At 41.8% G+C, this 71,423-nt stretch overlaps 2 protein-coding genes and 3 long non-coding RNA genes across 11 annotated transcripts in view; 4 read left to right on the top strand and 1 right to left on the bottom strand.

Moving 5' to 3' along the window:
* Positions 1-22,202: 22,202 nt before the first annotated feature.
* LOC101163964 (anionic trypsin-2-like) lies at positions 22,203-47,007 on the top strand. 6 transcript variants are annotated; one of them, XM_078945743.1, is made up of 6 exons: positions 42,237-43,218; positions 43,344-43,477; positions 45,850-45,994; positions 46,092-46,224; positions 46,391-46,645; positions 46,727-47,007. In XM_078945743.1, the coding sequence occupies exons 3-6, from the start codon at positions 45,897-45,899 to the stop codon at positions 46,892-46,894; spliced, it is 654 nt and encodes a 217-aa protein (XP_078801869.1). In that variant the 5' UTR covers positions 42,237-43,218; positions 43,344-43,477; positions 45,850-45,896; the 3' UTR covers positions 46,895-47,007. The 6 variants fall into 6 exon arrangements, with proteins under 6 accessions (XP_078801868.1, XP_078801867.1, XP_078801864.1 ...); XM_078945742.1 differs by lacking the exons at positions 42,237-43,218; positions 43,344-43,477; positions 45,850-45,994; ... (1 more) ...; positions 46,391-46,645; positions 46,727-47,007 and adding exons at positions 22,203-22,315; positions 25,320-25,464; positions 25,562-25,694; positions 25,869-26,123; positions 26,205-26,589; XM_078945741.1 differs by lacking the exons at positions 42,237-43,218; positions 43,344-43,477; positions 45,850-45,994; positions 46,092-46,224 and adding exons at positions 25,119-25,251; positions 25,320-25,464; positions 25,562-25,694.
* Positions 30,603-35,941, top strand: LOC110014921 (uncharacterized). 2 transcript variants are annotated; one of them, XR_002873164.2, is made up of 2 exons: positions 30,603-31,041; positions 35,447-35,941. It is a non-coding gene; the product is annotated as an uncharacterized LOC110014921 (long non-coding RNA). The 2 variants fall into 2 exon arrangements; XR_013655515.1 differs by having other exon boundaries at positions 30,603-30,912.
* A 3,915-nt stretch (positions 47,008-50,922) lies between the features above and the next one.
* Positions 50,923-62,601, top strand: LOC111947349 (uncharacterized). The gene is made up of 3 exons (XR_013655715.1): positions 50,923-52,060; positions 61,984-62,182; positions 62,263-62,601. It is a non-coding gene; the product is annotated as an uncharacterized LOC111947349 (long non-coding RNA).
* A 2,363-nt stretch (positions 62,602-64,964) lies between these two features.
* On the top strand, positions 64,965-67,024 carry LOC111946256 (mast cell protease 1A-like). The gene is made up of 5 exons (XM_004067830.4): positions 64,965-65,741; positions 65,810-65,954; positions 66,052-66,184; positions 66,360-66,614; positions 66,689-67,024. The coding sequence occupies exons 1-5, from the start codon at positions 65,684-65,686 to the stop codon at positions 66,854-66,856; spliced, it is 759 nt and encodes a 252-aa protein (XP_004067878.1). The 5' UTR covers positions 64,965-65,683; the 3' UTR covers positions 66,857-67,024.
* Positions 67,025-70,731: 3,707 nt separating this feature from the next.
* LOC144992012 (uncharacterized) overlaps positions 70,732-71,423 on the bottom strand; it is a 2,262-nt gene continuing 1,570 nt past the window's right edge. The window contains exon 3 of the long non-coding RNA XR_013655716.1: positions 70,732-71,423. This exon is cut by the window's right edge and continues 306 nt beyond it. This is a non-coding gene — a long non-coding RNA (uncharacterized LOC144992012).

Here is a 71,423-nt window from a genome sequence, read left to right on the forward strand (position 1 = left end):
CATAAAATAATTAAAAAATTACTTTTAGCACATTTTACATTTTATTTAACGTGGAAATGAACAGAAGAAAGCACCATAATGCAGTTTATACTTTATCAGTGTCTGCGGGGATGTGGGCTAGATTCTGCAGAAGACTCAGACTTGCTGAGCGTTTCCTCTTAAAGCTGTGGGGTCTCAAACCACCGAACTCCGTCAGAGACTTAAATGAACGAGGGGCTCTGTGGTTTCAGAGCTGCTTAGACTACTGAGTTCAGCTGGCTGTGCTGAGACATTTCTGCAGCTGGAAACTGTGGTTTTTGACTTAGTCAACCTGTGAACCTGTTCAGACACCAGTCTGGGAAACTTCTGCTGACTCAGGTTTTAACCACCTGCTCATTTCTGAGGGGCTCGTAATTTTATGTTGATTTAACATAACAAAAAATAAATAAATTAATTAATTAAATAAAAATTACAGTTATATTGCAACAGTAGCAGGACCACTAAGTAAGAATCAGTAGAAGGGAAATTACAAATTTAAAGCAAATGATTAGATTTGCTAGATTAGTTTAGATTTGCTTTAATTATCGTTGTCCATTGTACAATGATATTGAAGCATCACCATTTCAGTGCAAGAACAATAAAAATAACAAAATATAATATTAAATAAATCAGTATGTACAACATGTACAAGTGTACAAACATAAACCCAGATATAGAATGTCCAAAATTTGTGTGAAAAATTGCGTACAAATGTGTTTGCAAACATGTCAGATGTGCAAGAGGTAGCAGTGAGGTAGAGTGTTGATGTTGAGTGGGCACTTAAGCGGACAGAAGTATGGATAAGCATTTATACATAATACTCATATATACAAGCATGTACATATGAATGTGCTATTGCAGATTTTATCTGTGCATTATAGAATTGAGGATGGTTATTGCCTTGGGAAAGAAGCTGTTTTTGAGTCTGTTCTTTTTGCTTCAGATGCCTCTGTAGCGCTTCCCAGAGGGCAGGAGGTCAAACAGGTCTGAGCCGGGGTGTGAACTGTCCTTGATGATGTTCTGGGCCCTAGTGATGCAGGATGCGGAGTAGATGTCAGTCAGGGTGGGGAGAGGGCGTCCACTGATCTTCTGAGCTGTCTCTACCACTCTCTGCAGTCTCTCCTTATCCGTGACCGTACAGCTGCCGAACCAAACTGTTATGCATGTGTGCAGGCTTTGGATGGATGACTGGTAGAGAGGCCAGCAGCAGGCTGGCGCTGATGTTGTTCTTCCCGAGAACCCTCAGGAAGTGCAGACACTGCTGAACCGTTTTGATGATGGCTGTGATGTTGGCTGTTCAAGAGAGATTGGCAGAGATAACGATGCCAAGGAACCTAAAGGTGTGGACTAGAGGGCTGCATTGGGATTGGGTCCCACCGGGTCCCGCGGCAAAAAAAAAAAAAAACCCGCGGGATCAGTGCTGCCATGAATATCTCATGAATATATATTAGCGGACTACGTTAGGCTGTGCGGCTGTTTGATTCTTATGTACTGAAGCTCCGTGAAGGCACCAGGTAGAGACGCCCAATGGCCTCTGTCATCTAACCTGTTGTTCGCGGTGTGCAACGCCCCGCCTCTTACTAAGAGTGCGCTTCCGTCTGTCTGCGCGCGCACACACGCACACTTTTAACCGAACAGGATTTGTGAAAATATATTTAATAATCAAGTTGCAAATGACACAAAAGAGGAATGCAGGAAAAGATAAAGCTGGAGGAGGGACATGAATCTTCCTAATAATATCAATATGTGACGGAGCGCCTCTAGATGAAGCCACCTGCGCACACGCACCACACACACACACACAAGCACACCCACGTAGTTTTTCCGGTCATATTAACCTCTCAACTCATTTTCAGACGCTGTGACGCGAGGCGGGCGCTCCTTGGGTGGGTTGTGTTGAGGGTGCACACTCAATACGCGTTACCGGGAGTCATTTAGAACCGCGAGTGTCAAACAGAGGCGACGCCTAGTCAGCTGTTAAGACGCGACCGGGAGCAGTGGGCGGAAATGACGTCATCAGATAGATGTGTGGGAAAAACAACTTTTTCATGTAAATATTCTGTATTATTGTTTGTAGCATTTTGGGATGTATGGAAGCGATTATGTAGCATAAATAAAAAGCAAAGTCAAAACCAGAAATGCTTTTTCATTTTCAAAATGAAGCTGCATTTTTTGACTCAAAATTAAAATGAAAAAGCAATATTTCAAAATCCTTTTTCATTTTATACTTAAAACCGCTTATTCTGTGTCATAATTAAAACGAAAATGCAAAGAGGGGATTGCATTTGCATTTTAACATCCACCCCGCGCAAGTTGTCACAATATTCAATTCGAAAAAGCATTAGCAGAGGGGAGGCGGGGCGATGACGTCACTGCTTTCTCCGTGTGTCCGGCTGCTGACTGACGCACACACACGCACCAGGAGCAGACTGTTAGCGGCAGAGACGAGGGTTTTGTGATGGTTGTGAACTTCTGATGAGTTTCCACAGCTTTTCAGGACTACATAGCAGCATGTCCGCCTTCTGCGGTCCTCCTCCTGACGCACCGCGGACAAGCTTTTTTCTGCGGACCGCCAGCTGCCTTCGCACAGCGGAGCGCGAAGCTCCGATGATCGCTGAAGGCGGAAATGCTGCTGCGATCTCAGAAACCATCATATGAATTTGTGTTTCCAGTGGTGTCCAGAACAAAATAAAGACTGATGTCATTCCCACATATTTACACATTTATCTGCAGCTTCGTGGTGAATTTGCTGTTTGATGACAGCTGGAGCCCCATCATCAGACAGCAGATCTCTCGATGCTAAACGTTTCTGGTTGGACCAAAAACACTCACTCAGCGCGAAGCTGCAGGAGACTATCTTCATAATGTGCTTTTATTACAGTTATGCTAATATTTTACTGCCTGCTCTGCTCCATCATATGTTTTTAAATCCGTGCGGTCAGGCGACGCTAAAGTTGGCTTACGATTCAGCTTGTGATTCGCGAGGGAGCTAAAGGAACATTCTGCTGCATTTTTCACATTAAGATTACGTAAAACCGGGTCCTGTTCAAAAACCGCTGGACCCGGCCAGCTCAAACCTGGATTCCTGGATCTTAATAAATCAGCAAATTCACCGCGAAGCTGCAGATAAATGTGTAAATATCTGTGAATTACATAGTCTTTATTTTGTTCTGGACACCACTGGAAACACAAATTCATATGATGGTTTCTCAGATCGCAGCAGCATTTCCGCCTTCAGCGATCGTCGGGAGCTTCGCGCTCAGCTGTGCGAAGGCAGCTGGCGGTCCGAAGAACAAAGCTTGTCCGCGGTGCGTCAGGAGGAGGACCGCAGAAGGCGGACATGCTGCTATGTAGTCATGAGAAGCTGTGGAAACTCATCAGAAGTTCACAACCATCACAAAACCCTCGTCTCTGCCGCTAACAGTCTGCTCCTGGTGCGTGTGTGTGCGTCAGTCAGCGGCCGGACACACGGAGAAAGCAGTGACGTCATCGCCCCGCCTCCCCTCTGCTAATGCTTTTTCGAATTGAATATTGTGACAACTTGCGCGGGGTGGATGTTAAAATGCAAATGCAATCCCCTCTTTGCATTTTCGTTTTAATTATGACACAGAATAAGCGGTTTTAAGTATAAAATGAAAAAGCATTTTGAAATATTGCTTTTTCTTTTTAATTTTGAGTCAAAAAATGCAGCTACATTTTGAAAATTAAAAAGCATTTCTGTTGATCCATTTTAATTGTCAAATGAGACATTTCTAAATGAATTATGCTACACATTTACCAGAGAACTGTTAGAAAATGAAATGTCAAATACCATTTTCATTTTAATTTTAATTAAGTGACAGAATAAGCTGTGTTGAGGAAGGAAATGAAAAAGCATTTTGGTGGATTGCTTTTTCATTTTATTTTTGAGTCAAAAAATGCAGCTTCATTTTGAAAATGAAAAAGCATTTCTGGTTTTGACTTTGCTTTTTATTTATGCTACATAATCGCTTCCATAGGGATGAAGGGATTTATCCTTAAATGGTGTGGAATTATTATATGTTTTTTTCTTTCTTTCTTTCTTTTCTTTGAAATGGTTGGCAGAAATGGCCATAATGACAGGAAAATGCCTAATCAGAGGTCTATTGAGAATTCAGCTTAATGGGAGGGGCTTAGACTATATAAGAGGGAGAGGTTAGTTGCCGCGGGCGGGCAATAAACGAAGACATGAATGCAGTGGCGGTTCTACCCTGAATTACTCCCCGGGCGAGACCCTCCCCAGGCGCCCCCCCCCCCCCCCCCATAGTCACAACAGAACTTTGTTTGTCTTTGTCAACTGACATGTTATATTGTCATTGAAATTAAGAAGTGGATACAAAAGATGTCAGAATTCTGAACAGCATTATAATAGTTATCAGAACACAAAAAATAAAAGACCATAAGCATGGCAAAAATACAGTTAGCTAAGAAATATTAAATCAATATTAAATAAATAATATAAAATAAATATTTTAAAAACATTTATGAATTGGAAATTTAAATTGTCATGTTCTATATCGATCTCTACTTCAGAGAATAAAAATTAGCTCATGTTTTCCGTCTTCAATCCTTTGATTGGAAAATTTTTAGTTATGACCTGTTGAATTATGTTTTGTCCCCATAGATTTGCAGTAAATGGTAAATATTCATTTTTAAAACTACCTACAGATTTATGGAAATTCTATTGGCTAAAAATATAATCCCACATTTGTAAAACAAATAAAAAATAAACTTCATATGCAGGCTCCAAAATTAACCCCTAAATCCCCAGTTAAATGTCAAAAAAACATTGGGAAAACGTTTAGGCTGCCACAAATGATTATTAAATTAATGACCAATCTCAAATTATTTGCCCCATTAGCATCTTATGGCAGCAGCAGCATGCTGTGTAACCATCACAGCTTTTTTAACATTATGAGCTAGTATACAACAGCAAAACCCAACAAAACCTTTGTGTTACAGCAGAGCAGACAGACACATGAATCATAACTAATGTTACAAGTTAAGGCAGAGCAAATTTTTAAGAATAAAATCTAAAAAAAAAAAAAAAAAAATGACGCTATTTGCAACATTTGGGCCTACTTCAGTGTTGGTCATCGACCAAAATAAAGTTTTCATCGGCAACGTTGTTGTAGGGCAGGTAGCATTAGAATTTAGAAAAAACATGCATCAAGCTGTGAGGACTTACCCTTTTCTTTATCTCTTTTCTCCTCTTCTTCTTTTCTTTTCTTTCTAAATTGGGCACCAGATGGCTTTGACCTTTTTTTCTCCATATTTTAGATGTTTTTGGCGTTTGTTTGGCATAAATGTCCTCACGTCACGAAGAAGACATCAAGTCCGTCGACTGAACCAACTGTCACCTTAGTGACAGCATTGTTTTGTGTTGCCATTTTTTCATTTGGGCATTTAACACAAAATTAACCCAAAAAAAGCAGAATATATTTTCTATACCTTTATTAAAGTGTAGGTTATAGAATGTCACCTTATGACTGACTTATAAAAAGGTTTTATGAAGTAGATTCAAACCCCCGCCCTTGTCCCCACCTAGCCACTTAATTTGGAAGCGTCCCACAATTGAACTGATTCCCCGCAGCCCCCCCCCCCCCCCCCCTTTCTTCACACATTTCCAGCAGGAGCGCGTGCAGCTATAGCCAGGGGCGCTGATTCGCTACATGACGGCGCAGTCGCAGTTTTTACTTTTATTTTTTTCATCAAGCCCGCGACCGTCGCCTCCCCTGAAAGATGAGCCCGCCAGGTTTTGCGCATGCGCAAACGCGGTGGCGCTCCGTGCTCCCCCCGCGCTCCCTCCCTTCTTCTTCACACACATTTGTGTCTACTTCTCAAAGACAGGAGAGCGCACAGCTGCGGGGCGAGGGCGGCGGCGCGGCCAGGTTCAGGCTGTTACAAACTCACAAACTGTGACATAAGTAAACCAATAGTGGTGCATATAATATTTTACAAGGGCTGAGCCGCCGGTGCCGCCCCCCTTCAGTTTTCCGCCCCAGGCCACCGCCCGGACGGCCCGTGCCTAGAACCGCTACTGCATGAATGTGCCCCTCTCCTGTGTAATGCTGTTGAACGTATGTAAAATTTCACTGAGGATTATTGCACTTGGGGAATTGTGGAGAAAAATAAACCAGTTGCAATTGGAACACGACTGCCTGGATCTGTGAAACACCCATCCTCATCACACTATACAAATACGCGTTTTGTTCCTGCGGGACGGGAGACGATACAAAATCAATGCATCTCTATTACTGTGCGGGACTAAATTCTCTGAGTTTTGCGGGTGCGGGCGGGAGTGTAACGGATATGTTGCGGGAGCGGATGGGATTGGTCAGAAATTCAGCGGGCGCGGGCGGGACCGGGATGAAGAAAATAGTCCAGCGCAGGGCTCTAGTGTGGACCTTCTCCACATGCTCCCCATTAATATGGAGGGGGGCTGGGTCTGCGCCATGTTTCCTTAAGTCGACGATGATCTCCCCAGTTTGCCTGGTGTTCAGGGTGAGGTTTTTCTCTGTGGACCAGGTTGTCAGCTTCAGGACCTCGTCTCTACAGGCAGAATCATCACCAATGGGGATGAGTCTGACCACCGTGGTGTCGTCGGAAATCTTGACGATGCTGCTGTAGTGGGCTGAGCTGCAGTCATGCGTGTAGAGGCAGTACAGCAGGGGGCTTAGCACACAGCCCTGTGGGGCGCCGATGCTCAGTGTGTGGGTGGAGGAGAGGTGGGGGCCGAGTCTCACAGTCTGTGATCGGTTTGTGAGGAAGTTGTTAATCCAATTGCATGAGGGGGGGGAGTGAGCAGTTTGTCGCAGAGTCTGTCCGGGGTTATTGTTTTGAACGCAGAACTGTAATCCACAAAGAGCATCCGGACGTAGCTCTGCTGCTGCTTCAGGTGGTTCAGCGCAGAGTGGAGAGCCACAGCTACGGCGTCCTCTGTGGATCTGTTTCTTCGGTGTGCAAACTGGTGGGGGTCCAGGTCTATGGGAAGGTGGTCCCTGATGTGCGGGAGGATTAGCCTATAGATTTTATCATATCATATATATCATATATCATATATTTTAATAATGAGTTTGATAAATCTGTTTGAAAGTTTTATTGTATCAACTTCTATGATGCTTGAAATAAATCAATCGATCGATCGATCAATCAATCAATCAATCAATCAACCAATCAAGCAAACAAGCAAGCAAGCAAGCAAGCAATCAGAAATGGTTTTATTTAATAGTTTTAATATAAAACTCACAACTAAATCTTTCACATTTTTAGCGTTGCTTATTATTGGATTTTTTGGGATATTTATCTTGTGAAGTTAGCTTCCCATTTACATTTCTTTCAGAAGGGAAGTCTGGGATGGAAAAGAGATAAAAACATGAATCCAAAAATATCTCTGTGAAAATTCTAACTTTAGCAAATTTGTTTTTTCTGTGCCGGAGCTTCACCACACAACAGACATAAAAGACTAAATGACAAAAGAAGATGCTAAAAAAAAAAAAAAAAAAGGTTTCCGTTCTGCAAAAAAACACAGACAGGAAGACGTCAGCAGAATGAGCCCCTCAGCTAGCTTTTATGTGATGAACTAACCTCACATTACTTTGCAGAATCAGTTTCAGAAACAGGAGAAAAGAGTAAAATGCAGTTTCTGTGGTGGATCACAATAAAACAACCCAAATAATGTTTTTCTGTGTTCAACTGTTCATTAAGAAAAACCAACACACCTGCCTTTGTCCCTTATGGGCAAGGTAGCCACGGTAAAAATGAAAATCTTACCCAAAGTTAATTATCTCTTCTCAATGATTCCCACACAACCGCCATTAAAATGGTTCAAAACATTAGACTCATCCATATCAAGCTTTCTATGGAACAATAAACCTGCAAGAATTAGTCTAAAAACTTTAAAATCTGCAAAAAGCTGTGGAGGATTAGAATTACCTAACTTCCACAATTACTTTCTTGCAAATAGATTACAATATATCTTAAAATGGTTAAAAAATAATCCAGAAACTAACTCATGGTTAGACTTGGAACAGGCGTTATGTGGAAAGATCAACCTGTCAGATCTTCCATTTATTAGCCAAATAGTTAAAAAACAGGATTGTTTCAAAAGTATTAATATAAATGCCACTTTAACAGCCTGGTGGGAATTTCTCAAAATATCAAAATCATCAATTCAACCGTGCAAAATGACACCCATCTGGAACAACCCAGACATCCTCATAAACAAAAAAATTATCCACTTCCCAGCTTGGCAAGCAGGGGGCATAAAACAACTAGAGCACGTAATTATTGATAGAAGATTCATAACTCCCCAGGAACTTCAAGACAAACATGGAATATATAACTTCTTGGCATATCAGCAACTTAAATCAATTATTACTAAAAAGTTTAAATACAGAGACAACGATTTAAAGCTACCAGATGTAGTTACCACTCTGATCAATTTCTCAATGAATAAAACTCTCTCCAAAATATACAAACTTTTATGCAATTTAGATAACAATATTTCACTTCCGACAACAAAATGGGATGCGGATTTGAGCATCAGCACAGATGAAAGTTTTTGGTCAGAACTTTGTCTAAACACCTTTAAAATGACAAAAAGTCCAAATCTGCAGCTAATCCATTTCAAAACTCTTCACAGAATTTACTACACTGGACAGAGGATGTTCAAGATGGGTCTCAGTAACTCAGACATTTGTCAGCACTGTGACAGTAATCTACCCGACAATTACATGCATGCACTATGGTTCTGCACGCCTGTCCAGGCTCTCTGGCGGCAGGTATGTGCCGATCTATCAGTCTGGCTTAAGGTTTCAATCACAGCTTCACCGTCACTTTGTGTGCTTGGTGACATGAGTGCCATCGATGTAGAAGGAGGATTAGGCTCTATCATTTTCATAACTCTTTGCATTGCTAAAAAAACTATTTTAATAAATTGGAAAAGCAAAAAAAATATAAATATAAGTCAACACAGAAATCTGCTGCTTGATCATATCAGCTTGGAAAAAATGTCAGCCCAAAGTTCAAGTAACTTCGAAAGAATTCGGTCTCTCTGGTCTCCCATAGCTAACTCCGTGACTTAGGGGGTGGGGGGGGCATGGTCGTCGCTGCTCCTTGCCCTTCTGCCGTGGGCCGGGGTGGGGGTCGGGGCCTCCGGTGCCTGGCGGGGGTTGTTGGGGGCTCCGTTGGTCGGGGGATCGGGTCCGGCGCCTGGGTGGGTCGGGCTGGGGCGCTGCGTGGTCCTTTGGGCTTGGGTGTGGGGGTGCGTGGTGGGGGGGTGGGGTGGTGGTCTGGCCTGGCTTGGGGGGGTGGTCCCTTTGCCTGTGCTGGGGGGGGTTGGCGGGGGGCGCTGCTCGGGGGGGGGGGGGGGGCAGCGGCGCTGGATGGGCTTCCCATCTGCGCCTGGGGCTGGGATCGGCCCTTCCCTGGCTCTGGGGCGGGACGGGACAACCCTCTTGGGGCCCCCGGTCGCTCTGGGTGTCCTCCGCTTCGGCTGCGGGGTCTTGGGGGGGGTGGGGTGGGGGGTCTTGTCGGCCCTGACCTGTGGGGGGGCATTCTGGGGGAGGGGGGGGGGTCCACTATTGGTACGGGGCAGGGGGGGTTGACGGGTCGGGGTCTCCGCTGAGGCCATCGGCGGTTTCCCCGGCCGGTTGGCTGCCTCGGTCCCGTCGAGGCCTGACCAGAGCTCTTCTAGGGCCGGCGTTTGGGGGTGGGGGCCTGGGCTTGCTCCGGGGGGGGCCGGCGCTTTCTGGCTCCTCTCTCTCTGTGTGGGGGGGGTGGTGCTGGGCCTGGGGTGTCGGCGCCTCCGGGGGTGGGGCCCCTGGGCTGGGTGGGCCTGGCCCCCTTGCTGGGGGGGGGGCGGGGGACAGCTGTTTGACCACCGGGAGACAGTCTATCAGTTGTCCCCAACTTACCCCCTTCCTCATATAACCTCATAATAGGGTGAGGGGGTGGGGGGCTTAGCCTGCGATGAGCCTTGGGGGGGGGGGTTTACTAGGCAGTGGCCCCCCTCCTATAGTTGCCGTATGGAGTGGGCCCCCCCTCTTTCGGTTTTACTTGCACCTTAGACATGTAGGGCCCTTGGTAGGGGGGGTGCTTGGACATCACTGCCAGCAAGCAGCGGATGTCCTCCTAGCACCCTACCCGCCAATTTTAACCGCACCTTAGACATTTAGGGCCCCTTGGTGGGGAGGGTGAGGGGACGTCACTGTGAGTAATCAGGAGATGTCCCCTTAGTGCCCTACCCGCCAATTTTAACTGCACCCCCCTTAGTACACACACTCCTCCCCCCTCAATATATACATCCCAACATAAACACACACACATGCACACACACACCATCTCAAACAAACATACACGCACACACATTTTGCAAGGAAGGTGGGACCTGGGTCCATCTGTCCCCTGCCTCTTCCCTGGTGGGGGGTGCGGGCCCCTTCGCCCGGGGCCCGGCGGTGCTCTCTCCGCGCGGTGGGGGAGTTCACATTACATCTGAGCCGGGGGTGTCTGGTCCCTGGGGGGTGGGTTCTGGTCCTTGCTCCTGAGTGCTGGGCCCCGCTAAATTTCCAACTGTGGCCGAGCCTGGTCGGGCCATATTTATAACACCCCTTGTGGGCCCTCTTTTTTTTTCCCCGGGGTTCCCCCCTCCTGGGCGGGGGCGGCGGGCCCCCTGCCTCGCTCCTCCCTGGACCAACCGTGGGCCGGGCGGATGGCTGCCTGGAGTGCGGAGCAGGTCTCCCTTGGGGGGTCCTGGCTCGTACCTGGGGTTGGGGCGGGGGGATGCCCGGAACTCCTGGGTGGTGGTGGGGTGCTCGTTTGGGGCTGTGGGCGTCCTTCTCCGGTGGGGCTCTGCGTTGGGTTCTCCCGGCGCGGCGGGGGGGCTGCTCTCCTGGTTGGGCTGGGGCGGCGCTCTCTTTCCCTCCGTGCTTCCCTGGCCTCTGGCTCTGGGGGCCTTGCGGCGGCCCTGCTGGCCCTGGCCTGGGTGGCGGGCTTGGTCGCCCGGGCGGCGGTTGTTCCCTGCCGGTTCCCGTGTGGCGTTGGGGGGATTCCGGCTGCCGCTGCTGCTGCGGTGGGGGTCTTGGGGTGGGGATGGCTGGGCACTCTCCCTCCTTCTTTTCAAGTTCCACCATCCATTTTAGAAGAACATAAAACCTCACCTGAGCACTGGTGTTAGCTCACCTTTGCACTAATAGCTTGCATGACTGAATGACTGAAATGTTTCACACTAGTTGGTTTTAAGGCATAAGTATGCGTGTGTGAACACTATCTGTTTTGTGTACATGCCGACAGGTGGACATTTTTGCAGCTAGCAGGTGTGTTTATAACATTTGAGTGTGTGTGTGGACGGGCCCCGCCCTTTTTGTACTGCATTTGAACCTTACCATAATGATTAACAACCAGTAAACTTGTTGCTGTATGCTGCTTCATGGTCTTATCCCCCTTCCCCTCCTATTATCACCCCCTACCCCCCCTCTCTCTAGCGTCCCTCTCTCTTCTTCCCCTCTTTCCTTTTCCGTCCGGTCCAACACCAAAGATTTTCAGACATGATTGAAATTAATAAAGTTTGGCCTCAATTACAAAAGGGGTTTATTCAGACATACCTTTGGTTTGTCAGAAGATTAATAACCCCTCTTGTTAAAGCAAAATATGTACAACACAAGAGGCCCTCAGCTCTCGTCTGTCTGCCCAGCTGTTGGACAGGACAAGTTAAAAAAAAAAAAAAAAAAAAAAAAAAAAAAACCCAACACACTTGCCGTTTTAAATCTAAACCAACGAAAGACTCAGCTTCCTTGACCATCTCCATCAGAGGCAGGATGGTTCAGAAGCAGGTAGCTTGAGGCTCAGCTCATTTGACCTGTTTTGTCAAAACTGAGAGTCCTTTTTCAAGCTATGGGTTTTTATCTGCTCCTGATTCAACATGATATGAAGGAACATATCCTCAGAAACACAGTTTTAAACTTAAACTATATATATATATATATATATATATTTAAAAAAAAAAGCCCCTCTCACCCTCCACGGTAGTTTGTCCTCCAAGCTCGGGTCCTCTACCAGAGGCCTGGGAGCTTGAGGGTCCTGCGCAGTATCTTAGCTGTTCCTAGCACTGCGCTTTCCTGGGCTGGATGGGTTGGTCCTGTGATTCTTGACCCTGGTTCCCTTTCATGATTTTTCCTGCTATCAGAGAACAGACAGAGATGGAGACGCTGCGTCCCTGCTGCTGAGAAAACATGTTTACAACCTCAACTGAAGATCGTTGGAAAACTGTGTCAGACGCTTATGTAATCTGATGTAAAGCTGACATTTACACCCAACTTTGATCACCTACAATCAACGCATCAGATGCAATGTACTCAAGTGTTTGTCTTTTTTTTTTGTTCAGTTTTATGTGGCACTTGAGTACAAAAACAGAATAAAATGTCATTTAGTTTCAATTGATGTTCAATGAACATCAATTGTTCATTTATGATGCCGACGGAAATGACCCGAATTCATTCATTCATGATTGAGGGCACAAACTGATGCGTATTAAGTAAAATAACTTACATACTATTATTAATTATGAATTTAGCTTTAAAAGTATATATGATAAATGAAGGGCATCAAATTGGTCAGGACCAACTCTGATCAGATGCATCCAGTTAGAGTTTTAGAATGCACTTTGATCAAAATGATCATAAGAGGCATTGAGGAGCTGATTGTTTTCTGACACCAAAGTTATTCTCTCAATGAACCAAATCAGTCCAGTACTAACCAGCCGGGGGCATCCTGTCCCACAGTCGATGTCCCTCCGATTCGTTAAAATTTTCAGTTGTTGGTCCATTTGATCATACCTTCACAACATAGCTGATTTTATCTGCAAAAGCAAACATCTGCAAAAGGCATAAAATTATGTGTAAAGATAAAAAAAATCCTTCTGAGCTTGAATTAAGCTTAATTTAACTGCTAATTCAACACTCTCACACACAACTAGGGCAATTTAGAGATACCAATTCCCCTGTGAGGCACCATTGACTGTAGGGCCGCTCCCGTTCAAGTACAGCACCACTAAAGGAATACACTATCTAGTAAAACACTTCTGTGAGCCAGGCATGATTGACATAGAACCAATCTGTCCGAAAAGACACCGCAGGGGGACTATAAATTTGAACCGCCATGAACCAAGACCTGTAAATTGATACAAAGCTTAACATTCATAAATCCGGCGTTTCCATCTGGCATACTATGATACAAGCTTAAGTAACATACATGAATTAGAAGCTTCCATCTGACATGCTATGATACGAGCTTAACGTCCATAAATTTGACGCTTCCGTCTGGCACACTAATGTATTTAAACATCCATAATCAAAGAAGTTATTTTCCTTTCTACTGCTAATATGTTGGTCGATTTAAGCCTGATGTCTCTTTGGAATGCGGAGGAGGGCCACCACCCCATCACTTTCAGTCCAGAAATAGGTATGTGGAGTGCAGCCGTCGTTGCGGAACCTACTCTCAAGGCGTGTAGGGTGCGCGATCTGCAGGGAAGCTGCAGGACGAGCAGAGACTGTGGATCTTGGTAGCCAGCCAACTTTTTGCCAAGGGTTTTTTGCTATCCACCAGAAACGGAAGTGCGGACCAGGCTCGGGAAACAATGCATGGATAAAAGACAAAAAGCAGTATCAGTCTTGTCAATGAGTAAATGAATATCTTAGTAGAACTGGTCAGTTTTAGAATGTTTGAAATAAATGGAATAAATGTGCTCTTAAACAACAAATCAAAGAAAGTAAAATCAAGTGAGTTTAAAGAGAGGGTTTTATTTGTGTGTTCACCACACCTTAAAGCCATCAGAAGCATAGATTCCAACAGAGAATCAACATAGTGAGATATGGAACCTGCACGTAATTTTAGCACCAAAAATTTTATATGCACCAATGGTAAAGAGAGAGGTAACCTTTTGTCATTTCCGGAAAGACGCCATCAAAAAGACCATCAAGGAGCAGGCGAATGGAAGGGCGTCCAAGGAGATTCATAGATGAGGAAGTTGGACATCTCATGTAGAAATGGACTGCAGCTCGGCTAGATTTGATGCTTTGTACTTGATCTCGGCGGTTTTCAAATAGGTGGACAATAAAAGCGCAGACTACTGGAATATTAATTGACAAAGGGGTGTCTGGATACTAGCAAAGGAAGAACAATTTGAGATCCATGGGGGATCATTGGTTTTAATAGTATTTTAGCCGGGCTGAACCTCATGTGCATTTTGAGGCTGACAACAACAAGTCTCTAAATGGAGATACTCTTAGTAGAGTGTCATCGGCTTAAAAGCAGGGCAGACAGAGGATTGACTTGCAGACACAAATTTTAACTCTTGGAATTTGAAACAAGAGTGTCAGTGAATTTGCTTATCGTATAAAGTTATTTAAACACTGAACCATATCAACCGACACATTAAACTACTGATCATCACACGTCTTCAACAACCTTTGTTAATCTTAATGGCTGTATTCTCTGTATTCTCAGAGTCTCTCGCGACTGTAGAGATTCAACGACTGGGGAATAAAGAGGGAAAATTGACCACCAAGAAATCATCAAGAAGATGCAAAACGAAGGGGAGCCCATATGATTACACAAAGTCCAGCACGGGGCTTCTGACAAAATGGTCTTAAAAAAACCATGAATGCTATAACAGCCAAAAGGTAAACAGACAAAGAATACTTTGAGCCCCACCTAACGCCAAAAAGATCCTACTGGGAGGGACGGAGAGGCAAAACAGCGAAAGCATCTGCAATATACGCCTTCCACGTCCATGCACTGCATCCGGTGGAAATAATCATGGAGGAAGGGTGGAGCAGAGCCAGACAGCTGAGCATGCGGTTGTGACGACAAAAACATCACTGATTCCGGACCAAGTGAATTAAAACTAGAAGGAGCTGCATTTCCAAAAGAAATGCAGGGTTGAATGTATTGCTGAATGAAAGCGGAATTTTCTGAAGAAATGGCTAAACTGTTGAAAAATTAAAGAACACAAAATGGCTGCCAAACCGTCGCCATCCCATAATGTTTCAAAACCTTTGTCGTAGTCCAAAGCCTTGTGATCATTTTAACGTTTGAATGGTGTCTCCAGCTAAAAGTATGTTGAAGTTACAATGGTTGAAAAAAGCAAAAGATTTCAAGGATTCCCCATGTATTTCAATGGGGGCATAAATCCTGGAAAATCCTGGAATATCTTGAAAAGTTCAAGGACCAAAAGTTATAGCAGGAATAAGCTAAGAGCTAAACATTTTAATAGAAGGTTAAGCAGGTGAAAATTGTAGAAGGAGTTTAGCGCAAGGATTCCCCATGTATTTCAAAAGAGCCAAAAGTCCTGCAACTCCCTGGAATATCTTGATAAATGTCAAGGATTTGAAGGGCCGTAAGTCTTAGCGGGAAGGAATGAGCTGAAAGAGCTGAATTGTTTAATAGCAGAATGGTTATAATAGGTGAAAAACTGTAAAAGGAGTTAAGCGCAATGTATTTTAATCGAGAAAAAACTCCTGGAAATCCTGGAATATCTTGAAAAGTTAAAGGATTTGAAAACCAAAAGTCATAGCTGGAATAAACTTAAAGAGGTGAACATTTTAATGGTTGAAAAGTTAAAAAAGCTGAAAAATTGTAGGAGTTAGGCTGCAAAAAACGGCTGAAGATAATATAATAAAGAAAGAGAAACAGGAAAACAAAGGGTTGAATGCTTTACAGCTGTTAATCAATGAGAAAAGGGGCCACATGATGCTGCATAAAAGAGTCAAAGACAAGTAAAATGTCCACAGATGAGGGACAGCTCCAACAACTGACCGATCCAAAAGCTGGTTAAACTATGGGATGTACATAGCAGCCTTAGCAGAAAAAGAAACAAAAACAGAGAGCCGCCATAACAAAGCCAGCATCGAAATGACAGCCAAGAATCACATACGGCTCCTAAATAACAAAAAGGGTAAACACAAACAATAGAGAAAAACGCCAAAAGTCATGACAAATACAGAGCGAGAAACCCATCCTAGAAGAGAACCATCGGCCTTAATAACCACGAAAAAGACCCCACAATCCCCAAAACAGGAACCAGACGACGCAGAGCCACACAGCATAATCTGAACCAGGTGCACATCACTACTTTTAAGAAAAGGAACTGCAATTCCCAGGGTGACGTCAAGCAGAGAACCAGGAAGAGCCGCAATGTGGAAAAGCCTCAACACTTAAGAAAACACAGGAAGAGGGCAGCATGGCATGCTCACCATTTAGATTCCGGTGATCACAGCGTCCAGGGAGGCCCTGACATCTCCGGATCAAGCGCCACTGACAACACAAACACTGCAGGACACTCCCCCCACAGACACATGCCTGAGAATCAACCTGTTCAGACAAAAAAAGATAAGTTTGCTGCTTTATCATCAAATCAAAACTTTATTTATAAAGCACTTTTCATATAAAAGTATAACACAAAGGGCTTTACATCAAAACACAACAAAATATAAAAACAAGCATGACGATTAAAATAAACAAGCACAAAAATTAAAAAATAGGGCCCCCCTCCTCGTGCCTAGCCCCCCCACTCCTTTCACACCTCCCACCCCCTAACTGATGGGGAAAGACAATGAGAAATATGTTGTCCTGTTTTTTAAAGCAGAAAATATGTTTGCCCCATTTGGTTGCAGCTCCTGTCACTGAGGCACAGTAGACAAAATTCTGAGAGTTTTCATTAATTGCTGATGCTGGTTGATAGAAAATCCCATCTGATCATTGACATAAACCTGTATTGTGACACCAACATAGGTCTTGGTGCGCCAAGGTTAGCAAACTTCAGAATACCTGCCTCCATGTTCTCACGCCAAAAACTGTCATCATGGTCACTACAGCTCACAGGGCTCCAGACTGCGACCAAATGGTCACATTTTGCGACCAAAATTTGAGAGTGTGCGACTGAATTTTACATCCAGTCGCACATGTGCGACCAGTAAATTTGCCTCCCCCACCCTACGTATTTTTTATACATTATACGTGGAAGGGGCACATCATGTCATGGAGTCGATGACGTAACAGACCCAGTTGTTGAAACCCGGAAATATCAGACTCAGGAACTTGGTTGGAGGCCCATCGAGACGACTGTTGTTGTGATTTTGGGCTATACAAATAAAATTGAATTGAATTGAATTGAATTAAATTTAATCACTGTTACTTGGCCAAGGAATAAGCGTAGAGCTTGGAAGCAAGAGAGTCTGGCATGAAAACTCCAGTGGAGAATCCTGAAGAGCGCCTGAGGATCTGCGCTGGGAAATCAGTGAGTGCGAGGACGCGCAGTTGCGAGCGATCCCCAGCGCAGCAAGGAGGACTGCGTGGCTTGAGCAGCATGAGATGAGGAGGAACCAGCGGCACCGTGGAGGGACAGACCTGAAGGCGTAGAACAAGGCAAGGTAAATATGTGGCTTAACTTGGCAAAAAACTAGACTTAACTTGAGACCAGGCGTAGGCACCGGAGAGAGTGTAACGGACTGGCGTAGACTCTTCTTCTTTCTTCTTCTTTTGGTTTTATTGCGGGCGGCACCATCGTAAAGGTGCATTACCGCCACCTACTGCATTGGACTATAGGTCAGAGTGGGGACTACCTAACCAACCATACCGAGAAACAAATAAAATAAAAATAATAAAAAAATAAATAAATAAATAAATAAAATAAAATAAAAATCCCTCACCCATCCCTAGATTCTCCCCCATAACCTAGTTCTCTTCAAAAAACCTATAATCACACCATGTAACTTTTCCTCCCCTCCCAAAAGCTTCTTTAAACTAAGGTGTTCACCCTCTTTCAACCGTACCCTTCTTTCCAGTTGTCGTCTTTCCTCCCCATACAGTTCACAGTGACATAAAACGTGCTCAACTGACTCTTCCCCTTTCCCACACTCACACAAACCAGTTGGGTGTTTCCCTATGAGATGCAATGTATTATTTAAACCAGTGTGACCCATCCTCAACCGTGATATTATGCCACGATCTCTGGTGTCTACTCTGATATTCAGACCTCTCCCTACTTTGTCCTGAATTCTAAATAAATGTCGACCCTTCCCCTCCCTTTCCCATTGTGTCTGCCATTCGTCCATAATATGCCTCCTAATAATCGCCCTTATTTCTGTTCTAGCTAATGGAATTTCCATCTCCATACCTCGTTTCAACGACCTTTTAGCCAGAAAATCAGCCATTTCATTTCCCTCCACCCCCCTATGTGCTGGTACCCACATAAATCTAATGTTTATTTTCAATTTTTCCAACCTGAACAAACTCTCATAAATTTCATACAATATATCTGATCTGCTATCAGAATAGTAAGACTTCAGAGACATAGAAGCTGACAATGAGTCTGAACAAATAATACCATCTCCAACTCTATTCTGTTCTAACCAGCTTAAACTATATGATATTGCCAACATTTCAACTGTAAAAACTGAAAGATCCTTTTGCGTCTTAATTCCAAAATATTTCCCCAATGTAGGGATACAGAAAGAAAAACCAGTTCTCATTGTGTCTGTATCTTTAGATCCATCTGTATATATAGGGATAAATGAAGCATGGACCGTGTCTAACCTATCTGCTTTTATCTCATCTCAGTTTCCCTTCCCTTTGCTACCCTCCATTGTTCTATGGAGATACAAATCCACTTGTATGGTTGGAAAAACCCAGAAAGGAGTGGTCGGGTACAAAAATGTCTTAACTAGGGTTTTACCATGAATGTTTGCTTTTCTCGCAAAACTAGCTAATTTCCAAGCAATACTTTCTTTTGACCCATTACCACTTTCCCAACAAGGAGCAATAGCTCTCCTAACCATGTGTTCTACATCTACACAACCCTGTATTTTCACCCAATAATTAAGCATCAGTTGTTTGATTCTGAGAGTCAATAGTTCCCCCATTTCTGGCGTACAATGCTGGGATGGAACTCCTTAAGAAGGTCTGCCGGTGATGAGGTGAAGAGGTGCAGCTGGTTCCAATCAGGGAGCAGGGAGGGGAGGCAGCTGACGGAGGCACTGTGACACATCAATGATCTATGAAATGAGCAATGAAATAATAAATGAGACGCGAGCGCACACGCACGCAAACACACACACATACTCATGAAACGCGAGCACACACTCGTGTTTCATTGAGTGATGCCCGTCTGTGAGGCGGCTAATGCGTGTGAGAAGAATAGGGAAAGTCACTGTAAGTGGATAAAATGCGTGGAGGGGGAGGGGCCTAGAAATAATCAAGCGAGCGTAAACATCTGTGTGAAGAAAACGGAGACAAATATCACAACCTGATATGTGCGTCTGAGCTTTGAGGAAGCGAACTATTGACTCGTTCTTCCGACTTGCGGCTAGCAGGGGTCTCAAACTCGCGGCCCGCGGGCTATTTGTGGTCTCCAAGATGATATTTTGCGTCCCCCGCCTTAGTTTGAAAGTTTAATGTTAATGCGTCCCGCCAGTTTGTATGAATGACACTTTTTCATTCTCCTGTGCGGAGCTGACGAAGCAACTAATCACAGTGGTGTATATGACTCTTGGGGGCGTGACAATGGCCGGGCTTCAAAGCAGTAAAACAGTAAAGGCAGGACATCAGACCACCCCCTTCCCAGACCACATGAACGAGTTCCTTACTTTCCTTTCTAGAACATATTTATTCGCTCGTAATTTTCTGAATACACACAGTCCGTGCTGAACTTTTCTCTGAGACCTGGAGGAGGGTTAAGGTTATGGTTACGGTTAAGCGCGCGGTGGCGTATTAACCTCGATCAAACGGGTCTCATGCACGGCTGTTACGGCAGCACACCGCTCCCCCTTGGAGATGGTCAGCTCAGGAGAAAAAATGTCCCACACCTATATGCGTGACAGCTAACGGGGCTCTAACATTAAACATGTGCGAGCGACAAGATTTAGTCTTAGACATACTGAAAATACGTGTGGATAATGCAACGATAGACGTGTTTAAGATGAACCTTGCCTGGATCTTTGGGGAGACCGGGGGTGGGGGGATACTAAGCACTTGTTCATTCTGAATGTATGGTATTTTCTTTACTATTTGTACTGTCATGACAGTGATGGTGCTGTCAGTTTACCTTGTTGTTGCATCTTCAAAAGTGCAGAATAAAATGTGACACTGAATTTGAAACAGCACATTGTAATTTCTGCATTTATTATTAAAGTATTTATTACTAATACAGTGGAAATTAGTAGATTTGGTTAGCATGTTGATTTACGGTACGTGCCCCTAAATTTTCTGGTTGTCGCCCTAAAATTTTCAGTTGGGGGCCACTGTGCTCCTAGTGAAAAAAGTTAGTCTGGAGCCTTGGCTCATGTTAGTTGTTCATGTGTTTTGTAGAAACCAGACTGCTTGGTCAAAACATGGGTTTGTGTCTTTGGACAATTTTCTTTGGAGTTCAGTAAGCAGGTGAACTCTGGTGGTTTGCATAGAACCAATGAGCTTGTTCCTTTTACTAGTGAATCCTGGTGGAGTTCACTCTACAGTGTGAAAACTCTCTATAGAGCAGCAGTAAATGAAAGACAGGAGGTGACATTTCTTCAGATTAGCAATGAATCAGGATGAGTTTAGAAAATGTCTTATGTTGTTGTTCTAAAGGTGTAGGTTCTGGCCCCTTGCTAACTGTGTGCAAAACACATCGCACAGGGTGTGAATATTATTGCTTACCCTCACGTGTTTTAAAGGTGTTCACTACAACCTGTCGCCTACAGCATGCCCATAAATATGTGTATGAATATTTGATCTCTATATGTTACGGGTTCACAAAGTATTGTATAATTACACAAAATTTTATTTTTTATTTTTTTTAAATTATATCTGGCAATTGAGTTGCATGCCATTAGGGTCCTTCAGACCTGGGTATAAGTTGATGCCCCCCCCCCCCCCCCCCTTCTTTTTTGAAGTTTTCTAATCAGAAAGAGGTGAGCATGATAGAGATCTGTTTCTTGGTATTTAATGTTGGTGTTAATTTGAACTTTATATTTTTAGTTTTGGGGAATTATCTTAGCGCAGCACGTGCTGACGCCATATTAAAAACAGAATAAACCCAATTGCTCCGAGAAGGTTTCCCCAGTGTCTCATGGCTTCCTGAGGGTGCACAAAATAACACAACGCAGAGCAAAGACGAGAAGCGGTTTGATTGGTGCCGTGACCAGTTCTTCCGATTCATCAGGGGGGCACAAGGTTTCCCCTTGCCTCGCCCACTGTCAAAATCAGGAAAGCTGTCACACTGGAGCTTGTGACTGAACACCTGTTGTGGGCCAAACAGCAATTCGTAGACAAACAGGTTGCAGGCAGTGTAGTTGTAGTTGAGCCTACAAGTGCTAAGACCAGACCAAGATCAGTTATAGTTGGAAGATCGGTTGCTATTCTGAGGGAGGATGGTTGGCTGCCTCTCAAGGTGATCAATCCATCTCACAAGCCGGTAACCATTAAACGCAATGCTAAGTGTTTGGGTAAGTTCCTCATCTTCCGGTGGATGCTATGTTTGGCTCTATTCTTCAAGATCAGGAGGTTGTAGACTATGACCTTTACGTTGAATTCCTGCGCAAGAACATGAAAGAGGGCATGGCCAACGGCAGTGAAACAACTTCCGCATCATTCACAACTGTACAACAGGAAAGCACGTGGTGCACCAACAGATGTGGGTGATCATGTGTTGTTAGCCAACAAGGGTGAACGTGGGAAGAGAAAACTCGCTGATTGGTGGGAAAAACAGTCTATGTTGAGCTTGAAAAAAATGATCAGAGCCAAACTTTTAAGATTCAGAATGGGCAATCGAAAGTTGTTCATTGTAACCTGCTCATTCCTGTCAATTTCCTGCCTCTTCATGATCCTGACATCACTGCCCAGCAGCAGAGTGTTTCCTTGGTTTTAAGCTCGGTGGATGCCAAAGATGACAGGTCTGCAGTAAGTGATGTTTCCTCTGAATCAGTTGAGTTCAGAACAAGAGTGTCATGGTTGGAATTTCCTTTGTATTGGTTTTTGCTTTCCGTTTTGGTCTATGTCATGTTTAAGTTCTGTTTCCTGTTTTATTTTTAAAGGTTTCCTGAGTTTCACTTCCTCTGTCCCAATCTGCCCTGATCATTTTCACCTGTGTCTTGTCATTCCTGTTTGTATTTAAGTCTTGTCTCTGCCTTCCTCTTGTGCTGGTCCATTAATGTCTCTCATGTAATTTCCGTAACATCCTCAACGTCTTTAATGTCTTAAATGTCTCTTCGTCTCTGCCCTCTTCCATGTGTTCATGTTCTGTACCACAGTAAGTTTAGTTTTGTTTTCCTGCTCTGCAGCGCTTTTTGTTAGTAATTAAACCCTTTGCCCTGGAACCGTGTGCCTCCCGCCTCTGCATTCTGGGTCCTTCCTGCTCGCCTGCCCCTCCCAACCTGACAAAGAGTTTAGGTGTTTGAGCTGCCGTCAGCGTCTGAGAATGTTTTGACGATTGAGGATAGCGGTCCACAGTATGTGGATGGTATGCGGTATGTGATGATGCATCTGACGCAAATGTCAACAGTGGACACAGTCCCTCCCGCAGATCTAGAGCTGGACGTTTCCTGAGACCAGTGACTCGACTTTGAAATGATGCACCAGAGATCTGCGTTGGTCTTTTGAATGTAGGAGTGTGATTGAGTTTTTCTTTGATGTTAAAAGTGTGCAACATTTTTGTAATGTTGTCTTTTTTGTTGTTGTTTTGGTGTTTTTTTCTTTACAGGAGTCATGTTCCTTTATACATGCTTTATTTTGTGTAATTCTAGGGGGGTGAATATAACGGCTTCACAAAGTCTTTTATAATTGCACCAAATTTTTTTGTTTTAATATTTTATATCTGGCAATTGAGTTGCATGCCATTAGGGTCATTTAGACCTGGGTATGAGTTGTTGCCCCCCCTCCCCCCATCTCTTCCCTTTTTGCTGTTTTCTACTTGGCAAGAGGTGAGCATGATGGAGATCTGTTTCTTTGTATTTAATGTTGGTGCTAAATTTATATTTTTAGTTTTGAGGCATCATCTGTTGACGCCATATTTGTGAACAGAATTAACACGACTTCTCCAAGAAAGTTCCTCTGGTGTCTCGTGGCTTCCTAAGGGTGCACAAAATAACACAACACAAAGCAGAGGCGAGAAACAGTTACATAGGGGATTATTATGGGTCTACGACCATGATATTACCTGCGGGTCACCAGTGTGTCCTGTCCAGGTTTGACCATTTTTCCCCTGCAAACAGCCCGGATCCACCTGTAAGGACAGTTGGGACTAAAGCTGATCAAACAGATTTATTGATGGAAGATAATGTTCACAGACTTTTAATATATTAGATCACAATTCTATCAAAAATTCTGGTAAACAATTAATTTTCATTAGATCCTGAAAAAGCCTTTGATGGACTGAACTGGTAGTTTCATCTTGCTGTTATGTAGAAATGTAGTTTTGGAGAATCTTAGATCTTCCAGAGCTAATCACATTTAACAAAGACATCATTTAAATTTCACATAGAAACAAATGAAAGAGGAACCAAGCAAGGTTGCCAAACCCCCCTCCTCATTGCAATACTTGTTGAACCCTTTGGTCATAGCATTAATAGACGAGTGGAGGTAATTAATACAAAACACACCATTGAAGACTATGTCCTTATACAGACGATGTTTTTTATTTTCCTCTAAGACCTACAAGCCTTTGTCTACATCTTCATCTATTTCAGACTTCTCTATCAACAAGCCAGTGAAATCAAACAAAATAAATAATCAGTTTCTCTGCAGAATGATCCGATCTTGTGTAGTCAAACTACTTAATGTTTGTGTGTGTGGATAGCAGAGTGTGTAGTTCTGTGTGCTTGTTCACAAAAATGCAGACCTTAACCCTTGTGCTATCCTAAGCACTTTAACATTGGGAGTGGGGTCATCTAGACCCTACTAGACATTGCGCTTAACCTTTTTTCTTCAATGATTTGTGATCTTCACTGGTTTCCATGGATTACATAAAATCCTCTTCACCTTTATCCACCTTTGTCATGGTAGGGAGAACACGTCAATGTAACGGTGGGGTCATCTAAGATAGCACAAGGGTTAAAGCAGCATTACACCCAAGTTAAGACAGCTCGTGACAATTGACTGCATATGAGAACTGCAATGAGTGACCACGCCCCCCTGGGGGTTCTAAAAAGGAAGTACCTGTCGAATCCCACAGACTTCTATAGAGAAATAAACTGTTACTCAGTCATTCTATTGGTCAGAACAACCATTTATGATCTAAAACCTTTTTAACAGTTTCTTGATAATCCTAATTTTTTCCTGATATTTTTTCTGTAGTTAAAATTATTCAAGTTATAAACTGACCAATCAGATGCCTCAATAAAAGTAGGTGGAGCCTGCTGTCCCCCACGTCCAACATGTAAAAGGTTTGACAAATCTCATGCAGCCAAATTTCAAGTGTTAGGGGTGTGGCCTTCCAATAAGCTCACTCTTGATTGGTGATAATGGTTGCCATAGAACAATGACAATCACTGCTTATTGACGACATCTGGCTCTAACTTAGCGGCCACAATATCGTTAAAAAAATTGGCGCTTTAATTGACCTCATTTGTTTGAAAGTGAAAGTGTCTTGAACTTTGAAAGAAGAACATTTCTGAAGGAGGTCAAATATGTTCTGGAGAAACGGTCTATGTTCCACCAACATGACATGTTCTACTGAAACGCAGAAGAAGGCAGAGAAAGAACAGAGTGCATCTTGTCCATTTTTTCTTACATTTGTTGAAGGATGAGACGAGCTGCATCATTCTGAACTAATGGTGAAGCAGAAAGTGACTCATTTGGAATCCATGACAGCAGACCACATGTGACGGTCTAATGTTCCACACTCTGAGGCTTTCAAAGATAAAAACGGCTTCATGTTCTGTAAGAATCGACAAAATCTTACAACCTGATATTCTGATAAGGTTCTTCACTAACTACAGACTGTTTTTGGTTGATACTAATGATAACATTTGATGAAAAATGAAACAAGCTGCAAACATGCAATGATTCAGCACAAAGGATGTGGTCTGATAAAAACAATGATTGGCCTTTGATCAAAGCAGAGGGCGGTACATCTATAAATATCTGTCGGACAGAGACCATCTGAAGCTTAAGTGTGATTTCCTGACACCATGAAGGTTCTGGGACAGTTTCTGCTTTTCCTTGCTCTGGTTTGTGCTGCATCACATGGTAGGAAAATGAATTTATTTATAATTCTCCAACAAATGGTTAAACAGCAACCTGATTTCATTGTACAGTTCAAGGAAGTGTCATCGTCAATGGGGAACTTGCTCCAGAAGGTTCCATGCAGTTCATGGTGTCCGTCCAGAACGAAAACGGTCATGAGTGTGGAGGCTTCCTCATCAGCGAGGACTTTGTGGTCACTGCTGCTCACTGTGACAAGTGAGGAATTAGACTTCACAAATCATCTCATCAAGGCCTGTCAATCAGCTTCTGACTTATAAAACTATAAATAACTGTCCAATTCCTAATCCTTCAGTGGTTTGAAGCACGTCATTCTGGGAGGACACAACTGGAAGAACAGCAATGTCAAGAAAATTGAAATAAGCAACCAATGCAAGCACAAAAATTACAGTGATGTTGGAAATGGTTATGACATAATGCTCCTTAAAGTAAGTATACATTTAGGTAATCCAGAGGGTCTGCTGATAACAAATGCTTATGGTTTTAAGCTTTTCTTATTTCTGCTAGCTGGACCCACCTGTGCTATGGATTCTTCCAATTGAATTATCACTGAACGCTTTTCACCGTCTGAGGAGTTAAAACCGAAAATGTCTGTGTTGCAGTTGGCCAACAAAGCTCCCATGGGACGGAACATTAAAACAATTCCACTGGCAAAAAAGAACATGAAATTGAGTGTAAATCAGGTGTGCTCTGTGGCTGGATGGGGGAAGATGGTGAGCACTGGCGGCCTTGTGGATGACCTGATGGTGGTGAATGTGTCCATCATAGATCACAATGACTGTAAGAAGAGCTGGGGCAAGCTTCCCCCCAATATGATTTGTGCAGGTGGAAAATATACAGACAAAGGATTTTGTCAGGTTGGTTTTCTCAGTAAAACTGTTTGTAAATATCACAGATAAATGATGGGTTGAATGTTTGATGATGTCTGCTCTTAACAGGGGGATTCTGGTGGTCCTCTGGTGTGGAATGGCAAAGCTGTTGGCATTGTCTCTTTTAACAAAAACTACAACTGCAAATACCCTGATGTGCCCAACGTCTACACGGACATCAGAGAATATGTTGACTGGATCAACAACATCACCAAGAACAAAATGTGTCCCATGTGAACCTTTGAAACAACGTTTAACTCCAGCAGAGGCGGTTTTTAAAGAAGAACAGTTTTTTCCAAAGATTTTTGATCATTTTAGCCAATAAAATAGTAAAACCATGATTTTACTGTTTGTAGGTCATTCCAAGTATCAGCTGTTTGATGTACTAGAAATTTCTAACAGTTGTAGACATGGAGTCCACATTTAAAAAGATTAAAAATGAAGATGCACAAAACCTGACTTTTCTTTTTTAACCGTTCAAGAAGAAAAAACTAACCGGATTCAGAACCACTGTTGTTTGGGGTGCAATGGAACCATGGCTGCTAAAAAGGTTTTCTTTCTTTCTTTCTCTTACTAGGATTTCCTGGTTCTCCAAACGCGGATCAGGACACAACCTTCATAACGTCCCACAAGTTTCTCTTTGGCTGTCTGGAAATCTTCAGGAAAATCTTCAGGAACACATTTCTAAAAGAGACTGATGTCAATAAAACTGTTGACAAATGAGTCCCTTTCACTGTGACCCTCCAGAACCTACAAGAAGACACACAACCTGCTCTGTGTGTCCTCATACTCAGGGAGGAGGTCAAAGTGACATCTTAATGACGTAAAACAAAACTCTGGAGGAAGATAACTTACTGTAGGGGGAACTTTTAAGATATAGCCAGCGTGTGCGCTCGCAAGACTTCTCTCATCGTCAGATAAACTCATCAGACTCCTACAAAATGGGTTAAAGCAGGGGTGTCAAACTCATTTTGGTTCGGGGGCCACATTCAACCCGTATGATCTCAAGTGGGCCGGACCAGTAGCGTAAAGGCAAAATAAGAGCTTTATTCTTGTTTTTTTAACCCAATTGGAAAACATGCCTCAACCAACATGGTAGCCTAATCATTTCTTATTACACATTCATTTACAGAGGCCAATGGATCTTAAATAAAATTAATTTTAAAAAATATTGGTTTATTCAATTTTATATAGACTAAATATTTTAAATCTGACACTGAAGCAATCCTGATAATAAACTCAAGAGGGGCTACATAAAAAAATGAAACATCTGCCTAAAATGTAAACGTCCAAACGATGACAAAATTAAACTAAATTAAACTTGCAAACATTTGTGAACATAAAAGTTTGAAGTTAACCTCCTTTCTCTCCTGAAACTTCGCCAGACCGTCAATATTAGGATTCAGATCACATTTACTATTAACACATTTACTGTCATTCAAGTGCGCAAAACACAATGAAATGTCCATTATTATTCATTGTTATGAGAATCTTTTCCTGGTTTCTGCCTGAATTTTGTGGCAACACCTGCCTTCTTCCTAACCTTTGATGGAGCGCCATCAGTGACCAAAATTACTTAATGTGACCAGTTCACTCCAACATCGTCCAGCACAGTAACTAGAGAGCTGACTATCATCAGCTGTTGTTGTGTCCATCAACTCAAGAAACTCCGCTGTGACGTTTCTTTAACACCTCTATAAATATTCACAGTTATATGTGATGTTGGTGTTTTCATCAATAGTGACTGAAAATACAATAAATGACTGGATTCCTTCATATGGCTGCCCATGTTTCCTCAGAGATGTTGTGTCTGGAGTCATAATTCTTGAAAGATTTACGTTTAAGGTCGACTGTTTTTTGGGAACAAGACTTCTGCAGCCTTCAGCATTTTTCCATAAGTTCACCATCAGAAAATGGATTGGATGTTTGCTCCAACTTGTTTGCAATAAGGTAGCTAGGTGTCACTGCTCCATCACTGTCGTCACGGCTGCAGTAAATCCAGATGGTTATTTTTTTGGTCCAGCTAATAGTTGATAAATCTTTTTTTTGTCCTGAAAATGGTGAAACTTTTCCGTATGGTGAGTCTCATAGTGGTTCTGAATGTTATATTCTTTCAGCACTGCAACCTGTTGATGACATACCAAGCATGCAGGCGGAATTGCGCATTTCTGTTATTTCTTTAAAAAATCATAACTCGCCACAGGAATGGACTAGAAACTTGCTTTCTTTTTTAAACATCTTTATGATTTTTACTCTTCATGTGTGGGCCGGTCTAAACCACCTGGCAGGCCGGATACGGCCCGCGGGCCGTATGTTTGACACCCTTGGGTTAAAGTCTGAGGCCGAGTATCCACCCCCAGACAAAACTGCTTACTGCGATAGTTTTGTAGCTCTTCTTCTGCTGTCATCTCCTGAATGCAGATGGGGGCATTGATGTCATCAGAACACCTGGGCAAAGTTAGCTGGCAGCTTGAAGATGAGACAACTCCTTATATGTCGCTTAGTGGAGAACTCCTCTTTAACTTGGCATTTCCTTTTGACCTCTGGCTTTTCTTGCTCTTCTATCGTGCTGCTGGAGTTCATGCTGTTGTTCTTTGGGTTTACATCACTGCAGCAGGTGACCTCCATCCATTTTCACACCTGTACTTTGATTCACGACTTTGACATTCTCCATTTGTTTGTGGTTCTTACTTTCCATTTTTGGAATAAAGGTAATACAAAATGAGCAATCTACAAACAGAACAATGATCACAAGATATTTGGAGAATTTATTGTGTTTTTATCTGTTTTAGGAATGATTGTGTTTTTAAGTATGGGCAGCTGGCCACTTAAAATTTCCTTCGGGATTATTAAAGTCTATCTATCTATCTATCTATCTATCTATCTATCTATCTATCTATCTATCTATCTATCTATCTATCTATCTATCTATCTATCTATCTATCTATCTATCTATCTATCTATCTTGACCTTTGACCTCAGAAGGCTACAAGTGTAACTCAGCAGTACTTTGTGGCAGGCTGAGGGTACGTGATGTTTGGGGGACACACACTATGATGAGCACACACACACACACACACGCACGCACGCACGCACACACACACACACACACACACACAAATACACTGAAACTCACAAATACACACTGAAACTCACAAACACACAAGCCTTACTGCAGTTCTGGAACAATCTCCCGTTCTTTCAGATTTTATTGTTACCCCTCGTTTTATCCTTAAATATTACTCACATATTTCACCCTTGGGGTCAATTTGACCCCAGGAATATTTGCCTTCAGAAAATGATTTACATAAAATTGTTAATCAAGTTTTTTGTGTTAGTCACATTGTTTATTTGTTGAATACATAAATAACCCCTTGATACAGTGATATAGAGACAGATCAGTGGGTTGACCTGTTCTCTGGTGCCACCATCAGGCCAAACCTTTAAATTAGAATAAATGTATCTTGATAAGTTTTTATACAAATCTTCTCAAATTTACTGAAATACCTCAAGAATTTGCACCCTATTGGTTTTGGTGATGATATGACCTTTGCTGTAGCGCCACCATCAGGTTAAACTTTCAGTTTTAGAGTTAGTGGATCTTGAAAATTTTCATCCAAAACTTTTCTAATTTTAGGCGCACATTCATGACTCTCACAGAATAAACATATATGCTGATGTTAGTGACCCCTTTCCTTTTTTAAACATATGTAGTTGCTTATTTTTATCTTCTTTAGATAAAGTTAGAGAGTTTCTTTCTTTTTCTTTTTTTTATGATTTTGTGTGAAACAGAAAATCATAATGAGAATATAAGTCAGATAGTCAGACCATTGCACAGTTCTTTATGCCCAGAGTCGAACTTTTAGTCTCCACTACTGTACACAGGATGTGCAGAGAGTTTGTGCATGCTCCTTGCAGACATATTTCTTCTTAAGACTGCGTCCCACCAGACACACAGTCAGTCATGTTGAAGGCAGTCATTATTTGAGCTCTTCATTTGAGAGATGAGATGAGATGAAACTTTATCCCACGATAGGGAAATTCTGTTGTCTGCTGGAGCAGCAAAGTGACTTTCTGCAAAGTAAAGTGACCTTCAAGTGTTACAGTTCAACTCTATTATATATATAGAACATGAATAAATAACAATCAATTGAAAACATTTTACTTGACATGATAATTTTAGATGGGAGGCATGTGTAGTTGGAAAGACTTGGATGTGATCAACTCACAAGACTACATTGGCTTCCTCATTTTGGCAGGATTTCACACCACACCGCGAGAAATATCAAAGTTCTCGTAGTAATAGTTGTTTTCCTCACCCCCTGCACTGTTATGTATCAACCCTGTCATGGTGCCTCTGTCAGTTCTCATTCTCTGTTCTGCTCCTGACTCCACCAGCTGTGACTACTCACCTCATCAAGACTCTGCTCTACTTAAGGAGACCCAGCTCCAGCATTCATAGCCAGTTCATTGCCCCTGATGGTGCTCAGTCTATCCTTAGACTCTAGTCTGGTTCCCTTGTCTTGTTCTATAGCTAATCCTTTTTATTTTTTTTTCTGCCTCAGGATTTCATGCCACGAGAGTCACCTGAGTCAGACGCTTCCACGGGTAGCTACTACATTCCTGAAATCTCCTGAGAGAACCAGCCTTCGTTATTGTCTTCTGGCACGCCACGGGTTTCGAGATCGCCAAGATCTCCAGCCACACCACAAATCCCTTCTGCATCAGAACCTCAAGTCTTGCCACGACCACAAACTTCGCCAGGACCCCCAGCCACGTCAGATAAGAAAATCAACCTTATTACTTACCTACTCCTTACCTGTGTCCTCCTTCCGGGTTTCAGCATCTGGGTCTGTCTTGCCTCTGTATCGTGAAAAACTCAAAAGAATCAACTCTGCACCTGCAGGTATGGGGATGTTAGGTCAAACTCACAGACAGGTTTTACACAGCTAAAACAGCCAGGGGTCAAATTGACCCCCCCCAAGGATCACCAATGTATGCAATGTGTTTAGCACATTGAAAAAAAAAATCTTAATTTTATACTTAATCAGTTGTCTCCATCAATTTAGATAAAGTCATGAAATATGAAGTTAAAAAGAAAAAGGTTAACTTTTTTTTTTTTTTTTGGTGACAAACGTTGAATTGGGGTCAAATTGAACCTAAGGATAATAGGACGGTTAAACAAACTTTTCTTTTCTCACTCTCTTAACCTTTAGAAGACATCTTTCTCTAAGTACAAAGAGCTTTATCTTTTGCTTTTCCAGCTCTGTGCACGTGTCGTGAATGTAATCTTCCCTCCACAAGTCCTCATCTATTTTGTTTAGGTATCCCTGATACGGAGCAGCAAGAAGTCTTAAGACAGGGGAACTGAAAAGGAAAACACGCACCGCTGCAGCTGCAGTATTTCTCCGCGTAATTAAGCGAGTGCGCATCATCAAGATCTCTCTTTCACTCTCTTTGTCTGGCCTCTTATTCTGTGTTCCAGCATTATTTCCAATGAGTTATATCACTAGAGGAGACACGCCCGCTTTAGAAGCCTGGCCGACGGTGGCGGAGCGCGACGCCATCTTGGTGAGGTCGACGACGCCCACATGACATTGATTTCCATTGATTTTAGTGGTGTCTAAGTAGCTTTTATAAACTGTATATATTTTTAGATTTAAATATATTTATACATATATATAAATATATTATATTTTATGTATATAATGTATATATAGATACATCATTTGTTGTTGTTAAAGAAGAGAAACAGTCAGCCTTAAAAGCTCAAACTTGAATGAAAATGCATTGTTGCAGGACTTCTTACAAATAAAAAAATTATTAGAAAGAATTTTTAAAATTAATTTCTAAACATTTAGAAGTTTTAGACCTCTTTGACATGCAATTTAAATTATTTAGAAAAACCCAACAATAAGTTAATAATAATAATAATAATAATAATAATAATAATAATAATAATAATAATAATAATAATAATAATAATAATAATAATAAGTCCAAAAGTCAACAATAGATTTACCCTAAAAAAAACAATCTGGCCTCTTATCAAAATCTGTTTCCACAAATGTTTTGAACAGCCAGACTGTATTACTAGTTGGTACCACAGTGATCCATCTGGGTTAACTCTTTTGATAGCCAAGATCCACTTTTTCCTGAAGTCTGAGTCCATTGGAAACCTGACTCAGTCACTGAGTCAGAAATGTATAAATCTGTATAAATAGCCTAGTATGCTGTATATAGGTTTAGCCAGTAGCGGTTCTAGGCACGGGCCGTCCGGGCGGTGGCCTGGGGCGGAAAACTGAAGGGGGGCGGCACCGGCGGCTCAGCCCTTGTAAAATATTATATGCACCACTATTGGTTTACTTATGTCACAGTTTGTGAGTTTGTAACAGCCTGAACCTGGCCGCGCCGCCGCCCTCGCCCCGCAGCTGTGCGCTCTCCTGTCTTTGAGAAGTAGACACAAATGTGTGTGAAGAAGAAGGGAGGGGGCGCGGGGGGAGCACGGAGCGCCACCGCGTTTGCGCATGCGCAAAACCTGGCGGGCTCATCTTTCAGGGGAGGCGACGGTCGCGGGCTTGATGAAAAAAATAAAAGTAAAAACTCCGACTGCGCCGTCATGTAGCGAATCAGCGCCCCTGGCTATAGCTGCACGCGCTCCTGCTGAAAATGTGTGAAGAAAGGGGGGGGGGTGCGGGGAATCAGTTCAATTGTGGGACGCTTCCAAATTAAGTGGCTAGGTGGGGACAAGGGGGGGGGGGGGGGGTTTGAATCTACTTCATAAAACCTTTTTATAAGTCAGTCATAAGGTGACATTCTATAACCTACACTTTAATAAAGGTATAGAAAATATATTCTGCTTTTTTGGGTTAATTTTGTGTTAAATGCCCGAATGAAAAAATGGCAACACAAAACAATGCTGTCACTAAGGTGACAGTTGGTTCAGTCGACGGACTTGATGCCTTCTTCGTGACGTGAGGACCTTTATGCCAAACAAACGCCAAAAACATCTAAAATATGGAGAAAAAAAGGTCAAAGCCATCTGGTGCCCAATTTAGAAAGAAAAGAAAAGAAGAAGAGGAGAAAAGAGATAAAGAAAAGGGTAATTCCTCACAGCTTGATGCATGTTTGTTCCAAATTCTAATGCTACCTGCCCTACAACAACGTTGCCGATGAAAACTTTATTTTGGTCGATGACCAACACTTAAGTAGGCCCAAATGTTGCAAATAGCGTCATTTTTTTTTTTTTTTAGATTTTATTCTTAAAAATTTGCTCTGCCTTAACTTGTAACATTATGATTCATGTGTCTGTCTGCTCTGCTGTAACACAAAGGTTTTGTTGTGTTTTGCTGTTGTATACTAGTTCATAATGTTAAAAAAGCTGTGATGGTTACACAGCATGCTGCTGCTGCTGCCATAAGATGCTAATGGGGCAAATAATTTGAGATTGGTCTTAAATTTAATAATCGTTTGTGACAGCCTAAACGTTTTCCCAATGTTTTTTTGACATTTAACTGGGGATTTAGGGGTTAATTTTGAGCCTGCATATGAAGTTTATTTTTTATTTGTTTTACAAATGTGGGGTTATATTTTTAGCCAATAGAATTTCCATAAATCTGTAGGTAGTTTTAAAAATGAATATTTACCATTTACTGCAAATCTATGGGGACAAAACATAATTCAACAGGTCATAACTAAAAATGTTCCAATCAAAGGATTGAAGACGGAAAACATGAGCTAATTTTTCTTCTCTGAAGTAGAGATCGATATAGAACATGAACATTTAAATTTCCAATTCATAAATGTTTTTAAAATATTTATTTTAAATTATTTATTTAATATTGATTTAATATTTCTTAGCTAACTGTATTTTTGCATTGCTTATGGTCTTTTATTTTTCGTGTTCTGATAACTATTATAATGCTGTTCAGAATTCTGACATCTTTTGTATCCACTTCTTAATTTCAATGACAATAAAACATGTCAGTTGACAAAGACAAACAAAGTTCTGTTGTGACTATGGGGGGGGGGGGGGGGGGGGGGGCGCCTGGGGAGGGTCTCGCCCGGGGAGTAATTCAGGGTAGAACCGCCACTGGGTTTAGCAAAATAAAATGTACATTTATAATGACAGCAAAATAAATCATGCAACATCATGCAGCATGTTGATAATAGCCCTGCATCATCATGCATGTCAACATATGTTCTATTAATGAAGCCCCTGCAGCCTTAAAAGAAAAGAAATTAAAATACTTACCTGTGAAATGATATACCTTCCTCCTTCATGGACTCGTTTTTCTGATTTTGGCAGTTGAAACCCGCACAATGAATTGGCATTATGCACAAAATGTGTTCACATGCATTCAGCAGTAACTTGACCTCACCAAGATGGCGGTGCTCTCCTCCCATGAGGAACCACGTGATGTCTCCTCTAGTGATATAACTCATTGATTATTTCATGGTGCAAATGTTTTTATCGTGTAGGGAGGAACCTATGCGCACAGCTTCCGGCGGAACTCTATGCCACAACAGCAAGCTTGACTACACGCGCGGCTGCAGCGACCACTCTCTGTTCGAAAGAAAACAACTTTCATGATCATAAAAATATGTAGATTATTTTACCTTTAAGAAATCTGGCGAGTTTTTTTCCTGCCAAAAATACTATGGGATGAATTGAAATTTCGGGTTTGCTTTGTGCTCGGGCCTGCAAATCAAGTTTGGTCGGGTTTGGACCGGGTTGGGCTTTAAAGCCCGCGGGCCTGTGTCGGGTCGGGCTGGATTTTTTAGGCCCGATCTTACCTCTATTGCCAGAAAGCTCAGGGATCCCTCTCCCTGAGTGGAGAGAGGGCTGTCGGGCCCAGGAAGCCAGCACCCAATGGACATGTTGCCAAGGGTCCGGTAGCCCCTACCAGGGATGGGTTAGGGGACAGATGGTCCGAGGTCCCACCTTCCTTGTAAAATGCATGTGTGTGTGTTTGTGAGGGTGTGTGTGTGTGTGTGGATGTATGTGTGTTTGTGTTGGAGTGTATATTTTTAGGGGTAAAGGGTGTGTGTGTGCTAAGGGGATGCAGTTAAAATTGGTGAGTAGTGTATTGAGAAGACATCTCCTGATTATTAAAACCGACCAGTCTGTTGGTCCATCAACAGGCTGCAAACAACTGCAGAGTCTCTTAAAAGCTGAGGGAATGCAAGAACTTTCCAAACAGCATCACCTGTGCAGATGAAGACATGACCGGGATGCTTTTTCCAGGGTCTGCGCTTTTTCAACCTATTCGAACAAATGAGGCCTCAAGTCCCCCTTTTTGTCTTCACAGGGAAATTCTGGTGACCAACAAGATGGCTTTTGACATTTCTACAATAAATATACCCAAAGCCGACATCTGCTCAGCAGTTTTACCTGCAGAGGAGATCATCAAGCAAAAGGACTGTTGAATGTTGCTTCTTTCCACTCTTCCAGTTGACTAGTTAATGCTCACAATGTTTAGTTAAACATGTGACTTAACTGTCTTTGTTTTGTTTATTTATTTTATCATTTTAGTAATGAGATTGATAAATCTGTGAATTTTTTATTGTGTTAACTTCTACAATGCTACAATCAATCAGAAACTGTTTCATTTACTAGTTTTAATATAAGACTCACTACCAAAACTTTCACATTCTTAGCGCTGCTTATTATTGGATTTTTTGGGATTTTTATCTTGTGAAGTTAGCTTCCCATTGACATTTTTTTCTGTCTTGTACTTACATTTAAAATGTGACGAATAGAAAAACATGAATCAAACAAAAGTACAGTGTTTTCCTTTTAGAAGTTAACAATTTTAACCTGTGATGATTGCTTCTGAACATCCATGACGACAATATATGATTTACTTTTCGGAAGTGACTTTTTGTATGGATTATACAAAACATAAGAGCTTCTGTCTGACTTTAAACGAATCAAACATTTGGTTAAAATGTCAGAACTGAGCTTCTTAACATGTAAAATCAAGACAACCACCCCACCATGAGGTGAAAAGAGTCAGAAAGGAAGTCTGGGAAGGAAAAGAGATAAAAACATGAAGCTTCTACTTTTAGCAAGTTATTTTTTTCTGTGCCGGAGCCCCAACACACAACAGACATAAAAGACTAAATGACAAAAGATTCTAAAAAATAAATTGTTCCGTTCTGCAAAAAACCACAGACAGGAAGATGTCAGCACACTGAGCCCCACAGCTAGCTTCTATGTGATGAATTAACCACACATTTCTCCCGTTTCTGAAACAGGAGAAAAGAGTAAAATGCAGTTCCTGTGGTGGATCACAATAAAACAACACAAACAATGTTTTTCTGTGTTCAACTGTTCATTAAGAAAAACCAACACATCTGCAGTTTTAAATCTAAACCAAAGGAAGACTAGCTCAGCTTCCTTGTCCATCTCCGTCAGAGGCAGGATGGTTCAGAAGCAGGTAGCTTGTGGCTCCGCCCATTTCAGCTGTTATGTCAAAACTGAGAGCCATTTTTCAAGCTGTGTGTTATTAACTGCTCCTGATTCAACATGATATGAAGGAACAAATCCACAGAAAAACAGTTTTAAGCTTAAATTATGTTATTTATGTCTTACACCATGAGAAAAATGCCACAAAAACATATTAAAAGAACACCAAAAACTCAATTTTCACTGGAGTGGGTCTCAATGACCCGATCATCACCCTTCACCAAAGAATTTGTTCATTTGACCAAAGACATTATTAAAGTGGAACAGAAATAACATTCTTTATTCATGAGGGCAAAAACAAACAGCATTTCCTGTTCAAAAGAAAACACTTTGGAACCATTCCCTTGCTTAATAATCAATTCTTTTGGAGGCTTTATCTGTTCCTGTGATGGACTGGAAAACTGTCCAGGGTGGGATAGGCTCCATTCTGTGACCCAGAATTGGAATAAGGTGAGTGGATGGATGGATGGATGGATGGATGGATGGATGGATGGATGGATGGATGGATGAACAGATGGATGGGTTGGTCTTGACCCTGGTTCACTTTCATGCCCTTTTCCTGCTATTAGAGAACAGACAGAGATGGAGACGCTGCGTCTCTGCTGCTGAGAAAACATGTTTACAACCTCAACTGAAGATCATTGGAAAAACTGTGTCAGATGCTTTTGTAATCTGATGTAAAGCTGACCTTTACACCCACCTTTGCTTTGATTTAACAAGAAGCATGACGCAAACATCAGGACAACATCACAGAAGTTTGAACGTTAAAGGTAAAGCTGTGTCAGCACTCAGCCGCCTCGCTGCACTTCAGCAGGTCTGAGGTGACCCAAACCCCCCATAGACTGAAACCAGCTGACCAATGCTTGCTGATTTAAATCCTGACAGATGAACCAAGTGTTTCACCAAAACTCCAAACAGCAGAAGGCTATTTTCATCTGTTCATCAATGCAAACTACTGGGAAACTGCATCACTAACAGGAACAAGAGTTTGAAAAACAGAGAACGGAAAAGATCAAACTCATAAATACAAACATGGAAAGCTTCAGTTTCAAGAATGTAATCATTATTTCAGTAAATCAGAAAATCATAGCATTTGTTGAATAAAGTCAAACAACAGTCCCTGAACAAGATGAAGGTTAAACTGTGCAATTCTGAAAATCTTTGAGATGCAGAAGACAGGATGCGGTCTGATGTGGAGATAAATGATCCTTCTTCTTGTTAAAAAGCAATGTTCAAGAACAACCAATGTCAGATTTATTGATAAAAGGCTCAGATGCAGCTGAGGTTTTTTCTATCTGTAATGTGGGCGGTCGCCCAGGACGCAATCTTGTGGGGGGCGAGCCCCCTGCAGTTCTTTTAGATTAAAGCTGCTCATTTCCACGTAATGTTAATGCTGTTTAAGTGTTGTTAGTATTCATGTTGAGAGCTTTCAGGGTTCAAGCCTGCATCCAGCCAGGTCACCTGTGGCTGGGCCTCACACTCTCACACACATCTGGGGCAATTAAAAGATATCAATTCACCTGTGAGGCATGTTTTCAGACTGCTGGAAGAAACCAGAGAAAATCCACACATGTACAGGAAGAACCCAGCTGGGCTTCAAACCACGGCCTACTGCACCACCGTGCGGCTTGGGTTCAAACCTACCACGGTACTTGGTGGACATATCTGTTCCATTGGTGGGCTGTAAAAGTGTTGCTGCCTTTGGTTATTATGCAAACGTCTCTGCACTTCAAACCAAAAGTTACAGTGAAACGTGGATAAAATGAATTTGGAACTGTTCGGAGGAGGTGCTTAACTACAGCACAACGCCCGAAATAAGCTGTGAGCACCGCTATGGTGCACTCATGCTGTTGAAAACATAATCAGAGCATTTTCGGTGATGGAAAACAAAACCCTTATCAGTCACCATCTTATCTGTTGTGCCACGGAAATATGAATACTGTGGTTTTTTCATCTGTGAAACTTTCAACCTGTTCAGACAAAACAAGATGGCAAGTTTGCTGCTTTATCATGTTGACCTATTTTTAAAAGCAGCAAATACGTTTGCCCTGTTTGGTTGCAGCTCCTGTTGATGAGGTACAGTAGAAAACATGCTGAGTGTTGTCATTAATTGCTGATGCAGGTTGATGGATAATCCCATCTGATCATTGACATAAGCCAGTATTGTGACACCAACATGCATCTTGGTGTGTCAAGGTTAGCAGACTTCAGAATACCTGCCTCCATGTGCTCACGCCAAAAACTGTCAACATGGTCACCACAGTTCATGTTAGTTGTTCATGTGTTTTATGGAAACACAGACTGTTTGGTCCAAACATGAGTTTGTGTCTTTGGACAATTTGTTTGGAGTTCAGTAAACAGGTTAACTCTGGTTTGCATGGAACCAATGATCTTGATCCTTTCGCAAGTGAATCGTGGTGCAGTTCCCTGTACTCTACAGTGTGAAAACTCTGTAAAGAGCAGCCATGAACCAAAGACAGGAGGTGAAGTTTCTCCAGATTATAAAAAAGTCCACAGCATGAGCAATGAATTAGGATAAGTATAGAAAATGTCTTATGTTGTTTTTAAAGTGTGGGTACAGGCCCCTTGCTGACTGTGTACAATACACATCTTAAAGGGTGTGAATATTATTGGTTACCCTTATGTGTTGTTTAAGTGTTCACTGTGACTTGTCGCACGCAGCATGCCGATAAGTATCAGTATGACAACCTGTATCCACCTGTTAGGACAGTTGGGACTAAGGCTGATCAAACAGATTTAAGATAATGTTCACAGACTCGTTAATATATTAGATCACAATTCTATTAAAAATCTGGTAAACAATGAATTCTCATTAGATCCTGAAAAAAGCCTTTGATGGACTGAACTGGAAGTTTCTTCTTGCTGTCATGTAGAAATGTAGTTTTGGTGAATCTTAGATCTTCCATAGCTAATCACAATTAACGAAGACATCATTTAAATTTCACAAATGAACAAATGAAACAGGAACCAAACAGGGTTGGCAACCCCCCTCCTCTTTGCAATACCTTTTAAACCCTTTTGTCATAGCAATAATAAAGGAGTGGAGGGAATTACTACAAAACACATCATTGTAGACTATTTCCTAAAGCAGATGATCTTTTTTTTTTCTTTTAAGACCTACAAGCCTTTGTCTGCAGAAGTATTAATACATCTTCATTTATTTCTTTTCTCTGGTTCCGGGTTAACGAACGGACACGTTTTGCCTGCCGACTGCTCTTTAAAAGATGTTCATGTGACTTAAAAGTTATTTCAACGATCGTCAAGGGACTTAAAAGCTGATTATCTCTAAGAAAGACAGCCGATCATGGCCCCGAAGGACAAACTAAGCAACATGTAACAGTGATGACATTAAAGCGGCACTTGACGAAATCCATGCTAAGCTAGCTCCTCTCATGGAACTATTTGAAGAGTTCTGAAGACTCCTAGCTGAAAACGAGCAACAAGATATTTGGTTCGAGATTCTGGAGAAAAGACTGGACGAGATGGAACAACAACCAAGGATGAATATTGTCATCCTCACTGGATTACAGATCAAACCTCGGGCAAAGCTAAATGCAGCTGGAGTAAGCATTGCTAATGCTAATAGCAATGCTAGCATTCCTGCTGGTTCTTCTGAAACGAGAAGCAACTGAGTGTCTCTAGAACACCAAGTGGCATCATTTTTTACGTCTAAAGGGATTTCCCTGGATCTAAATACCATTGAGACCTGCCACCAGCTTCCCAGGAGAAAGGAGACGGATAAACCAGAGATCCTCATAAGGTTTGCGAATCAAAACCACAAGCTAGCTCTGATGAATCAAAGGAGGAATCTGAAAGGATCTGCTGTTTATCTAAAAGACCATCTGACCAGAAGGAATGCTGAAATAGCCAAACATGCTAGGCTTCTCAGGAAGCGTAAGCAGATTGAGAACACTTGGGTTAAAGGCTGCAGGATTTCCATCAAACCATTCGGTCCGCCGGACTGGTCCAAGGTTCTGGTTGTTAACACCATGAAGGACTTTGAGAAGTGTTTGATCACGAATGTCTTAGCCAACAATTGCAGTAATAAAACTAAGAGTCAAATTTAATTTCAAGAAAATAGGCACCTGGCATCTGTGACCCTGATTTTTAGCAGAGAGTTCTGAACTACAGACAACTTGACCTCAACTTTCAGTGCCGTTGACAGCAGCCGCAAAAGGATACAAACCTTTATCTGATGTCTGCAGCGAAGAGAACTATAAACTCTGTTTAAACCAGCAGAACGGTGTGTTAATCAGAAGAAGAAGGAATACCAACCCTGGACATTAGACAGAATATGGACCCTTTTTTTTTATCACACAACGTTACCTTATTATAAAAAACAAACTACTGTTTAACATGATATCTAATTATATTAATTGACTTGCTCCAAAAAGTAATGATTTGTTATGTTTATTTTCTGACAGTGTTTTGTTTAATCATAAACATGATTTTTTTTAAAGAAAATAATCTGAATATATTTTAGATAACTGATCTTTATATGGTATGTTATTGAACAAAATATTTATAACTACTTTACATAATTATGAAGTAATTCATCATTGTCATGTGATTTATTGATACTAAAGCACACGTGATGACCTGAAACTGTGTTGGTAAGGCATTGATATCAGTTGAAAAGTTATGAACCGGATAAAATGGTTACGGTAGAACAGGGGTGGGATTATATAAATTTGCTTCCTTCCACTCACAAGCAATCTTTGATTTAATGTCTGATTATTCTAAGTTTGATATGTCTTTGAATGAATGCATGAATGCTTATTGTATTGTTTTGTGCATTATTCCTTGATTGGTTGAAATAAACCATTTCAAATAAAAAATTCAAATCAATAAAAAAAATATTCTGACTTCTCTGCAGAATGATCCGATCTTGTTCAGGCAAACTACTACACGTATGTGTGTGTGGCTAGCAGAGTGTGTAGTTCTGTCTGCTTGTTCACAAAAATGCAGTCCTTAAAGCAGGGGTGTCCAAACTACGGCCCGCGGGCGAACTGCTGCCCTGTTTTTATTGGCCCGCAGCAAATTTTGAAAATATAATTGAATTATATTTTGAATTGGCCTGCACATGGCGCTGGAGCTCAACTCTGTTGCACTTCTCAGTTTCAACACTAGATGGAGTCGGTCACTGAAAGGTGTTTCTCCACTAGACAAAATTAAGCAAAGAAGAATATTTACCGCGAGTCATCAGAAATGGCAGCACCGAAGAAACGCAAGTTAGCAAGTGAGTGTAGAAGATTTCAAACAGGGCGGGAAAATGAATATTTCTTTAAGGAAATCAACTAGGGATGGCTATCGTTAAGGTTTTAACGATACTGCTACTCTTATCGATACTGCTTATCGATCCGGTACTCTTATCGGAACTCTTATCGATACTTTTTGAGGACGAAAAAAAATAAATAAATAACAAATTAAGAACATTAAGTGTTTTATTTCCTCACTATGAAACAACATTGTTTTTTTTTTTAACAAAACATTTTACTTTATACATGAGAATGTTCCAGACAGGATATTTATTTTATTATTTAATCTAATTGTTTTTATTCTTTATGAGTGTGATGTTTCATTTGATCTTTTGTCCATTTTCCACAACCTTGAATCGACTTTTCTGTCTGTCAAACACCAGAGTTAAGTTAAGTTAAGTTAAATGATGGAAACAAATTCACTTTGATGCAGACTCCTTTCTATTTTGCCAACTCCATTTATTTTTCTTTAAATCCAGTAAACAGAATAAATGATATTAATTTTACGGATGACAACTATCATTAGTTATTAATTATTATTAAGTATTAGGAAGCAGCTGATAGTTTGTCGCGGGTCTGGAATCATAAGCGGTGAGTCTAAGCCCCGCCTCTCTACCTGTTTGTTGTGTGCTCCGCGTGCAACGCCCCCCACCCCCCCTCCCGCTGCCCCAGCCTGTTCTGCACAAACAGCGCAACATACGGTCATCGTAGTAGCAAGGTGACAGCATGGTAGGCAAACTTAATAATTTTTACGCAGAAACGTTAGTTCTTAGTCTAGGGCGCTCACGTGTCCCCTACGAGATCGCCACTGACTGTGTGTGCGCTGCCTTGTCTTGTGTGTGTGCGCGCGGCGCGTGCTGTTGAGCAACAGCCCCGCCCCCCGTGCACACAAATAGACAGACAGAGCTCTCCGCTTCAACGAGAATACCGAAATTAATATAATCATTAATTAACGGAAAATTGACTGACTTGGTTAGTTAAATATGGCAGATAACGCTTATATTTTGTAGGACACACACACAAAAAAGTAACTTCTCCAGTACCGATAGCAGAACCGTTCAGGTCAGATCTTAACGATACTGCGGTCTTAAAGAATGCGGCCCCGGGGCTGGTTCAATACCGGGGCACGGTACCCATCCCTAAAATCAACGGACAGTGTGTCTGTTTGATTTGCACTGAAGATGTTGCCGTGATGAAAGAGTATAATGTCCGTCGGCACTATGTCCAAGCATCAGAGCAGCTATGCTTCGTACACAGGTGCCGAACGAGCACAGAAATCCAAGCAAATGCCAACTAGCCTGCAAGCTCAACAGTTTTTTTTTTTCCCATCGCGGTGAGTCAACTCAAGCAGTCCCATCCAGGCCAGCTTCACTATTTTCCTCTTGTAATTGGCAGCGTTACACGAGCGATTGCCGCCGGCCTGTCTCTCCTAATAATGGCCTTCACGTCTCCCCACAGGCTTCATAAGAGCAAAGGGCACGGGCTTAGGAAGTAAAGGAAGCTCCTATGAGCTGTCTCCGTCTGACACCTACAAGGATGCTGTTTGCAAGGCCATGTTTGCATACTTCACAGAGATAGAGTGAACCAAAAAGGTGAAGAAAATGCATTCTGAACTGTGAAAACGTATTCCCTTTATGTAAAAAAGAACTTGTTGTTTTGTTTTTGGAATTTCTTTTGTTCATAGCTGCATATTTTGTCACAGAGTGTAATTGTAAAATGAAGCTTTTTAAATTGTGTGCGTTTAATGTTAAAATTGTCCTCGTTGGTCACCCATAAGCCCTTTTTTTGGGTCTACTTTTCTGAGAAAACAGTCGACTCTTTATAAACTACAAAATCGTGCACTCTGCCAGTCAACCACACTAACGGCTACGTATGTAAAGATCTGCTGGCTTCAGCTGCTCAATAAACCCGTTCTGAACTGCCTGGTTGGATTGAGGTTTCTGTCATGTCTCGTCAAGTTCCTGTCAGTCTCTGGTGTTGTCTCGTGTTTAACTTCCTGTTTTATTTTGAAGGTTTAACTCACCTCTCGTTTCAGTCCTTCCTCTCCCTTCCCTTGTCTGTTTCCCCACAGCTGAGCCTGCCTCATCATCCCTGATCGTTTCCACCTGTGCTTCCCTTCCTCATGTATTTATAGCCAGAGTTTCCCTGTGCCTGGTTGTCTTGTTTTCTCCTTGACAAAGCCAAGCCAAGTTTATCAAAGTCTAAGTAATTAAAACCATCTAAAACTCTGCATCTGAGTCCAGTCCTGTGTTCTGCCCTGTCAGTTTCATTGTCTGAGTGAATGTTTCAGTTTGACCTGTGCTTGTTTTATGTGGCACTGATCAGCATCACTGCTCCCACTGAGAGCAATGTTCTTCACATTATAGGTGAGTTAAAAATACACAGTAATCACTTGTCAATATGTCACCTCTTGTGTGCGGCCCGAACCTTTGCTCCTTTTTCTGTATTTGGCCCTCACCAAAAAAACTTTGGACACCCCTGCCTTAAAGCAACATCACACCCTAGTTAAGACAGCTGGTGACAAATGAATGCATATGAGAACTGCAATGAGTGACCCCGCCCCACTGGGGTTCTAAAAAGGAAGTACCTGTAGAATCCCATAGACTTCTATAGAGAAATAAACAACTGTTACTCAGTCATTCTATTGGTCAGAATAATCATTTATGATCTGATACATTTTTAACATTTTCTTGAAAATCCTCATTTTCATGATATTTTGTCTGTAGGTAATATTATTCAAGTTATAAACTGACCAATCAGATGCCTCAATAAAAGTAGGTGGAGCCTGCTGGCCCCCACGTCCAACTTTTAAAAGGTTTGAAAAATCTCATGCAGCCAATTTTCAAGTTTTAGGGCTGTGGCCTTCCAATAAGCTCACTCCTGATTGGTGATAATGATTGTCATGAACACGAGGCTGTTTTGATCTGTGAAAGCCTCTGAGTTTGTAAGTTTAGACCAGGAGTCCCCAGACTTTTTCCCAGCAAGGGCCACATGACGTTTCCGTTTTTCTGATCGAGAGAGCAAACAGTGGTGTCTACTAGGCAAGACTCCTGAAAACCTCCAAAACTGGATTATAAGGAAAGAACACAAAAACCTTAAGAGACTGCTCATATGAGTGATTTAGGAGATTCTGCTCTTACAACTGAAGTTGAACATTTACCTAAGATTGTGCATGGACAACAGAAGCTTCATTTCTGTGAACAACTCACAGAGATTTATTTGGTTATTATTGATTTTCTTAAATCTAAAATACTACTACTTTACATTTCCTGACGTTTATTTAAAGAACCCAGAGAGGGTTATTTGTTTTTTTCCTGATTTCATAAAGAGTCTTATTATATATTTGCTGATTATTATTATTCTTTTTTTCTGGTGAAGAACTCAAAGAGGATTATTTAATATCATATTGGGTTATTAAAATTTGGTTATGTGTGGCTTTCAGTTTACATTTAGGCACCCAAGCGGTCGTCACACTTTTTCTGTCTTAAACTGACCCTGGCCCCCGGACAGAGAATGGAAAAGCTGGAAATAGTCTGGGGACCCCTGGTCTATAGTTCCACATTAAGAGGCTTTCACAGATCAAAACGGCTTCATGTTCGTTCAGAAGCGATAAAATCTTGCAACCTGTTATTCTGATGTTCTTGACTAACTACAGACTGTTTTCACATGATGAAAATTAATCAAGCTGCAAACACGCAACCATTTAGCATAAAGGATGTGGTCTGACGTGGTGTTGAGATAAATAATGATTGGCCTATGATCAAAGCAGAGGGCGGTACATGTATAAATATCCGTAAGACTGAGACCATCTTAAGCTTAAGTGTGATTTTCTGACACCATGAAGGCTCTGGGACAGTTTCTGCTTTTCCACGCTCTTTTTTGTGCTGCATCACATGGTAGGAAAATGTATTTATTTATAATTCTCCAACAAATGGATATACAGCAACCTGATTTCATTGTACAGTTCAAGGAAGTGTCATCATCAATGGGGAACTTGCTCCAGAAGGTTCCATGCAGTTCATGGTGTCCGTCCAGAACAAAAATGGTCACGTGTGTGGAGGCTTCCTCATCTGCGAAGACTTTGTGGTCACTGCTGCTCACTGTGACAGGTGAGAAACTAGACTGCACAAATCATCTCATCAAGGTCTGTCAATTAGCTTCTAAATTATGAAAGTATCAATAATTGTCCAATTCCTAATCCTTCAGTGGTCTGAATCACGTCATTCTGGGAGGACACAACTGGAAAAACAGCAATGTCAAGAAAATTCAAATAAGCAACCAATACAAGCACAAAAAATACAGTGATGTTCAATATGGCTACGACATAATGCTCCTTAAAGTAAGTATACATTTAGGTAATCCAGAGGTTCTGCTGATAATACATCCTTATGGTTTAAGTTTTTCCTATTTCTGCTTGCTGGCCCCACCTGTGCTATGGATTCTTCCAATTGAATAATCACTTTTCACCGTCTGAGGAGTTAAAACCGAAAATGTCTCTGTTGCAGTTGGCCGAAAATGCTACCATGGGAGAGAACATTAAAACAATTCCGCTGGCAGAAAATGACATGAATTTGAGTGTAAATCAGGAGTGCTCTGTGGCTGGATGGGGGAAGACGGTGAGCACTGGCGGTCTTGCGGATGACCTGAGGGTGGTGAATGTGTCCATCATAGATCACAATGACTGTCAGCAGAGCTGGGGGGGCCTTCCCCCCAATGTGATCTGTGCAGGTGGAAAGTATACAGTCAAAGGATTCTGTCAGGTTGGTTTTCTCAGTAAAACAGTTTGTAAATTTGGTAGATTAATGATGGGTTGAGTGTTTCATGATGTCTGCTCTTAACAGGGGGATTCTGGTGGTCCTCTGGTGTGCAACGGCAAAGCTGTTGGCATTGTCTCTTTTAACAAGGGTGACAACTGCAAATACCCTGATGTGCCCAACGTCTACACGGACATCAGAGAATATGTTGATTGGATCAACAACATCACCAAGAGCACAGAGTGCCTCATGTGAACCTTTGAAACAACGTTTAACTCCAGCAGAGGCAGTTTTCTGGCCTCATTTAAAAATGAAGAGTTTTTCCCCAAAGATTTTTTTTATCATTTTAACCAATAAAAAATTAAAAACATGATTTTACTGTTTGTAGGTCATTCCAAGTATCAGCTGTTTGATGTACTAAAGATTTATAACAGTTGTAGACATGGCGTCCACATCTAAAGAGATTCAAAATGAAGATACACAAAACCTGACTTTTCTTTTTTAACTTTTCAAGAAGAAAAAACTTCCTGTAGAAAACAAAACCGTTTTTTTTCCAAACCCTAACCGGATTCAGAACCACTGGGGTGCAATGGAACCACGGCTGGTAAAAAGGTTTTCTTTCTTTCTCTCAGTAGAACTTCCTGGTTCTCCAAACGCGGCTCAGGACTCGATCTTCATGACGTCCCACAGGTTTTTCTCTTTGGCCTTTCTAAAAATATTCAGGAAAAACTTTAAGAACAAATTTGTAAAAGAGCCTCATGTCAATAAAACTGCAGACAAAATGAGGCCCTTTCACTGTGACCCTCCAGAACCTACAATAAGACACACAACCTGCTCTGTAAGTCCTCATACTCAGGGAGGAGGTCTTCACAGTGACATTTTAATGACGTAAAACAAAACTCTGGAGGGAGATAACTTACTGTAGTGGGAAATTTCTAAAATATAGCCAGTGTGTGCGCTCGCCAGAATTCTATGAACGTCAGATAATCTCATCAGACTCCGAAAAATGGGTTAAAGTCTGAGGCTGAGCATCCACCCCCAGACAAAACTGCTTACTGTGATAGTTTTGTTGCTATGCTTCTGCTGTCATCTCCTGAATGCAGATGGGGGCATTGATGTCATCAGAACACCTGGGCGAAGTTAGCTGGCAGCTTGAAGATAAGACAACTCTTCATACGTCACTCAGTGGAGAACTTCTCTTTAACGTGGCATTTCCTTTGACCTCTGGCTCTTCCTTCTCTTCCATTGTCCTGCTAGAGTTCATGTTGTTCTTTGTGTTTGCATCACCGCAGCAGGTGACCTCCATCCGTTTTCACACCTGTACTTTGATTCACGACTTTGACATTCTCCATTTGTTTGTGTCTCTTACTTTCTATTCTTGGAATAAAGTAAAGGTAATACAAAATGAGCAATCTACAAACATAACAAGGATCACAAGATATTTGGAGAATTTGTTTGACCTTTGATCTCAGGAGTCTAAAAGTGTAACTCAGGGGGTGGGGGGCACACTGATGAGCAGTTTTTTCACATGGGTTGGCTTCCCTTTGATTTATAGCAAACAGAGTCAAACCTCTCATTAATTCGATGCTATTTTTAGCCAAAATCTAAAAACTTGTGTGGTTTTCTAGGACATAGTTTCTGCAGAGCGGCAGGAGTTCCCAAGAGCTCCAATTTTACACCCTCTCCTTCTAGCTTACAGCCCCTCACACCCCCAACCTAACATTAGTGGTGCAAAAAAAATGGCATTAACATCAGAACTATCCAACCGTACAGTTTAGATCCAGACTCCAGCTCAGACAAAGAAAACAAAGATGTTCATTAATCCATATGTCTGCAGGTGGATGCATCAAAATGGGGCAGAGCAGGGAGCTCGTGGCCCTGCCCAGAGTATTTTCTACGTCACAAATTCAATCTTTTTCAGCATTTTTTCATCTGCTCCTTATTCACAAAGATAAAAAAATAATTATTTATAAATATCCTTCATTATCAGAAAAATGCTGCAAAAACATGTTTGACACCCACAAAACACATTTTCACTGGGTTGGGTCTTTAACTCAACAGAATCATTATCCTAAATACTTTCGCAGTAAATATTATATTCTGCTGCATCCATGAGAACTTCTACCTTTGAGCGCTTTGGTTCATGTGTGAGCACACAGCAGATTTACACAACTCATTCTGTCCCAACAAAACTCTTTCAACACAACTGTGATGTAAATCAGAGACGAGAAACAACATGAGGCAACATGCATACCCCTTATTCAGTTCAGATCAAACACACACATAAATACACACTGAAACTCACAAACACACAAACCTTACTGCAGTTCTGGAACAATCTCGAGTTTTTCAGAGTTATTGTTAAACAAATTTTTTTTTCTCCCTCTGTTAACATTTAGATGACATCTTTCTGTGAATACAAAGACCTTTGTATTATTATTTCAAGCATTCTAAAACTTGACCAGTTCTGCAAAGGTATTCAGATAATCAAAGTGCGATGCGATTCATTAGCCAAGACTGATGCTGCGTTTTGTTTTTTATCCATGCATTGCTTCCTGAGCCTGCGTCCCCTACTCCTGGTCTGGTGGATGGCGTAGAACCCTTGCTGGCTTCCAAGTTCCACAGTCTCTGTTCATCCTGCAGCTTCCCTGCAGATTATGGCCCTGCGCTCCTTGAGAATCGTGCTGCAACGACAGCTGCACTCCACGTACCTATTTCTGCACTGAAAGTGATGGGGCGGTGGGCCTCCACTGCATTCCAAAGATACATCTGACTTAAATGTGAATATTAGCAGCACAAAGGAATATTATTTCTTGGAATATGGATGTTTGAATATTCTATTTTGCCAGATGGAAGCCTTGAATAATGGATGTTATTTAAGCTTGTATTATAGTATGCCAGATGGAAGTGTCGGATTTATAAGTTGAAGCTTTGCATCAACTTATAGGTCTTGTTTCATGGCGGTTCCAATTTATAGTTCCCCCTACGGCGTCTTTTTGGGCCAAATTGTCTCTGGGTTTAATTATACCTGGCTCACAAAACTGTTCTAGTAGATAGTGTCTTCCCTTTGTGGTGCTGTACTCTAACGGGAGCGGCCCCTACAGTCAATGGTGCCGGGTCACACATGGGGCCGGGAATGTTTTTGGCCGAGAGAGACATAAACACCACATATTTCAAATGTAATTTCGTGAAAACCATACAATATTAATTTAAAACTAAAAATACAAGTGAATGTGTGTTTTTTATGTAATTTCAATAATTTTAAAGTGCAATAAGTCTGTGGATTCTTTTTAATAACATTGTTATTGTAGCAGATCGAGTTGGACTGGGTGGCTGTTGTCAGGTCGCGTTCTAAGTTCCGGAGTTCATTGAACGGATCAAGCAAAGATGCTGGTTGGGGAGTTTGGACCAATGGGATTCAGCTATGGGCCCAATAAGGGAAATAGGATGGCTTGTGCAGGAGCAGGGGAAAAAAAAGTTGAGAGGGAGCACTTAGGGGAGATTTTGGAGTCGCTGAATAAGTTGTAGAGCGTTGGTTACGGCCTACAGTAACCAGAATAAAGAACCTTAAAAGTGGTTAAGTCTCTGTGCCTCAGTGTGGGAAAGGGACGCTACATTCTGCTGTTGCTAATAAACTATGATTTCTTACCATTAATGTTACTTCTGGTGCTGCATTGTGGTTTTGCTGATGGACTTGTCTGGTTGATAAGTGATGAGTTGAAGCTTCATGCAGGCGTTGAGACTTTCATCAGTTAAACGTGATCGTAGGTTGATCTCAATGTTCTTTAGATGTAAAAAAGACTGCTCACATGCATACGTGGAGCCAAACATTGTCAGTACAGCAATATTCACACAATGCAGTTTGTGATATTTGACGGGCAGCAAGCTCTAATCAGTGTGCATTTCACCTTGCTGCCTGAGCCCCCTATCCCTGCCCTTTTCCTTAACACATGCGGCTCTGTCCCAATGACAGGAGCGTACAGCTGCAGGGATGGCAATTCGCAGGTTTCAAGCTAATACAAACTCTGTGATATAATTGATAATAGTAAACTGATAGTGGCGCAGATTTTTCTTTCTCTCCTGTGGTTAGGGGTCGAAAAAGAATACTACCAACGTATTCCCTGCGTGTCGTAAAAGGCGACTAAAAGGGATGGAGCGAGAGGACTGGGAATCCTCTCCCCTGTAACTACATTCCTAACTACGGCCAGGGCAGAGTTGGGAAGGGGAGATTACCTCCCTAAACCCTTAAGATTGGGTCATGTCTATGAAGATTGGGTCGTTGAATATGCGGGGGTGTAGTACGGATGGAAGCAAAAGAGATCTGATTGGAAGGATGTTTGGAAGGAGGGGAATGAACGTGTTAGCACTGAGTGAGACAAAGATGAGAGGGAAGGGTGAGTGTGTGTTTGGAAGTGTGAGTGGGAGAATGTCTGGTGTAGAGAGCGGGAGAGCAAGAGAAGGCGTGGCTTTACTGGTGAGCTGTGAGGTGAGACGATGTGTGGTTGAATGGAAGGAGGTTTCACCAAGACTGATGTGTGTGAAAGTGAAATTTCTGAAGGAGTTTTGGGTGTTCGTGAGTGCATATGGTCCTGGCAGTGAGAGGAATGAAGAGGAGAGAGTGACCTTCTGGAACGACTTGGATGAGTGCTTGCAAGGATTTGGAGCAAATGTGAATGTAGTACTGATGGGAGATCTGAATGCTAGAGTGGGTGATGAGAAATTTGAGGGTGTTGTTGGCGGGCATGGTGTTCCTGGAAAGAATGATAATGGTGAGAGACTGATAGGAATGTGCACTGAAAGAGAGATGGTGATTGGGAATACATGGTTCAGAAAGAAAGAGATCCATAAGTATACGTGGGTGAGGCAGAGGGGTGGAAGAGTGATTGATAAAGCACTGATGGATTATGTGGTGGTTTCAAAGGTTGCATGTAGTAGATTGCTGGATGTAAGTGTGAGGAGGGGAGAGAGTGGAGGTATGTCTGATCACTATTTGGTGGAAGGAACGTTGCGTGTGGGTATGCCATGGGTGAGATCGAGAAAGAGTGAGGAGGCAAGAGAAGTTCTGAGAGTGAGTGTTTTGAAGAACAGAGAGAAAATGTGTGAGTATCAGAAGGAATTAGGTGGCAATTGGAATATGGTGAAGGAGCAAATGGTTGTTGGAGTGGAGGAAGAATGGCAACAGTTCAAGAGTGCAGTGGTTGGATGTGCAGAGGAAGTGTGTGGTGTGAGACGTGTTGGGGGTGGTGTAAGAAAGGGAAGTGAATGGTGGTGCGAGGATTTAAGGTTGGCTGTAGCTGAGAAGAGATGTGCGTATGAAGTACGGCTGCAGAGAAAGGATAGGGAGTCATATGAGTCTTATAAGGAGAAGAAAAGGGATGCTAAGAGAGCTGTGCGAGAGGCAAGAGCGGCTGCGGACGAAAGGTGGGGCAGACAGTTGACTTATAATTTTCGAGAGAACAAGAAAATGTTTCGGAAGGAGGTGAAAAGGGTACGAAAGGGAGTGTCGGGGAGGGAGGAGAAAGTAAAAACAGAGGATGGAAGGATGTTGAATGAGGGGAACACAGTAAGACAAAGGTGGGCGGAATATTTTGAGAGGCTGCTGAATGTGGAGGAAGATCGGGATGCTGTGATTGGGATGGATGGAAGGGAAAGTAGACTGAATGTATTGGGAGAGTTGAATGAAACGTTGATTACAGGAGAGGAAGTTGAGCAAGCTGTGGGAAAGTTGAAAGTAGAAAAGACTGCAGGTGTGGATGGGTGTGCTGTGGAATGCCTGAAGTGTGGTGGAGTGATCGTGATTGAGTGGTTAGTGAGATTGTTGAATGTGTGTTTTGCAAGCGGGCAGGTGCCGCTTGATTGGATGAGTGCCTGTGTGGTTCCCCTGTACAAGGGTAAGGGTGATAAGTATGAATGTGGTAGTTTTAGGGGTATTAATCTGTTGAGTGCTGTTGGCAAAGTGTATGGGAGAGTGCCGATTAATAGGGTAGTGGAGGGGACTGAGTGTATGATTGGTGAAGAGCAGTGTGGTTTCAGGAGAAGTAGAGGTAGAGGGTGTGTGGATCAGTTGTTTGTTGTGAGACAAGTGTGAGAAAGGTTTTTGGCTAAGGGAAGGGAGGTGTTTTGGGCATTCATGGATTTAGAGAAGGCATATGATAGGATTGATAGAGAGGTGTTGTGGGTTGTGTTGAGTATGTATGGTATTGATGGTAGATTGTTGGAAGGTGTGAAGAGTTTTTATTGAAACAGTAGAGCGTGTGTGAGAGTGGGAAGTACCATGAGTGAGTGGTTTCCTGTGAGGGTTGGTCTGCGTCAGGGATGTGTGATGTCTAAGTGGTTGTTTAACGTGTATATGGATGGTGTGGTAAAAGAGGTGAATGAAAGTTTGTTAGGTACGGGTGTGAGCATGGTGAATACTGACGGCAGTGAATGGAGTGTGAATCAGCTGCTGTTTGCAGATGATACTGCACTAGTGGCTGACTCAGAAGAGGGCTTGGCACGTCTGGTTGAGGAGTTTGGAAGGGTGTGCGACAGAAGGAAGTTGAGAGTGAATGTGGAAAAGAGTAAGGTGATGAGGTGTACGAGGTTAAAGGGTGAACGTAGATTGAATGTGGCAATAAATGGGGAGTTGTTGGAAGAGGTAGAGTGTTTTCAGTATTTGGGGTCGTGTGTCTGTGTGGATGGTGGAATAGGGGGAGAGGTAGAGTTTAGAATGAACGAAGTACGAAAGATATGGGGGGGAATGAAGAGAGTGTTTGAATGTAGGTCACTGGGAAAGGATGCAAAAAGGAAATTGTATGAGGGTGTGGTGGTGCCTGCAGCGTTACATGGGGCTGAAACATGGAGTCTGAAAGTGGCGGAAAAGAGGAAGCTGAATGTAGTTGAGATGAGATGTTTGAGGAGTGTGTGGTGTGACGCGTATGGATTGTGTGAGAAATGAAGTTATCCGAGAGAGAACTGGTGTGATGCGAGAATTGGCATATAGAGCAGAGCAAAAGGCACTGGGATGGTTTGGCCATGTTGAAAGAATGGAAAGGGAGCGATTGGTAAAAAAAAAGTATACGAATCTGATGTGAATGGAGTGAGAATGAGAGGAAGACCGCGAATGGGATGGATGGAGGGTGTAAGGAGAGCGCTGAATGCAAGAGGGATGACTGTGGTGCAGGGGAGAGAGGCTGCTCAGGACAGGGATGGGTGGAGAGAGTTTGTGTATGAATGAATGGATGGATGTGGTAGAGGTCTGGTCTTGGGATAAAGCGGCAAGGGGAAACCAGCCTTGGCTAAGGCACTGCTGTGGAGGTGCCCACACAGGAGTGTGCAGCTGGCCCTGGTGCAGTGTGGTGTGGCTTAAACCAGGCCTTAGACCAGTCACACACACACACACACACACACACACACACACACACACACACACACACACCCACACACGCACACACACACTGAAGGAGGAGGGTTTGGGGAAGAGAAGGAGAGAGTTAAAAATTGTGTGCCCTGTCTAGGCTACCCCACCTTGGTGGGACACAGCCTTGATATACAGTGATCCCTCGCTATAACGCGGTTTACTTTTCTTGGTTTCGCTCCTTCACGGATTTGCATCGTGCATCGTGTTCTGCATTCTGATTGGCTAAAAAGTCACTCTGCTTCTTCTCTACCTGTGCGTCAATAACATTGCAGTTTAACATGTACACGTACGTAATACAGTTTGCCAAATTTACAACACGTACGTGCAAATTATCCTGCAATGTCGAGTTTCTCTAAAACCCATAGAAAAAAGAGCGACATCAACTGCCTTTCACTGTGTTCTTCTCCTGAACAAACACAGCTGCAGCACGGGCTTCAAAAGAAGAAAACACTGCAGAGCGGAGTCAGGGTGCAGCGGCTCAGTCAAGAGCAGTGAAATACACCTAAGTTACTGTTTGTCCCACTGTACTTTGTATTTTTTTTCATAATCATTTTAAATTTTCTCCCGTTTAATCCAATTCTTCGGGTCGAAGTGGGCGGGGCTAATCTCCGCGATTTGAAGTCTTCTGTTCACATCAATTATTCAAATTATTGTCAGTACAGTACAGAAGTTATTTGTTGAAAAAAACGATTCTAAGGTACTTTTATTTGTGAAACAAATGCTTGAGCCTGTAAAATGGTTTGTTCTTTCTTTTCAACGTATAATAGAGTATTTAATTGTAAAATAATTGTTAAAAAAGTAAAGGTTTCTACTTCACGGATTTTGCCTATCTCGGGTTCTTTTTGGAACGTAACCCCCGCGAAAAACAAGGGTTTACTGTATAGATAGATAGATGTTTAAAAAGTTAAAGTTAATTTAAAGTTATAAAGGTTTACAAGTTTAGCTTTAGTGTGTTCAATAAATGTTTATCTTGTTAGGCCCACAACCTAAAATGTGTTTTGGATTTAGGCCCCCTCTGCAACTGAGTTTGACCCCTTGTAATACGGGTCTAGAAAATTCATGCATTCTTTTTTGTGTAAAATGGGCAAATAAAAATAGGGCATACAAAAGTATGTCCTCAAATTGTGTTTGTGTGTGGTAGTGGTGGTGGTTGGGGGGGGGGGGGGGGGGGGGGGGGCTAGGAGGTTTTTAGTAAACAGGTCCTGTGGCGCCCTTCACACCACTTAGTACCCATGAAATAGCTCTCAGTCTCAAAAAGGTTGGTGACGCCGGGTCTAGTGGGTCTAGATGACCCAACTCCCAATGTTAAAGTGCCTAAGATAGCACAAGGGTTAATATCTTCCAAACCATGTGACCTTATGATTGCAAATATGACTTGTATTTTGGCCACATACACCATACACACAAAAATTGTATGTGAATTTTCATATTTTCAATAGCTCCTAAACCATGTGACCCAAAGACCCAAATCAGGCGGTTCGGGAGCTATTGAAAAAAATGACCAAATTTCATATGCAAACCTCTGGAATTTTGATATAAAAATTCATATAAAATATTTAAAATATTTGATTACAAAACAAAGTGGTGTGTCCCATGTTGGGAGGTCAGTACCACAATTCGGCATAGGTTTCATATCTTTGGGTCCTGCGGTCAAGGAGCTATGGCAAAAAATGACCAAATTTCATATGCAAACCTCTGGAATTTTGATATAAATATAAAATTCAATCTTGTATTATGTAAGATTACGAAACAAAGTGGTGTGTCTGATGTTGAGAAGTCAGTAAAACAATTTGGAATAGGTTTCATCTGTTTGGGTGATATTTTTTGGGAGCTATTGAAAAAAATGAACAGTTTTCAAATGCGAACTGCTTAAATTTTAATATAAAAATTAATGTAAATTTATATCATGTATTATTGCAGATTAAAGTAGTGTGTCTGAAGTTGGTATGTCAATACCATAATTCGGCATATGCTTCATCTGTTTGGGTCACGCGCTTTGGGAGCTATTGAAAAAACGATTAGATATCATATGCGTACATCTGGAATATTAATACAAAAATTCATATAAGATTTGTATCATCTAGAATTGCTAAACCAATTGGTGTGTCTGATGTAGGTATGTCAGAACAACAATTTGGCATAGGTTTCATGTTTTTGGGTCACGTGGTTTGGGAGCTATTGAAAAAACTGAACAGAATTAATTTGCATATTGCAGGAGTTTTTGTATAAAATTTCATATAATTTTTTTAATAAAATCTGTGTATGGTGTATGTTGGAGCCACAATTTCTTATATACAGTATTTGCAATCATAAGGTCACACGGTTTGCAAGCTATTCCAAAAACAAAACAAAACAGAATCTTTACTTCAAAACATTTTTCTTATCAAATATTGAGCATCTATGATGGCAAAACTTTTCCAATTAAAACATTAAAAAAATAAATAAGATTATTTAAACACAACATGAGTACATTTTTTGTATTAATTTTAACTTTAACTTTTCAAAGCATTTAGTCCTGGGGTTTGATATAAAATCTTCTCCATCTCATGCACTTGTTAATTTGTTGACGGTCCCTGAAAGACCTCACTTGAGATCCGCGCTGAATGTCTGTCGAATATCCAACCTAAAACTAACTTCACCGCAGTCTACTCTGTCCGATCTTTTACACGTGCTGCTCCATGTGTGTACGTCGCTGTGATGTGTCGCTGTCCGCAGTGCTCACACCTGTTTGACAGAAATCATTGTTTGTCTTTGTGGGTCCGCTTTCTTTGCTCTCTTTTTTGTCTTTTGTGTCCTCTAGTTTATGTGCCTCATGGTAGTGCTAATGATAATAATGTACACATTCTTATTTGACTTTTTCTCTTTAAGAAACTTGACACACTTCCCAAGCCTGAGAGAAATGAATGTGGAGATGGATAGGTTGTCAGAATTTGGAGAACTTCTCAGCAACTTAAACAAGGAGTTTGATTTGCGCTTTGTGGACTTTAAGAAGAAAGCAGATGACATGGAGCTTTTTTCTCAGCCCTTTAGCGTGAGCCCCGACTCAGTTCCAGAGAATTTGCAGATGTAGTTGAGTTTCGATGTGACACAGAGCTAAGAAGAACATTTGCATCACTACCCCTGTGGGACTTTTATCCACGTGTCAGTACAAAGATACCCACAGATGAGAAAAAATACACAAGTAATGCTATCTCTGTTTGGCAGCTCCTACATTTGTGAGCAAGCATTTAGTCTCATGAACCTGAACAAGATCAAACTCAGCGGGACCCTCACAGACTCACACTTGCAAGACATATTAACACTATTAGTGAGTAAGCTGCAGCCCAACATTCAGTCACTGATAAAATCAATAGACCAGCTCCATGTCTATCATTAAGGATCGCAGTTTAAAGTTTTCCTTGGGAAAAAAGTTTGTTTTAACTTGTTCTTGTTTTTCAGTAAAAGAATTCTAGTGAGGCCTTGCTGTTATATGGAAGGTTTGAAACAAGAATGTTTATTTTTGTGTGTTATCTTGATAAATACAGAATCAAAAATAAACACAGTAAACCATATTCTTTGTTTTCTGCTTTTACTTAATGACGTGCAAAAAACGTATTGTATTTGGTCCATAGATCAGGATCACATTTAGATTTTGGCCCTTTGAGCAAAAAGGTTTAGGCACCCCTGCTTTAGACACTGAGAACGCAGCTGTCTGTCCAACTGAACTGCGGTATCTGCTTCAGCTGCTGTTAGCTCTGAGCACGACTACACTAGCTAAGGTCTGCTGCCTGACTGTACTCCAGATACACCAGTTAAGTCCAAAGAAAAAAAGCTGAAATGTATTTGACTGAGTTACAGAACAACATTCTGGATGCAATTAACATGTGGGCAGATAATGCCTACTTTAAGCATTGAGGGCCTGAAGAAATCTCTGGTTCATCAGCTGTTTAAATAAAATGGATCTTTTTTTTTTTCAACTTGTCTTGTCCAACAGCCTCTTGTGTTGGACATATTTTACTGTTACAATAGGGCAAGGGTCGGCACCCCGCGACTCAGGAGCCCTAGTGGCTCCCTGGAGCATATTCAAAACTGTTTGAAAATGTAAAAAGATGTGGAAAAGAAATATATTTTTTGTTTTAATATGGTTTCTGTAGGAGGAAAAACAAGGCACAAACATTCTTTACATTTTCCAATGCTGTAAGAATGTGTAGAATAAATATAAAGCCCAGCAGGTACGTCACTTGCAGCGAAAAATTAGGAAGCCAAGCTGTTGATAAGTTGAGCTGTCAATCAACTAGCTACGCTGGAGAACTGTCCGTGACCCATACACCGTAAGACTCTGAACAGTTTCAGAGAGGAGGAGTCAGAAAGAGAAGCTGAGAGCTCAGTCTTCCTTCCAGCATACCAAGGGCATTACTTTTGAACACACACTACATTGAACATTGCACAGGGCTCATCAACCTCTCCCCCTCCCACACTCATGGTACAACATAAAGAAACAACATAACATGCAGAATAAATCAAGGTGGAAAAACAAAACCGCCATATGAAAAGAAACCTGGGCAAACAGAAACACTCATGCTGAGCCCTAATTAGATCTGGAGACCGCATCCCACAATCCCCTGCTGCTAACAGACCTAAAATAGACATGACCACCACTACTCTGTCAACGAAGATTTGCGTCATAGGCTGCGACACACGTTTCTACCAGCAGGGCTTTTTATTTTTTTTTATTTTTAGCGGACCGCTAGGCAGGTGGCTGATGTAAATCGAACCACCGTCAGTTCCGTGCATTGCTTGATGAAGTTGAAAGCGAATATTCCAATCTACTACACAACAAAGTCCGATGACTGTCCTGGGATGACATTTTGCGTCACTTTGCCGTCTGTTGCGAACACGTGAAAACATTCCTGAAAAGCAAAGACCTGAACTACCCGCAACTGGAAGAAACTGAGTGGCTCGAAAAGCTGCACTTTTTGGTGGATATGACTGTGACAAGCCACCTAAACGAGCTGAATGAAAGTCTCCAGGTGCCGCAAATGCTTGAAGGTGTTCTGTCATTCGAGCGCAAGCTGACTGTCTTTGCAGAGATGTACAGCGAAAGAAGAGGATGCTGCTGTGTTTTACCCTTGCACTGACCTGCTTGGCCTTTGCACAGAAATCAAACTTAACTGTATTAATTAGATTTTTTATACATTACCTTTTCAAAAGGTTGCTGTTTTCTTTTTTATAAACACAGGCTGCGTTTTATTGCACTCTGTGAGTTCCCAGAGAAGGGGCATGTCACGCACGTTCCATTTTATTGCTTTTTTGTTCGAATCCTCAAAATAAAAAATGCATCAAAAATTGGATTTCTTTATTACATTTCTTTAATTTATCAAAGCAATGAAACATATCTCATTGATAATAATAATGGATTACATTTATCTGTGCTTTTCCAGACGCTCAAAGTGCTTACATTGTGGCCATTATTCACTCACACTTGATAAGCTATGGTTGTAGCCACAGCTGCCCTGGGGCAGACTGACAGAGGCGTGGCTGCCTTTTCGCCCCTATGGCCACTCTGACCATCACCGGGATCATACATGCACATTCACACACCAGTGGAGCCACACTGGAGGCAAGGAGGGTGAGGTGTCTTGCCCAAGGACACAACGGCATTTGGCTGGTGGGAGCGGGGAATCGAACCGCCCACCCTTCGATCATTGGACGACACGCTCAACCACCTGAGCCACTGTCGCCCCATTGATATGAATCATGTCAAACTAGCACAACAGAGCAGTCACCTGACGCGTCGTTCTCCGCAGAATGCACTGCAGGGCAAATAAACATTTAATTGTTAATGCTCATTATGTATTTGTAGCAACTTAGTCATTCTGATAGTAGGCTAATATAGCTAATATAGATACATATTGCATGTGTTGCCTTCATTATAAGGCTTAAATAAGGCTTTTAACATTTTGCGTCTCCAGACATAGTTTTTTTCATCTCACCCCAGGGATTTCCGTCCAGTTGCCCTCACTTCTCACGTGATGAAGGTGCTGGAGAGGCTGGTGTTGGCTCAGGTGAGATTGTTGGAGAGCTCTTCTCTGGACCCCCTGCAGTGTGCCTACCGGCCACGCCTGGGGGTGGATGATGCTGTCATCCATCTGCTGCAGCTCATTCACTCACACCTTGATGGTGGTGGAGGCATGGTGAGAATCACCTTCTATGACTTCTCCAGTGCCTTTAACATCAACCAGCCTTCTTTACTGGGTGATAAGCTGCGGCTGATGGGTGCTGGTGCGTCCACCGTCTCCTGGATCACTGATTACCTGACAGACAGGCCACAGTTTGTCCGACTGGGCGGCGTCCTGTCTGACGTGGTGCTGCGTGGTGTGGGAGCCCCACAGGGCACTGTGCTCTCTCCATTTCTGTTCACCTTGTACAACTCAGATTTTCAGCACAACTCAGGATCATGTCACCTACAGAAATTCTCTGAAGACTCTGTGGTTGTGGGGTGTATAAGCGGTGGACGGGAGGAAGAGTACAGGAGGCTGGTGGCCGGATTTGTGGAGTGGGCTAGAGAGAATCACCTGCTGCTCAACGTGGACAAGACCAGGGAGATGGTGATCGACTTCCGGAGGAAAGGGACAGTCTTACAGCCCCTCTGCATCCTGGGTCCTGGGCAAGGATGTGGAAGTGGTGGAGGAGTACAAATACCTGGGTGTGACTATCGACAGCAGACTGAGCTGGAGGAGCCACAGCACTGCTGTGTACAAGAAGGCCTGCAGCAGACTCTACTTCCTAAGGAAGCTGAGGTCTTTCAATGTGTGCAGCAAGATGCTGGGGATCTTCTACCAGTCTGTGGTGGCCAGCACCTTGTTCTCATCTGTGGTCTGCTGGGGAAGCAGTATTGCAGTCAGTGACGCCAACAGACTGAATAAGCTGATCAGGAATGCGGGTTCTTTCATTGGCTGCTAACAGGAAACCTTTGAAACAGTGATGGAGAGGAGGTCACTGAACAGACTCCTTTCAATCTTCAACAACCCAGAGCATCCTCTCCACCCTGTTCTGGACAAACAGTGGAGCTCCTTCTCTAGGAGGCTCATACAGCTCCGCTCCAAAACTGCCCGGTACCAGAAATCCTTCATACCCAATGCAATAACCCTGTACAATAACTCACAATGCAAAAGATAACCTTTGCACATTTTTTATTATCTATTTATTTAGTTTTTTCTATTTTGCACATTTCTTTTGCACATCTTTTTACCTGCACTGTTCTGTAAATATTCTTTCATTCATTTTCCTAACCATTTTTCCCTTTCGGGGTCACGGGGCTGCCGGAGCCTATCCCAGCCACTTGTGGCCGCACTCGACAGGTCACCAGTCTGTCGCAGGGTAGAATGTCCACAAACACACACCCATTCACTCTCAAACCTATGAACAATTTAGAGTGATCAATTAACCTATGAAGCATGTTTTTGGACAGTGGGAGGAAGCCGGAGACCCCGGAGAGAACCCACGCATACACGGGGAGAACATGCAAACTCCACACAGAAAGGTCCCCCGTTGAAGTAGTTTTCATGTCCCCCAGCCGGGACTTGAACTGGAGGCCTTCTTGCTGTGAGGCAAGAGCGCTAACCACTGCACCACCGATTTGTAAATAGCTTTTTAAATTACACTACCTTATTGTTTGCATTTATGCTACATTTTCTTTGTTCTTGTTTTTTTATATTATTCTTAGTCTTTTTTCCCTCTGCTGTCAGTTGCTATGGTGACAAACAAATTTCCCACGTGTGGGATCAATAAAGTATTTCTGATTCTGATTTTTTGTTTTTTCGTCCAATTTGGCTCTTTCAACATTTTGGATTGCCGACCCCTGCAATAGGGGTTATGAATTTTTTGACACACTAGGTGTATATTTAAATAAACCCCTAATGTAATTTATGCTAAACTTTATTCATCTTACTTATTTCTGTAACAGTCTTTTGTTGGACCGGACAGAAAAGAAAAGAAGGAAAGAAGAGAGAGGGATGCCAGGGGTGTGTCATGGTGCCTCTGTCCTCCTCCTCCCAGCTCTGCTCTGCTCCTGACTCACAGCTGTGACTACTCACATCATCAAGACACCTGCTTCATAAGGAGACCCAGCTCCAGCATTCTTCACCAGTTTGTTAACCCAGATGGTGCCTAGTCTTACTGAGATCCACGTCTGGCTCCCCTTGTCTCGTGCCTCGCTAATCTTGTCTTGTCTTCTGTGCCTCAGGTTTACCTCATGCCACGAGAGTCACCTGAGTCTAATACCACCTCGAGCAGCAGCATCATTCCTCTCACGCTGACACCTTTCACCTTCAAGAGCCACAGCCTCTGTGCTCCTCAAGAGCTCCAGCCATGAAATTCATCAAGAACTCCAGCCTCGCCTCTCATTAGAACCACAGCCACGCCACTTATCCTGAACTCCAGTCTCACCTTGAGAAGCACAGCCATGCTCCTCACCTCGAGCGCCAGCCGCACTCAGCGCCAAGTTTCTCTGCCAAGATCTACAGCCACGTTTACCCACAGTCTTGCCTGGATCAGTAAAATAAATATTCTTACTTACCAACCACTCACCTGTTTCCTCTTTCCGGGTTTCAGCATCTGGGTCCGTCTCGTGTTCTGACCATCCAACGCTGATTGGATGATGATGTTTGTCAATGATTTGAACTGAAAAGTATTTTAAATGAAGCGATGCCAGATTTTATCGTCCAAACAACAATGTACCATATTAATCCATGTAATTCACATTTACATATTAAATCAAAAATGCAGCCAACGGATAATGAAGGTTTAAATTATTTTTTTAAATATTTCGTCTGAAGCAGAACGGTCACCCAGAAGTAGTTTGTGTGGATGACGTTTGTTCTACAGGTAAACAATGAAAGGGAAGGACGAAAGGATAAAACGTTAACTTAAATGTTAATCTTTGAATATTTAGCGGATGTGATGACAGAACGCACACAGAAATATCAACACCAACCAGGTTTACAAATGTTTCGAAATGTCGTGAGAGGATTCTGTCTGAAGCAGCAGCTGCGAAGAAACGGGTGTTAAAGACTCAAAGACGGTGCACTTTAGGAAATGCAGTCCCGCCATCCGCAGATAAGGTATGGAGGCACATTTGTTTGATCTAATTAATGCAGCATTAAACGTGATTTCTAGGTGGGTGTTTACAGACAGATCCAAGATCCTTCAGTCATACGTTAATGACAGGTTACCTCATCAGCTGGAGAGGGGGGGTCACGTGGGCAGGATTCTCAGACAGGTGTACCAGCTGCATAAATAAGCAAAGCTGTCAGGTAAACTGCAGCAGTTTGTGTCTCAGAATAACATTTATGAATGCTTCTTATTCACACTATTAAGATCTGTGACTTTAGAGTGTGTCAGTGCACAGAAACATGACAGTAAATGACTGGATGTGCACATCATCAGACACCACGTCCAGGTGTGTAACTAACGGTGGCAAAGTCTGTAGTCTATAAAAATTCTTTAAAAAAAACAATTTAGTCTTTCAGGCAGAGGAGGAATACCAAAGTGTTTTAGAATGTATTTTTATAAGACTGAAATAATGTATTTTATTCAGAGTTTGGTGTTTTGAACCCTCCCTAATGAATTTCTGGTAGAACCCATTTTCTCCTCATTTTGATGAACTCAACTTTTTCCTGAATGAAAGATGAACGGCAGCTGATTTTTTTCTGTCAGGGATTTTTATTTATTAATTTATTTCTGTCAGGGATTTCAGTGGAGCTGGAGTCCAGTGCAGAGGAAGGAAGCTGCAAGCATGTACGAGCAGGAACTGGCGTCCCTTACCTGTGCATCTTCCTCTGGATGTGATGCTGAGCAGCAATGTGGACAAAACTTCCCTGACATGACTCTTTTTGATATAGTTGTTAAGCACAAACAGACTTTTCCCAGATGCATTTTTTCCTCTAATAGATGTGACTGACAGGTACGCTGAGTAAATGCTGAATATAAACGTAACATTTGATTGACTGCATGAAGAAGCCCATAAAGGAAAATCCACAAGTGTTTCTTTGTTTCTGTTACTGAATAACGTATTCATGTTAAGTTTTCAATAAATATACTGCATTGCTATGAAACAAATTTGTTTATTTTCATATCCATTATTACAATCCTCACATCAACATTCAGTTTTTTCATTGACAAAGAAACATTTCTAAACTTCACCTGCAGAAATATCACATGTTAATTCAATTAAGTATTTTATAAACTTTAAAAGTTCATTTTTAAGTGTCAGTTCATGCATGGTTCAAAAATATACAATGCACTTAGTTTAATATTATTTCCCATAATAACTTGTTTACTGATTTCAATCTTAAAGTACATTTTAGCAAGACTGATGCCATATAATTACTGTATAAATCACAGAATCAGGCTCGGAGCTTTTTCTCTCATGTTGTCACCGAAAACAGTAACGGCTCATGTGAAGACAGTTCATATCCATAAACAATTATCTTTTGAAAGCAGCACTTTCATTTAACATCCTCAAATTAACATCCTTAGAGACATGTGACTGACAAAAGAAAAGATCACAGAATTGATTCTTACCTGGATAATGACGATAAATGACAGCATGAGCCTCACAGCTATAGACATTAGCGCACGGCGTTCATCGTAAAAGTGCACACAAACTACTTCCGGTTGATTCGTGGGTCAGGCGAAATGTAAAAAAATAATTTAAAAGTTCATTAACAGTTTGTTGCATTTTTGATTTAAAATTTAAATGGGAATTACATGGATTATTATGGCACATTGTTGTTTGGACAATAAAATCCGGCATTGCTTCATTTAAAATACTTTTCAGTTCAAATGATTGACAAACCTCATCATCCACAGCGTTGGCCCATAGTACCTGCCTCTTCCGGTTTGGAAATGTTTTTCATTTTTGAAAATTTTGTTTTCTGGAAATTAATTCTGTCTTCTGAAATGTTTTTCATTTTTCAATTTTTCATTTTGTTTTCTGAAATGTTTTCATTTTTTAATATTTCATTTTGTTTTCTGGAAATTCATTTTGTTTTCTGAATTTTTTTTTTTTTTCATTTTTGTTTTTTAAGTTTGGGTTTCTGAAATTTTGTTTTGTTTTCTAAAATGTAATACTGCTTTTTAAATTGTTGTTGTGATCTTAAAAATGTTTTTGTATCGAGTTGAATGGTTTGCACTTCAGGGCCACCGTAGGTCAAAGATGTTCTGGAGAAACGGTCTATGTTCCACCAACATGATATGTTCTACTGAAATTTAGAGGAAGGCAGTGAAATAACAGAGTGCATCCTGTCCTGTTATCTATTCAATTTATCTATTTATTTGGAAACCATGACAGCAGTCCACATGTGACGGTCTAAAGTTACTTACTCGGAGGCTTTCACAGATCAAAACGGCTTCATTTTCGATAAAAGGCGACAAAATACAAAAAGTTTATTCATCAACTACAGACTGTTTTCTGTTGATACTAAAGATATTCATCACATGATGAAAAATGAAACAAGCTGCAAACACTCAATCATTCAGCATAAAGGATGTGGTCTGACGTGGAGATCAGATAAATGATGATCTGATCATAGCAGCGGGCGGCACATGTATAAATATCTGTCAGGCAGAGACTCTCTGAAGCTTAAGTGTGATTTCCTGACACCATGAAGGTTCTGGGACAGTTTCTGCTTTTCCATGCTCTGATTTGTGCTGCATCACATGGTAGGAAAATGAATTTATTTGTAATTCTCCAACAAATGGATAAACAGCAACCTGATTTCATTGTACAGTTCAAGGAAGTGTCATCATCAAGGGGGATCTTGCTCCAGAAGGTTCCATGCAGTTCATGGTGTCCGTCCAGAACAAAAATGGTCACGTGTGTGGAGGCTTCCTCATCAGCGAGGACTTTGTGGTCACTGCTGCTCACTGTGACATGTGAGAAAATAGACTTCACAAATAATCTCATCAAGGCCTGTCAGTCAGTTTCTGACTTATAAAACTATAAATAACTGTCCAATTCCTAATCCTTCAGTGGTTTGAAGCACGTCATTCTGGGAGGACACAACTGGAAGAACAGCAATGCCAAGAAAATTGAAATAAGCAACCAATGCAAGTACAAAAATTACAGTGATGTTGGAAATGGTTCCGACATAATGCTCCTTAAAGTAAGTATACATTTAGGTAATCCAGAGGTTCTGCTGTTAATAACATGCTTATGGTTTTGAGCTTTTCTTATTTCTGCTAGCTGGCCCCACCTGTGCTATGGATTCTTCCAATTGAATTATCACTGAACGCTTTTCACCGTCTGAGGAGTTAAAACCGAAAATGTCTGTGTTGCAGTTGGCCAACAAAGCTCCCATGGGACAGAACATTAAAACAATTCCACTGGCAAAAAAGAACACGAACTTGAGTGTAAATCAGGAGTGCTCTGTGGCTGGATGGGGGAAGACGGTGAGCACTGGCGGTCTTGCGGATGACCTGAGGGTGGTGAATGTGTCCATCATAGATCACAATGACTGTCAGCAGAGTTGGGGCCGCCTTCCCCCCAATGTGATCTGTGCAGGTGGAAAGTATACAGACAAAGGATTCTGTCAGGTCGGTTTTCTCAGTAAAACAGTTTGTAAATTTGACAGATTAATTGAGTGTTTAATGATGTCTGCTCTTTACAGGGGGATTCTGGTGGTCCTCTGGTGTGCAACGGCAAAGCTGTGGGCATTGTCTCTTTTAACAAAAACAACAACTGCACATACCCTGATGTGCCCAACGTCTACACGGACATCAGAGAATATGTTGACTGGATCAAATACATCACCATAGTAAACTCGTGCCCCCTGTGAAAGTTTTTTCCAAAGATTTTTGATAATTTTAGCCAATAAAATAGTAAAAAAATGATTTTACTGTTTGTAAGTCATTCCAAGTATCAGCTGTTTGATGTACTAATGATTTTTAACAGTTGTAGACATGGAGTCCACATTTAAAAAGATTAAAAACGAAGATGCACAAAACCTGACTTTTCTTTTTTAATTGTTTAAGAATAAAAAACTTCCTGCAGAAAACAAAACCGTTTTTTTCCAAACCCTAACCGGATTCAGAACCACTGTCGTCTGGGGTGCAATGGAACCACGGCTGCTATAAAGGTTTCCTTTCTTTCTCTCACTGGAACTTCCCTGTTCTCCAAACGCGGATCAGGACTCGATCTTCATGACGTCCCACAAGTGTCTCTTTGGCCTTTCTGGAAATATTCAGAAAAATTCTCGGGAACACATTTGTAAAAGAGCCTCATGTCAATAAAACTGTTGACAAAGTCAGTCCCTTTCACTGTGACCCCTCCAGAACCTACAAGAAGATACACAACCTGCTCTGTGTTTCCTCACACTCAGGGAGGAGGTCTTCACAGTGACATTTTAAATACGTAAAACAAAACTCTGGAGGAAGATAACTTACTGTAAGGGGAAATTTCTAAAATATAGCCAGTGTGTGTGCGCTCGCCAGACTTCTCTGATCGTCAGATAAACTCGTCAGACTCCTGAAAAACGGGTTAAAGTCTGAGGCTGAGCATCAACCCCCAGAAAAAAACTGCTTACTGTGATAGTTTTGTTGCTTTCGTCTACTGTAATATGAATGTAAAAATGTGTCTAAATGGACGAGCTTGTAGATTTGATAATAGAATAAAATAGAATGTGAGAACTTGCGCTGATCTGCATCTGTGTGTATAATAATAATAATAATAATAAATTTTATTTAGAATGCGCTTTACATTTTAGATAAAATCTCAAAGCGCTACAATGGAGGCAGAAATAAAAATGATTTACAATAAGAACAAGGTAAGACAAAAATAAAACAACAATGAAAGTACTAAAAAGCATTATTAAAAAGGAAAGTTTTTAAGCCTTTTTTGAATGTGCCAAGGCTTTGTGGGGCTCTGAGGGATTGTGGAAGATTGTTCCAGAGTCGAGGGGCAGCAGCCTGAAAGGCTCTGTCTCCCATAGTGGTTAGCCTGGTCCTTGGCTGATGAAGGCAGTGTGTGAAATTGGAACAGAGGAGTCGTGAAGTGGCTTGCGGGAAAAGGAGCTCACTGAGGTAGGCAGGGGCAGTTCCATGGACACATTGGTAGGTGAGGAGACAGAGTTTGTATTGAATTCTGGAACGAATGGGTAACCAGTGAAGTGACTGAAGGACAGGAGTGATGTGGTCAAATTTGCGTCTCCTTGTCAGGACCCTAGCAGCGCAGTTTTGGATGTGCTGGAGCTTTTCCAGGCTCCTGCTAGGAATCCCAACAAGGAGAGCATTGCAGTAATCTAGTCTCGAGGAGATAAAAGCATGGATTAGTTTTTCTGCATCAGACTGGGTGAGTGAGGGGCGGAGCTTTGCAATGTTTTTCAGATGGAAAAAACAGACTAGAAATAAATTAAATTAATTTTTAAATTAAAAAATGTAAAAATCTTTTGCCGCAAAGTCTGACAAACAAAATCAGAAATGATAAATTCCCATTTGCCTGTGTTTACTTCATGTCTCGATAACTTCTAGAAAACGTTCAAATGTGATGGCAAGTATCTCAATCATTTTGTATTAATACAGAGTGAACAAATGTATTTTAAAAAATGAACAAATAAAAGTTTTTTTTTGCTTTTTAATTAAAATTGGTCTCTTCCAGCTGTAAATGCAGACAGCAGCAAGACAGCTGCCAAGTGATCGTCAACAGGTGCAAGCTCGGGGAAAACATCTACATTTATATGAGCTGGTAATGAAGACTCGTCAGCAGATTCATGCCACATTATTGGAAAATTCCATCTTTATTGTATTTTTTTTAAAATGTTAAGACATATGATTCATTATAAAGGTTCTCAATAGTTCTGAAGACACAAACCTCTTGTCACCAAACTTTCTGTACTGACTAATCATGACCAATTATCCAACTACAACAAAGATGTCATAAATTCCCTTTGTTTGTTTTTTGGAAGAGTTTTTTCAAATTTAAATATGGATCATATTTGGTCAAAAATGCTGAATAAAGATACTGAATCTACAATCTTTTCTGTAGTAGGACAATAGGCCCATGAATGCAGATGGGAGCATTGATGTCATCAGGTCACCTGAGCAAAGTTAGCTGGCAGCTTAAAGATGAGACGACCCTTCATATGTCGCTTAGTGGAGAACTCCTTAACGTGGCGTCTCCCTTTGACCTCTGGCTCTTTTATCATCCTGAAGAAGTTCATGTTCTTTTTTGTTTGCATCACCGCAGCAGGTGACCTTCATCCATTTCACTCCTGTAGTTTGATTCACGACTTTGACATCTTCCTATTTGTTTGTGTCTTACTTTCTATTCTTTGAACAAAGTAAAGGTAATACTCATTTTTCTATTCCGTTTAGTCCCTTTCTGGGTCACGGGGATGCCGGATCCTATCCCGGCCACTTGTGGGCGAAAGCAGGGGGCACACTGGACAGGTCGCCAGTCTGTCGCAGGGTAGAATGTCCACAATCACACATTCATTCCCTCTCACACCTATGGACAATTTAGAGTTTTGTACATGCTCCTATGATGCTCCTATGAACATGCTCCTATGAAGCATGTTTTTGGACGGTGGGAGGAGAGAACCCACACATGCATGTGGAAAACGTGCAAACTCCACACAGAAAGGTTCCCATTGATGTTGTGTTTTTCATGTCCCCCAGCTGGGACTTGAACCGGGGGCCTTCTTGCTGTGAGGCAAGAGCGCTAACCGCTGCGCCACCGTGCAGCCCACAGGTAATACAAAATGTGCACTCTACAAACAGAACAAGGATCACAAGATATTTGGAGAATTTGCTTGACCTTTGACCTCAGAAGTCTACAAGTGTAACCCAGGAGTACTTTGTGGCAGGCTGTGTCCCCAAATGGAGACTAGATTTGGTAGTAGTAAAAGGCTGTGTCCGAATTACCGCCCTAACCCCTAACTACTAAAACCCTATATAGTGCGGCACTATATAGTTCTCTATATAGTTCTCTGAATTTTCAAAGCAATTCGGACACCCGTGCTCACTAGTTTTCTCTTTCGGGTGTTTTCAAATGGCGCTTGGCACGAAAACAAAGTGGCGCATTACCGCCACCACTTGGTCTGGAGGGGAACTACTTCTATTTAACGCGGAGAATGACAACCATTTATCAAAGTAAAAATATAATAAATATGAACATTTTATGAAGACTATTTATGAATCTGCTGTGTTCTGATCATGGAAAATGTGGCTGATTTATAAATAATAAAATTACAAACACATTGGTGGTGATTTTATGTATTTGTTGATAAATAAACCCCCATGTTATTACTCCATGGCAATATTTATTTTTGTGCCGCTGTACGATTTACGGGCTCTTGCGAGGAGGCATTTTTTTTCTGTAGTTTTCTTTTCTACCTTACTGAAAATAGCTTTATATATGAATCTGTCCGTGTTCCTGGCAATAATTCAACCGTTTTTCGTGAGATCAAACCAAAAACGAGCAGATGTGCAGCATCACAGGACAGCACGGAGGAGGAACAGACGTCTCAGAAGATTTCCTCTGGATGCCCCTGACCAGACATGAACAATCTGTGAGTTAATTTTAAAGTTTTTTTATTAGTTCAATTTAAGCATTTGTTACTAATTGTGCTCAAGGTTACACAGTCTGCTGGGTAAGAGTTTAACATTCTCTTTTAACACTGGACTATGAACTGTATAGTCTAACTACATGAAACACTTTTGAGATCAAAGTTTAGTATTTTTTATTCAGAGTCAAACCATATCACTTGTTTTAAACAAAAATACTTTAATTTTTAAATATTTATATAAAAATCCAAAAACCCAGCCAAAAAAAACACGAGATTTTCCAGCATTTATAAATACGTCATAAACTAAAATGTAAGACATCAGAATAAAATGAAACATTCAAAAAAAATCAGATTTAATTTTCTCAATGAAATAATTATTTTTCTATTTTACAGGGTCTTCCACGTCTCTACTGCTTTGCCAACATAAAGGTGTCTGTCGTGGCCCTTCACGCTGACGCTCAGTCCGACACAAAACCAGACCGGCAGACCTGCAGATCGGTTGACCCGCAGGACCATTGAGCATCTGGTGGAGCAGCTTCGGGTTCCTCACACTCTGGGGGGGGGGCACAGGAGAGTGAGGTCCTGGTGTTTCTTTTCTGGCTGGCATGTGGCACATCATACAGCGTGGTAGCCAGGGCCTTTGACATGCCACGGTCCACTGTGAGCGACGTTGTCCACAGGACGGCAGACCGCATCCTCCAGCTGATGAGCAGGGTCACCCAGCATCCAGTGGGAATGAACTGCCATTAGTCACCTCTGGTTTTATAGCAGCTTGCTTGGTCTTCCACCTTCCAAAAGGTCGTGGGGAAGATTGATGGCTGCCACTGAAGAATAAAGGCCC

The sequence above is a fragment of the Oryzias latipes genome, chromosome 4 (genome assembly GCF_053564925.1).
Source record: "Oryzias latipes strain Hd-rR chromosome 4, Olatipes_Hd-rR_3.1".
In the NCBI taxonomy this organism is placed as follows: domain Eukaryota; kingdom Metazoa; phylum Chordata; class Actinopteri; order Beloniformes; family Adrianichthyidae; genus Oryzias; species Oryzias latipes.

What these genes read in the sequence shown, in the direction of transcription:
- LOC101163964 (XM_078945741.1), top strand. Translation starts at nt 25,194, where the DNA reads ATGAAGGTTCTGGGACAGTTTCTGCTTTTCCTTGCTCTGGTTTGTGCT. An exon ending in GGTTTGTGCTGCATCACATG is followed by an intron (nt 25,252 to 25,319) that starts GTAGGAAAATGA and finishes TTCATTGTACAG; the next exon opens with TTCAAGGAAGTGTCATCGTC. An exon ending in ATGACATAATGCTCCTTAAA is followed by an intron (nt 25,695 to 46,390) that starts GTAAGTATACAT and finishes TCTCTGTTGCAG; the next exon opens with TTGGCCGAAAATGCTACCAT.
- LOC111946256 (XM_004067830.4), top strand. Translation starts at nt 65,684, where the DNA reads ATGAAGGTTCTGGGACAGTTTCTGCTTTTCCATGCTCTGATTTGTGCT. An exon ending in GATTTGTGCTGCATCACATG is followed by an intron (nt 65,742 to 65,809) that starts GTAGGAAAATGA and finishes TTCATTGTACAG; the next exon opens with TTCAAGGAAGTGTCATCATC. An exon ending in CAGACAAAGGATTCTGTCAG is followed by an intron (nt 66,615 to 66,688) that starts GTCGGTTTTCTC and finishes TGCTCTTTACAG; the next exon opens with GGGGATTCTGGTGGTCCTCT.